Source organism: Procambarus clarkii, chromosome 86, assembly GCF_040958095.1.
Source record: "Procambarus clarkii isolate CNS0578487 chromosome 86, FALCON_Pclarkii_2.0, whole genome shotgun sequence".
Taxonomy (NCBI): Eukaryota; Metazoa; Arthropoda; class Malacostraca; order Decapoda; family Cambaridae; genus Procambarus; species Procambarus clarkii.
The window spans coordinates 14,008,760-14,080,848 of NC_091235.1; the positions used below are offsets into that span (position 1 = coordinate 14,008,760).

General features: G+C 42.9%; 1 protein-coding gene across 1 annotated transcript; it reads left to right on the forward strand.

Annotated features, from left to right (window-relative positions):
- The first annotated feature begins 27,896 nt into the window (after window positions 1–27,896).
- Hsdl2 (Hydroxysteroid dehydrogenase like 2) lies at window positions 27,897–57,147 on the forward strand. The gene is made up of 7 exons (XM_045759240.2): window positions 27,897–28,055; window positions 32,794–32,957; window positions 34,151–34,364; window positions 37,562–37,767; window positions 38,101–38,298; window positions 41,099–41,235; window positions 56,545–57,147. Exons 1-7 carry the CDS (start codon window positions 28,039–28,041, stop codon window positions 56,863–56,865), a joined length of 1,257 nt encoding a protein of 418 aa, XP_045615196.1. The 5' UTR covers window positions 27,897–28,038; the 3' UTR covers window positions 56,866–57,147.
- Window positions 57,148–72,089: the final 14,942 nt, after the last annotated feature.

Genomic DNA, 72,089 nt, shown 5'->3' on the forward strand with positions numbered 1-72,089 from the left:
AGTCCGAATTAAACAGAGATCATCGATGTTATTAACAACTTTCCGTTCATCAATTTCAGCTGTAAATTAAATTCCCTCAATAGTAATCAGCGAAAATATTGTCTAAACTCGTGATGTTTCAAAACATTCGTAATTGTTTAATCATTCTTAATTTATTTGCAACATTTTTTGTGGATTATGCTGTGAATAATCGTGTTTATGCGGATTATTCATTAAACGTGAATAACTGTTAGGGATCTCGCACGCAGGGCTCGCTGGCGACGGGTAGTGAATGACGCCATATTTTCGGCATTGGTGAAATGGGCTTTGAATTCATCTAGTTTGTTTATGTGTGTAATATGTACGAACGTTTGGTATATATGTGATTGTGTGTACATGTATATGGAGGTGTCGAGTTATATGTGTGCGTATTTACTATTTGTGTCTGCAGAATCGAGCTATTAGTTCTTGGACTCTTGGACAATGTGTGTATTCACCTAGATGTGCTTGCGGAGGTTGAGCTTCGGCTCTTTGGTCTATCCTCTTAACTGTCAGTCAACTGATGTACAGATTCCTGAGCCTATTGGGCTCTATCTTATCTACCTTTGAAACTGTGTATGGAGTCTGCCTCCACTACACCACTTCCTAATGCATTCTATTTAGTAACTACTCTGACACTGAAAAAGTTTTTATAATGTCTCTGTGGCACATTAGTGTACTCAGTTTCCACCTGTGACCCCTTGTGCGTGTACCACCTGTGTTAAATAATATCTGCCTACCTAACAATTCATCTGAGAATCTTGTAACACAGCAGAAGGACGGGCTGTCTCCGGGATACCATGCCCCACCCCTCTTTTTTTTCATACGTTTTGCCAACCGTTCACATAAAAGTATACTATCCTTTCTAAAGGAAGCAGTGTAGCACAGAGAAAGGTGATTAACAACACTGTGGGAGAGAGAAAGTTGCTTGATAACACAGTGGGAGAGAGAGAGTTGCTTGACAACACTGTGGGAGAGAGATAGAGGTGCTTGACAACACTGAGGGAGAGGAAGGTCTGACGTAACACCCACCAAACTATTAAAGCTGAATAACACAAGAGATTACGACATCCACCCACTTGTAGACGAAGAACAGAAATGCGACATGAAAGGAAACTATCGTAAGAAAGTACTAAGTCAGTATGACTATATAGCTCTTGAAAGGGACACTGAGGACAAGAAAATGGGATATGAGGACGCGTGAAGGAACTGTGAACAATCACTTGGACCATCTGTAACTGATTGTCAGCCCTGCAAGAGGTGATCATCTCTCTACCAGCCTGTGCAAGTGAATGCATAATTGAACTATAAAAAACGCGGTCCTTGCCAAAGGAGACAAGAAATGCTACATTATTTTATATATAATACTCTGGGCCAGAAAATTACTAGTTAATTAGCACTCCGAATTCCATGAATGAAAAATAAACAAGCTCCGAGACTTTTTTGTAAAAACAAAAGTATTATTCGTTATTCCCTTGCTTGTTGTTAGCCCAGTCGGGTGACTCTTCCAGCTCCGGTAGCGAGCACTCTTGATTTCTCTTAGATACGGTGGAGAACTCACTCGTTCTCTTAGCTAGCTCTTTCGCTTTCTGAGCTTAGGTAGACAGCTTTCTTGCTCTTTACTAGACGACTCTTAGTTCTCTAACTGTAATCTTTTATCTTCTCTTGAACATCTCATTGCACAGTAGTCTTGTCTCCTGCTTATTTTTTCTGTCGCCGTTCTGGCAATGCATCTCTCTCTCTCTCTCTCTCTCTCTCTCTCTCTCTCTCTCTCTCTCTCTCTCTCTCTCTCTCTCTCTCTCTCTCTCTCTCTCTCTCTCTCTCTCTCTCTCTCTCTCTCTCTCTCTCTTTCTCTCTCTCTCTCTCTGTGTGTATAAGACAGCAGCGAACAGTTAAGTTACCGTCGATCTGAACACGTCGATAGCTCTAGAGAGATATAAATTTGGTATAATGGTCCCCCAGAGGTGAGAACCTGTGTAAATAATTGCAGACTCGCCTTGCCTCTCGCACATTCTAGGTGGATTTGCTGGATTTGTAAACACATGTTATTGGAGGGAGTTTCTATGTGTTCTCCTCGTGGATTTGTATATAAGTACTTGATAAAAGTAGCGAACGAGTTCTCCGCGCATCTGAAAAAGAGCGTTTCGTATGTTTGTAAATGTGCGTTTCGTATGTTTGTATAGCCTCTCTTGCTTTGAATGAATTGGGTACTTCCTGTATCTACAAATGTGTTGTTCTTGACTCGGTAAATAAGCTCTTTCTGAATCAGTAAATGTATTCTTCCCAATTTTGTAATTGTCCTCCTTGCGAACTTACAGGCGCTTTCCACGTGACATCGGAAATGCTTGCCTGTTGGGCATAAAGATAGTTATTTAAACAAAAATTAAAATACTTTTCATGTACATACAGCCAAATCCTTTCAAAAAGCTTCATTACAAAATATATACAGGTTATCTTCATAATAATGTTCAGTATGGGGTGACAAGTGTGTTCACTGTAATGATACACGTGTTCTCTGTGTGCGTAATAACATTGTTCTCTGTGTGGGTAATAACAGTGTTCTCTGAGAAAATCCGTTGGAGCCGTGATGAGGATTCGAACCTATGCGGTGGGTACTCCCACGCACACGCCCCAGACAATCAGGCCACGATATAGCAAAAGGATTGCAACCTGGAGTTCTGCTGAACACATGTGGGTTTTCTGAGGCTTCCACTGAAGCCGCACCAAGATTTTCACGCAAATCCCCCAATGCACTCTGGCTGTCATCTAGGAATGTTCTACCTCTGACGCTCCTCCTTCAATATACAGAGAGTAATCACACTAACGTGATGTGTCAATGAGAAAATCCGTAGGAGCCACGATGAGGACTCGAATCCTCATCACGGCTATTAGCAAAATGAAAATTCACTTGCAAATTTTTCCTTTTTTTAATTTAGCTTTCATTTTAGAGCTTATCCCATTTTCAAAATATTTAGCAAAATATGTGTATTGTGGAAAATTCTTCTACAATGAGATTCATTCCACTACAATAAATTATTTTTTTTAATATTATCACCAGTTATATAAAAACTGTTTATTTCACTATGCACGTCATAGTAGTTACATATCAACACTTTTTTTTTACTGCAAATGTCCTTATTTGTGTTTAACATTAAGCTGTTTTATTGGCTAATAAAAGTGCAAATGGCATCTGAATCTATGGTGGGGAAAGTGAGCATGAGAGAGAGAGATCAGCAGAAACACTCAGTTATATGATTTAACATTAAAGAAAAAAGATTGTTTAAAATTTGTGATAAGGTTATAATAGTTGCATATTTGTAATTATTATTGGCAAATTTCCATTTCCTTTCCTAAATTTATTTTCTAAACCAAGTCTAGTAATTACCTAAGTATAGCTATAGGATGAAAGCTTCGCTCGTGGTGTGCGTCTTCCCAGTACTCTTTGTCATTTAACGCTTTGAAACTTCTGACGGTTTTCTCGCTTAATTTGTTCCAACCATCTACAACTCTGTTTGCAAAGCTGAATTTTCTTATATTTCTTCGGCATCTTTGTTTAGTTAGCTTAAATGTCTTAAACCATGTCTTAAAATGGTTAAAATGTCTTAAATGTCTTAAACAAAACTCTATGTCTTAAACCTCTTGTCTTTTAAGTTCCAGGGTCTCTGAAATTATTCCTCACCAATTTTGTCGATTCCCGTTACAATTTTGTACACAGTGATCATATCGCCAATTTTTCTTCCATATTCTAGTTTTGACATATTTAATGTCTCTAACCTCTCCTCGTAGCTCTTGTCTTTCAGTATTACACGCTTCTTCTCACTTGTCAAATCGACAATCGTCTTTGCAGGTTACCCTTTTGGCATACTTAGTAACCCTGAACCCTTGGGAAGAAATATTAATTGTAATTTGCGCATACAGGATTAGTGCAGAACTTCTTGGAATGTTGAATTCTTAGAGATAAGTAATGGGGAATTAACAGGCACCACTAATTGCCTGTCATGATACTCAAACTTCTCAAGTTTCGTTTAGAAAAATAGCCTTTGTAGCGTTGCGTTCGGGTGTGCATGTACGTGTGCTCGATGGAAGGAAGCTTCGAGAGAAGATGAATATGTTAGCATGAATGCATTAGTATGTGTCTTAGTGTGAGTGTATATAAGATTGATTCAGGTTGCAATAATTTACCTTGTAGAAAATATAGTCAATTAAATATATTTTAAATCATCTAATGACTGATGATCTGATGACTTTAACTGATGACTCGACGTCCTAAACGCCTTGTGCTCCTACGTCATGAAAAATTCAATAAAACAACAACAACAACAACAATAATAATAATAATAACTTTCACGCAATCTTAAGAATTCTGAAACTGGTGTGGGAACCCCCCACGTGATGGGTATGGGGTGCATAATAATAAATAATTGGCGTGCAAGGTGCAGTGGAAGGTGGGTGACTGGTTATCTTTTTGGTATCAAGGAGTATTTATATTGATGTTTATTGAATTACAGCTATAGGTTGAATTGCCTGCAGATATTTATATATATATATATATATTCCAGTGTTGATAGTGCCATACTGTATTATAAGATTTAACTCACTTGGTGTGGTTGGTTGCATAAGGGGTGAACCAGGAGTTGGCCTACCACTGGATGTAAACGGCTGATACAGTCATACGGGGTGAACCAGGAGTTAGCCTATCACTGGATGTAAACGGCTGATACAGTCATAAGGGGTGAACCAGGAGTTGGCCTACCACTGGATGTAAACGGCTGATACAGTCATAAGGGGTGAACCAGGAGTTAGCCTACCACTGGATGTAAACGGCTGATACAGTCATAAGGGGTGAACCAGGAGTTAGCCTACCACTGGATGTAAACGGCTGATACAGTCATAAGGGGTGAACCAGGAGTTAGCCTACCACTGGATGTAAACGGCTGATACAGTCATAAGGGGTGAACCAGGAGTTAGCCTACCACTGGATGTAAACGGCTGATACAGTCATAAGGGGTGAACCAGGAGTTAGCCTACCACTGGATGTAAACGGCTGATACAGTCATAAGGGGTGAACCAGGAGTTAGCCTACCACTGGATGTAAACGGCTGATACAGTCATAAGGGGTGAACCAGGAGTTGGCCTACCACTGGATGTAAACGGCTGATACAGTCATAAGGGGTGAACCAGGAGTTAGCCTACCACTGGATGTAAACGGCTGATACAGTCATAAGGGGTGAACCAGGAGTTAGCCTACCACTGGATGTAAACGGCTGATACAGTCATAAGGGGTGAACCAGGAGTTAGCCTACCACTGGATGTAAACGGCTGATACAGTCATAAGGGGTGAACCAGGAGTTAGCCTACCACTGGATGTAAACGGCTGATACAGTCATAAGGGGTGAACCAGGAGTTGGCCTACCACTGGATGTAAACGGCTGATACAGTCATAAGGGGTGAACCAGGAGTTAGCCTACCACTGGATGTAAACGGCTGATACAGTCATAAGGGGTGAACCAGGAGTTAGCCTACCACTGGATGTAAACGGCTGATACAGTCATAAGGGGTGAACCAGGAGTTAGCCTACCACTGGATGTAAACGGCTGATACAGTCATAAGGGGTGAACCAGGAGTTAGCCTACCACTGGATGTAAACGGCTGATACAGTCATAAGGGGTGAACCAGGAGTTAGCCTACCACTGGATGTAAACGGCTGATACAGTCATAAGGGGTGAACCAGGAGTTGGCCTACCACTGGATGTAAACGGCTGATACAGTCATAAGGGGTGAACCAGGAGTTAGCCTATCACTGGATGTAAACGGCTGATACAGTCATAAGGGGTGAACCAGGAGTTGGCCTACCACTGGATGTAAACGGCTGATACAGTCATAAGGGGTGAACCAGGAGTTAGCCTACCACTGGATGTAAACGGCTGATACAGTCATAAGGGGTGAACCAGGAGTTAGCCTACCACTGGATGTAAACGGCTGATACAGTCATAAGGGGTGAACCAGGAGTTAGCCTACCACTGGATGTAAACGGCTGATACAGTCATAAGGGGTGAACCAGGAGTTAGCCTACCACTGGATGTAAACGGCTGATACAGTCATAAGGGGTGAACCAGGAGTTGGCCTACCACTGGATGTAAACGGCTGATACAGTCATAAGGGGTGAACCAGGAGTTAGCCTACCACTGGATGTAAACGGCTGATACAGTCATAAGGGGTGAACCAGGAGTTGGCCTACCACTGGATGTAAACGGCTGATACAGTCATAAGGGGTGAACCAGGAGTTGGCCTACCACTGGATATAAACGGCTGATACAGTCATAAGGGGTGAACCAGGAGTTGGCCTACCACTGGATGTAAACGGCTGATACAGTCATAAGGGGTGAACCAGGAGTTGGCCTACCACTGGATGTAAACGGCTGATACAGTCATAAGGGGTGAACCAGGAGTTGGCCTACCACTGGATATAAACGGCTGATACAGTTTGATGGTACTGGACTGCAACCAAGTTATAGTGTCATAAGGTGTTAAAGATTACATACTTATATATTATATGTGAGTGCTCTGTATATGTTCTCAGTTGTTATTAAACGTTTGTAAAGAACAGGTGTCTGCCCTTGTCCTAGTGAGGCTTCCCAGAAAAATAGTAGAAAAGAGAGAGAGAGAGAGAGAGAGAGAGAGAGAGAGAGAGAGAGAGAGAGAGAGAGAGAGAGAGAGAGAGAGAGAGAGAGAGAGAGAACCATAGCTGTGGACAGGGTAGTACAGAATAAAAATTCAAACGAGAAGGGGGATTGAGGAGATCATACCAACCAAAGAGAGAGTGGGGAGTCACGGCGGCTCAAGTGGGTGTGTGCACGTGACAACGATGCCAGTATTGGAGCCGCATCCCCTAAACGTGTAACGTTGAACCCCCTCTCCAAGTGCCAGAAGCGTCCAGGGTGATCTCCTGGTCAAAGTAAGCACTCCACGGAATTTTGGGATGGTTGTCCATAAGGTAGGACGGATAACCGACACCACCACCACATAATACTGTTGTGATGACGTCACAGATTCTCCCATTTTCTATAAATTCTTAATGGGGGTAACTATAGTATGTTAACATGTGTCTCGGATTTCCGACAACTGAACAGCAGAAAATAACATGATGTTTAAAACTGATAAATTCCAGGTTCTTAGGTATGGTAAAAATGAGGCCCTAAACAGAATACAGAAAGCAAAACACAATCAAATCTGCCCATAGTAGGAAAATAACATGTAAAGGGTCTGGGAAATAATAATGTCTGACTACCTAACGTTTAAAGAGCATAACTTAGCAAATATAGCTTCATCCGGAAATAGGATAGATTACGAGAACCTTCAAACCTAAGGATCCCATCACAATGTACGGACTTTTCAAATCACTTGTGTTGCTCCCGTCTTGAGTACTGTTCGATACTTCCCCCTTCAGAGCAGGAGAGATTGTTGAAATAGAGGGAATACAGAGAACATATACGGCATACTTAGACACGATATAGTACGTAAGGTATTGGGAGCGTCTTAAAGCTCTCTAAATGTACTCTCTGGGAAGGAGACGAGAGAGGTATCAAATAATATATACATGGAAAATATTGGAAGGCCAGATCCGAAATTTACACAGTAAAATAACAACATACTAGAGTGAACAATATAGAAGGAAATACAGAACAGAGCAAGTGAAGAACAGGGGTGTCATAGGAACAGTCAGAGAACACTGCATGAACATCAGAGATCCGCGGTTGTTCTACATTCTCCCAGCGAGTATAAGAAATATTTCCGGAACAAAAGTGGACATCTTCAAGAGAAAACTAGATAGTTTTCTTGAAGAAGTGTCGGACCCACCGGGCTATCTTGAGATGATTTTGGGGCTTAGCGTCCCCGCGGCCCGGTCCTCAACCAGGCCTCCTTTTTGTTACACACTCCCAGGAAGCAGCCCGTAGCAGCTGTCTGATTCCCAGGTATCTATTTACTACTAGGTTAACAGGGCATCATGGTGAAAGGAACTATGTCCTATTTGTTTCCGCCTCCACCAGAGATAGAACCCGGAACCTCAGGACTACGAGTCTGAGGTTCTGAGGCCTCCGAAACGCTGTCCACTCAGCTGTCGAGCCCCCAGGGGGCTGTAGTAGATACATGGGCCGCTCCATTCAACAGCCTGTTGGACCAAGCTCTCACAAGTCAAGCCTGGCCCCGGGCCCGGCTTGGAAAGTACAATAACTTTCAGATCCCCATCAAGGTACAAACACTGATTCCCCACGAGTTACTGTTGTTGCCAATAAGCAAAATTACCTGTGTGCAGGTACCTGTCCCGGCCGATACGCGGACTCGCTTGTTTTCTCTCGGGATCACCCCCGAGCCATTGAGCCTTCTCCAAACAAGCTAAATAATTTTTTCCAACAAGTAATTTCCTTCCTGGAATATCCGCGAGAGTATTGTTGTGAGGGCGGCATGCGCCCGTCCCCGGGGGCCAGGAGCCCGGGCCAGCTCTCCCCTGAGATCACCCGCAAAAGAAAACGCACTCTGGTAAATTAATGAGTGAAAATTGACAGAAAACAAAATTATGGTAGGTAGTAAAATTGAGAGAAATGTTTTAAATGTTAAATTATAATGAGTAATATAATTAGGCTAATATCGTATCAATTCATATCACTTTATAAATTGATTCTGCAGTATGTGTGATGTAATGTTTACCTGCAAGCAGCAATCCTTTATGTTTATACTCACAATATCGTGAGTATAAACATTTCACTTTGATTATTGAGATCAAATAATGATCCTACAAAATGCTAAGTTTTTGCTTTACCAATCAGGTCACACCGACAATAAAGGTGCCAAGAAGTAGGCAGACTATTCCCTAGCCAGGTAACCTGCGGTAAACCAGTCTACGTCTCTCTTGTACTGACGGTAATCCACAATATCACGAGTATAAATATTTCACCCACATGGAATATCGGATATCGAACACCGACCCTGCAAGATGCTAGGCTATCACTTTACCAAGCAAGCAACGCCGCTGACAGTAAAGAAGTACCCTCGAGCAACCCCGATGGTAACTGGTGGTAATCTACCTCTTGAGGTCGTCTGTATTGCATGAGTCGAAAATACAAATTATAATGAACTGATGCACGAATTACCAATGATTGACGAACTACAACATGGGTCGCTCGTGCTTAACAAATTTGTGGGATCTCTGAATTGCTTATAAAGTGTAGATTATAAAAATATATTTGAATTTGGTTGGATATAATTATGAGTTGCCTTGCCTGTCCTAAAATCAAGTGATGCCTCTATTATGTCTAATTTATTAGTTGGTCAGCACATAATATGACTACTGTACCTGGAGGAGCGCGGTGTGTGCATGATGGCCATTAATATTGAGCGAGACTGAGATATGTTGTACCCAATGGCTAGTTAGGTATCATCAATGTGGTATTCTTCAACCCCTGACACAATCCCCCAAAAAACGATACTCGTCCCTGGGGAATTTTGCTCTTACCAGGACGTCTCTTCTTGAGTTATCTTGAGATGATTTCGGGGCTTTAGTGTCCCCGCGGCCCGGTCCTCGACCAGGCCTCCACCCCCCAGGAAGCAGCCCGTGACAGCTGACTAACACCCAGGTACCTATTTTACTGCTAGGTAACAGGGGCATAGGGTGAAAGAAGCTCTGCCCATTGTTTCTCTCCGGCGCCCGGGATCGAACCCGGGACCACACAATCACAAGTCCAGTGTGCTGTCCGCTCGGCCGACCGGCTCCCTCTTGGTGACCGGCAGCTCTTGGTGACATTCTGTTTCCACGTAACCATAGGGTAGTCCGGGGGGACCTCTGCCAGGCTGTGTGGTCCTTGTAGGTATCTGTCAGCAAGCCCATAGTTTATTGAGCTCTAAGCGTTGGAGCCCAGCCATGTTCGGAAGGTAGAGTGAAGAAAGAATTAGTCTATCAGCGGTATCTCTACTGCCCGCGTGCCCTGTAGCAAGGTCCTACTATACTTGTGGCTAACTATCCGACAAATAGGATTCTTTCAGGGTATCCCCCTGCGTCTAAAATACCCCCACAGGACCGAGAGCGCCTCTTGAAACTTGTTGTCATCACTCACTATTCTCTTTAGTCATATGGCAGTGACCTCTTGAGGGCTGGGGAGGGGTTGCTGTTCGAGAAAAGAAGATATGTGGGGGAGGTTAGTTGGTTTATAGTGTATAGTCGTCTGCAGAACTCCGTTTTCATCCAAGTAGACCAGCGTGTCTAGGAAGGCGAGGCTGGTGTCACTGGTTTCTAGAGTGAACTTAAGGTTCCCGTGTACCGTGTTCTCCCAGTCGAAGAACATGCTCAGGTGTTGTATGCCTCCTGTCATATCCCCGAAGATATCATCTATATATCTTGGGTGAAGGATGGGGGCCGGAGCGAACTGAAGCCTTTCTGTTTCAAATACTATGTGCAAAAAAAATCAGCTATGGCTACACTGCTGGAGGTTTCAATGGCCGTGCCTTTAATTTGTGGGTACGTCCTCCTGTCAAACTGGAGCAGCGCATCCCTCATGACATGTACTATGCATCCCTCTAACAGTTCCTTAGAGGGGGGACCTCTGGACACCTGCTTGCATGAGCTCCTATCCAATCCTTCCCTTGTTCTCACCGAAGAATTCTTCTCGCCGCTCCCCTTTGCGGTATACTATGGTACAAGAATACTGCATCAAGGGGGAACAGACATACCCTTTGCGGTATGGGAGGTTGAAAATTCCTGCAGCCGATTCAGGAATTCCGTAGTATCCTTGAGCCTTTCTGGTAGGAGTTGCGTAAGGACTGCTCGACAGATAAGTTGGATTTATATATAGCCTGATACTGTGCTGGAAATGATACCGACTATCGTGGTGTGAATGCTGCTGACTACTCTGCTGGGAATGCTTCTGACTTCCCTCCTGGGAATGCTGCTGGCTACCCTGCTGACTTCCCTCCTGGGAATGCTGCTGGCTACCCTGCTGACTTCCCTCCTGGGAATGCTGCTGGCTACCCTGCTGACTTCCCTCCTGGGAATGCTACAAATGTGCAAACATGACGAATCCCAACATATATATTTCAGATAGTGCTCAACCCGTGGCCATCACTAAGGACGAGTGAACTCGCCGATAATCAATACTGAGCCTCGTATTGGACAGTACTTGCAGGTGTATTGGCCTAATCCGGAGCGGTATGAGCACTCCGCCTCGGTGCTGGGCTTGGCGAATACTCGAGTTCCTTCACGTTACACACACACTCATCATGTCTTCAGTGGAACAATAGATGGCACAGGACCAAATAAAGAGAGAAAGAAAGAGAGAAAGATAGTAAAATAAAGAGTGTGAGTAGGATATAAAGGTAGGAAAACAATGATAGGTGAGGGCCAGAATTCGAGGCCCACAATCCAAGTCTGCGTTATTCAGTCCAAGTTCTCTGCACTGAGACCAGCACAGGAGATGGATATTGGGTTTTCTCCTGAATAAAAGCAACGGTTAGATGGAAGATTTTTTGTTTCTCTTTTATCTCTTATCGCATGACACAAATTTCGTTGAAAATGTTAATTGAGTTGTCCTGTTTTATGCATCTCTTTGTGTGTTACCTTGCTCTTCTTTCGTGATACAGACAGTAAGGATGACGTCTCAGGTCTCAGAGCATTATAGAGTACTGTATTGTCTTACTTCACATGTGTGCTCTCTATGTTAAACTAACTTTCCCCTTGCTTGCTTTCTCTCTCTCATGTGGTAATTAACAACTGTAAAACCCCAAACTATAACAACCATAAAATATAACGACTAACACAACGTATGATCACTAACAACTGTAACAAACACAAACCATGGCCATTAATATTTGTAACAGCCACAAAACATGGCCACTAACAACTGTAACAACCACATGGCCACTAACAACTGTAACAACCACATGGCCACTAACAACTGTAACAACCACATGGCCACTAACAACTGTAACAACCACATGGCCACTAACAACTGTAACAACCACATGACCACTAACAACTGTAACAACCACATGACCACTAACAACTGTAACAACCACATGACCACTAACAACTGTAACAACCACATGGCCACTAACAACTGTAACAACCACATGACCACTAACAACTGTAACAACCACATGGCCACTAACAACTGTAACAACCACATGGCCACTAACAACTGTAACAACCACATGACCACTAACAACTGTAACAACCACATGGCCACTAACAACTCTAACAATCACATGACCACTAACAACTGTAACAACCACATGGTCACTAACAACTGTAACAACCACATGGCCACTAACAACTGTAACAACCACATGGCCACTAACAACTGTAACAACCACATGGCCACTAACAACTGTAACAACCACATGGCCACTAACAACTGTAACAACCACATGGCCACTAACAACTGTAACAACCACATGACCACTAACAACTGTAACAACCACATGGCCACTAACAACTGTAACAACCACATGACCACTAACAACTCTAACAACCACATGACCACTAACAACTGTAACAACCACATGGCCACTAACAACTGTAACAACCACATGGCCACTAACAACTGTAACAACCATATGACCACTAACAACTGCAACAATTACCAATCACATTCGACACTTGCCTTCTGGGCGACCACACGAGCAACAACTAGCCTTTGAAAATTGTATTAATTGTTATCTCAATCTCAAATAGTTTTTTGAGACTGAAAACTATTTGGGAATTCGGGTGCAGTGTCAAATAGTTTTTTGAGACTGCACCCGATACACCGTCGTGGGAAAACGCAGCCAATGGCCTGCCGTTATCTCCGTCGGTACTAATGCCAAGCCACCGTCCACATTATTCATTTATGATCTTCGTGGTAAAGCCAGTGCTCTCCATTCTTATGCTGATGACGCCACTTTGGGTTCTTCTTCATATTTGAGTTATGGCCCTTCTCCTGCAGCTCTCACATAATCTCTCGCTTTGGATTCCAGTTCTCTAATGTCCTATCTGAATCTTATCGTTCCCCCGAGATACTTGTCTTACCATCTCCTTTCTCTTAGTGAGTATTCTACTGTGCCTTAACATCATCCACCAAGGTATCATAGATTCACTAAATTATCCTTATGATAGTCCTGCCCCCCTGATGCGCCTGTTTTGTTGGACATTTGCTTCTGGACGTCAGATGATCAGGTCAATCAAATAATGTACATATATCCACTAGACTGCTCAGATACGACACATAAGCAATGTTCAGCATCAACACAAGTGCGTAGATTAGTTTGTGTATTAAATATAAGTCTGTTGATCTCGGAACAATCGTAGTAAGTTTGTATAGATAATTAAGTCAGCTTCCAGTTCCTATGCTTAATACTTCACTCGGGGTTTAATAATAGTACAAACCTGGTTATATGTACACGTACACTCACACTGCTGAAAGGCTAAATAACGAATGGAAACAATACCAGATGACTGCTTTGTTACCAAAATATACCCTGGTAAAAAGAGTTAACAAAATGAATATGTGATACGTTCCAGGTCCATTAACTTGAAAATAAGCACCCTGATAGAGGTAACCTTACCTATACGTAACTGTCCCTTACTCGAATGCCTGAAGTTTGTTTTTATTTAAACTGTATGAACAAAATTCCCCACAGTGTTGGCCAGGTCATTATCCTGTTCAGGGAAGTTTCTAGCCCTAACTACCAAAACTGTGTTGAGTTGTAAAAAAATACCTGAAAAAATAATAAGGCAAATGGGGGGACCTTCGACAAGCCGCCAGCTTTCTGTCCTCGTCGAAACCACTTGGGTTAGTGGCCTTCGGGTAAAACATATTGACGTACTAAGCAATTAGATGGTAGAATTTTGTACTATTCACTGTATAGAGTCCGAAAAATGAAGCTAAAAAACAAACTTAAATATTCCTAGGCCTAATATAGCACATATATGCACTATATTAGGCCTCATATAGCGTGTATTAGGCATAGGAAGGTTAGGTTAGGTTAGTTTGTCTGCGATATAAGTAGAAAATAGTTTTCCGGTTTGTTCGAATTCAATAGTTCCAATTTCTATTTTCGAATTGCGTTAGTATATGTACTATGATCCTCATCCTTCCTATAAGTACTATCAAAACAGGAGGATGGGGCTGAGGTGCGAGAGATGAAGACGTCCGTTATGACATGCTTCGCCATACATTCCGCTTCATCGGGCCTGAAGTCCGTGGCCTGAAGAGGCTTTAAGGGCCCCTTCCCTCTTCACTACTTCCCCGGTATCGGGCAGCCGGGGCGCATCAGATCCCTCGATCGTCGTCGCCCCTCAATCAAAAACCATCACTGACACCACTACAATGGTGCGAACAGGCTACGAGCGGGCAGCCGCGTCCTATAGCCTGGTTGCAACCAGTACAGCAACCAGGAGGCCTGGTCGGCGACCGGGCCGCGGGGATGTTGAACCCCGAAATCATCACAAGATAGCCACCGTCATCACTGTCACCACCCTTATTACCACCACCTACCACTGGCATCATCATCGTCATCATCACTGTAAGCACAGTCACTTTCACCACAAAACGTCACACCTTTACCACCACCATCACCATCCCCAAAACCGTCACTACCACCACCGTAACCACCACCACCGTCACCACCACCACCGTCACCACCACCACCGTCACCACCACCGTAACCACCACCACCGTCACCACCACCGTCACCAACACCGTCACCAAGTCCTCTCCTGTTTAGCCCTCACCAGCCCCCATCCTGTAATGTCCTTGACACTGAAAAAGCACAAATTTCCAGAGGGACATGCGAATCTATCTTGTCTGGAGGAAAATAATTCCATAGAGAAATATGTAAGAGTGACACCGTGAGATGACGCGGATGCTGCATCCTTAAAGCTTTTTGTTGAGGCAAAGATGTTTACGAATGTGGGAGCTAAGCTTCTCTGGTGAGTTTTATTCCTATTCTATTTTTCCTCTTCTTCTCTTTGAGTGAGATGGGTGTGGTGAAGCAAGCGGCGAGGACCCCACACCAGTAGCAGGCAGGAAGGTTCTGCTCTGGGTCTGAGAATACTAGCCAAGTATACAGATGATGAAGATTAAGCCGCCCAAAAGGTGGCACGGGCATGAATAGCCCGTAAGTGGTAGGCCCTTTTGAGCCATTACCAGTATCATGAGCTGATACTTGAGATCTGTGGAGGTGCGACTGCCACCCTGCGTGACGGGAGGTGTCTCCCGTGTGTGCTCTGCCGGACCAAGTATACACAAACACTCACGTACAAATATCGATAGCTCACGGTACGCTGACACGTACAATAACAGTTTTCAGAAATCGGAATAGTCATTTTGATTCAAATTACTACTATTGCCACACAGTGATAGTAATTTGAGTATGATTCCATGTTGGTGCTATATATTATATTTACAGAGTATACAGTACTATCATGGAATCCTCAGTCAAATAAATAAAAATAGAATTGTCATAGGTTTGCCTCGGAGGTTGCTTGCAGGACTTATAGAGCTGGGATATGAGCATACTTTCAGGGAAATGAATCTTACGACTTCTATCTTCTTCTGGAAGAGAGAGAACCAGAGGAACTCCTGATTACAACATTCAAGATGCTCAGACACTGACATAATCAGCAGGGGACAAACCGTTAATATTTTGTAAGCAGCAGACTGAAAAGACAGATGTGTAAATTGGACGCTCAGGTGAACCAGTAAAACGTAAAGAACGTTGTTGTTTTTTCAATGTCCGTGTAATGGTCAAATAGAATGCGTTAGAAAGGAGATGCTGGAACTCCTTGTATGAATGTTACACACAGAGATCACACTAACGTGATGCATCAAATGAACAAATCCACAAGGGCCAACTTGTGGATTTCGGTTTCAACTCTTTTTTTTTAACCCTGGCGTAGCTCAGTCGATTAAGGCAGTGTCTGGGATGCTCCCGGGCGCAGGTTCGAATCCTCGTCACGGCCATTGTGGATTTGTTCTTGTATGAATGTATTAAATCTGTCAGGTAAAAATATAACAATTCATTAACACAAATAAGTATGGAATGATACAACAAATATGGGAAGTACAACTAATCTCCAGATGCCAACAAGATTTGGTTCCAGTAACCAGGGACTAAGTATTACACTGTACCATTCAATACGTAGCTATTCAAGAACTTCCCTTTCTGAAGTGGCTAGGTTTTATAACTAATCGAGAGGTAGGACTCTTAATTGATATTAATACATTAAGCATATATGTATGGAGACACAGAAGAAAAATTAAACTTATTGAATACCTGATTTTGAACAGGAACTTAACAAAATACTGGAAAAATTTGACAGATTTCAAAGTTAATGACGTTAATGTTTCAATAAATGAATAAATTAGATTCATTAGGTGATTGGTCTTATAAATACCGTATGCTTCTGTGTGAATAACTTCCTATAAAAAAATAATTTATTTTGTAGTTAATTATTACCTCCAATGAGGAAGCAGTCACCAGACCAGGGCAACCTGTCCTCTTAAAAATAACGTCGCTTCGGGCCGTTTACCCGTATGGCCGAAAGTGGACGTAATCTGAAAATGAAAATAAATTCGGGATTTTTTTTCAACAACAGTAAGTTAAGGGTCCTCTGGTAGGTTAGGTGGGCAGGAAATTCTCGTAAAGTTTCAAATTTGTTTGAAAAATGTTAATTGAAAGTTTCCTCTCCTAACCTTTCCGAGTCGGCCGGACGACTCAAACAGAAAACGGGACAGTACGTCACTTTTGTGAGTCGATTTCATTTCAAATTACGTCCACTTTTGGCCATAGCGCACATACCAGCCAAAAGCGACGTTATTTTTAAGAGGACGGGTTGCACTATGCATCCTGGGAGCGACACTCGGCGTGTATCAAAAACTTATGATGTGTCTCCAGCGCTTCCTACATTTATTATGTCTCCATCACTTTCTCTATTTACAACATATCTGGTTGAGGTCTATGTTGTTAGGGCCGTAAAATTCACTACATAATACACGAATATGGCTTCCGAAGATAAACAATATATGGATATTGCAACAGAAAACCAATATAATCCTTTAAGTTTGTAACACATTGTAGCAACAAGTTACTCTACGGTTTAGACTTGTAACACACACACAGTAGTAACAAGTTGCTCTACCGTTTTGGCTTGTAACACACATTACAGTAGCACGTTCTGGCAACAGTTGAAACGTAAATCAGGAAAATGCATAAATCACGTTGATAAAATTTATGGGTGTGCCCTGGTGATCTCAGCAGCACTTGGCGTCCATCTCCATAATCCCGGCAGAGGCTCATGTGTGTGTTCTCCACTTATAGCTGCACCTATACGTGAAAAACATATGATCAGGGATACGCGGAGTGCAATACATAATGAAGGATACATAATGATAGAGGCATAAGGAGCCATACTAAAAGAGGAATACATAATGATAGAGGCATAAGGAGCCATACTAAAAGAGGAATACATAATGATAGAGGCATAAGGAGCCATTTTAAAAGACGAATATATGATGGATATATGCTGAGAAATACATGAAGATGAATACTTTACCAGTCTCCGTGGTGTAGTGGTAAGACACTTACCTGGCGTTCCGCGAGCGCTTTGTCATGGGTTTATATCCTGGCCGGGGAGGATTTACTGGTCCCAAATCCTTAACTGTAGCCTCTGTTTAACTCAACAGTAAAATGGGTACTTGGTTGTAAAAACTATTCTTCGCGGCAGGGGATCGTATTCCAGGGACCTGCCCGAAACGCTACGCGTACTAGTGGCTCTACAAGAATGTAACAACTCTTGTATATATCTCAAAAAAATATACACAGGGATGGACAATAGAACTACTAATAATATTAATAATGAGAAAATCTACAGGAGCCGAGATGAGGATTCGTGCCTATGTGGTGGGTAGTCCCACGCACATGCCTCAGACAATCAGGCCACATGATAAAAGGAATGCAAAATCCTATTATCATCGTCATGGTTCCTACTGACTTTCTCATTGATACATCACGTTAGTGTGATTACTCTCTGTGTTTTGAAAGAGGAGCGTCAGAGGTAGAACATTCATAATAATAATAATAATACAAAGAAACCAGAATGGCGTGAAATATCAATGAGGAAATCAGTTGGAACAATGCAAGGATTTGAACCAGCGTCCTGGTGGATACCTGATGCTTGCCTAAATCAACTAGGCCATGCCAGGTATCAGAAGGTCCCGATATAAATATCGTTATCCCAGATAAAATATATAAAAAAACACTACCTCAGTCAACAGCACCACCAATGGGGTGCGCTCTGGAGAGTCACCCTTTAAAAATCTTAACTATGGAGAAAGGGGCTCACAGTCATACTATTTGGGTAATCGGCTCAGAACCGGCCTATTATCATGAGCACATCATACCCCACGGAGCCGATATGACTTACCCTCTCTCTCCTTGCTTTGGGATGACCTCTTTCTAGTTTCCCTTTGTGATATTATGCCTGCTCTCGACCGGCCTGCAATTATATTCTCTCTCTCTATTTCCTTGTCCTACACTATCTGACAAAGTCATCATCACACTTATCCATCAAAGCCATATGCCGATGACATATGCATTGTTGCAAATACCCAAACTAGACTGCAAGCTCTAATTGATTCACTCGCTACTAAAAGCATTGAATGTGGTTTTGTTATCTCTATAACTAGATCCAGAGCTCTCCATCATCAAGAGAAAACTCATGACCCTCTAACTTTCAAGATTAACAACCAGAACATTGGAACGTGTGGGCAGCACAAATACCTTTGAGTTGGTATTAACAGTGACACTGTAAACGATTTACATCGTAGGATAATTAAAGAAAGACTTAAACCACTGAAAACACTTACTGGTAAGAATATTGGTATCATTATTATATATGCTAGATTATTCTATATGAAGTTTGTTAGATCTCAAGTTGATTATCATGCTTTGCACCTAATTAACTTCCCCGCCAATGTGTTGGACAAACTTGAAGTAGTACAGAATGAAGCCATGAGGATAATACTCAACCATCAACAAGAGGGAAGAACTGAAGCTTCCAACCATACCAGAGAGAATCATGCAAGTCAACACGACATTTTGCTTTAAAGTCATGAGAGACCTTTCATCTCCCGCATTGCTCAGAGACAAATTATTCAGTGCTGTTAATACCCTATTGACTGGTGCCAACATACCGACTCACTCCTTTTATGATAAATGGCTGATCAAAAATGCCTACAAGCTCATCAAACTCAACATTCCATTTAATTGCAATCTACCTGTCTCCGATATTCCTCTTTATCTGTACCCCACCATTCAAGTATCGTACACTCCAGTCACCAAGAAAGATAATGAGATTCTTGCTCTTCTCAAAGCTGTCACACTTGAAACAATTGCCTCCTCCATCGAAAATTTAAGATCTCACGAGCACTGTGTCTACACTGACGGCTCAGTCCAATCTTCTACTGGACGGACTGCAGCAGCATGGAGGCTTTATAGAAATAATATTTACACACAGATTGTCAGTGTCAGGTTAAACAACGGGCTGACCTCCACACAAACAGAACTTGTGGCACTACAACTAGCTACCAGTACATTAAAAAAAACATAGGAGGAATAATGTTTTGTGATTCAAAGTCTGCACTTCATAGAATCGAAAACTTCTCCTGGAAGATCGACAGCAAGAACCTCATACTACCAATTATAGATGACCTAATCGGTGCACAGAGTAAAGGGTTTTGAATCTCCTTTGTACGGATACCATCACACATAAATATAACTCATCATAATGACACAGACATTGCAGTCAAATTAGCGTGTAAGAAAGATGAAGTTGAATTAGATCTAGGTATCTCCCATCTCTACTGTCAAAACTATATTGTTCCAAACACTCAGATCTGATTGGAGAGAAATTACTGACTCCCAACGATCTGAAAGCACCAGTATAAAAAGCTATGATTTGTTCAGAACTAAAACCTATGTTTATGAGCAGCACAAAACGTCCACCAGACTGTGTGACACTGGTTGCCAGGATCAGGTTGGGTTACCGTTACATAGGGCAGGTGGCTATAGGTGACGGATCTCCCTAACCTGAGCACTCCATGTGCAAGCTTTGTGAGCAGGAACTGGGGCATGATCTTGCACACTGCATCACTGAATGCCCGGTTATCAGACTATTCAGACCCGTTGGCATGAGGCACCTGGAGCTTTGCAATTATTTTATTCACTCTCGTGTTCTTGAGGATATCCTCATAATGCACCCAAAATTTTCCAGAAATGTAATGGTCCAGGACGGACTGAAACGTCGTCATCTCTTCAACTTTTAGTGTGTGGTTTGGTTGTTATTGTTATTGTTAAAGATTCGCTACCTGGAACAAAGTTCCAAGTAGCAGGGGCTATGGTGAGCGGGTAGTGCCTTGTGGTTTGGTCAACATTAGGATATATTATACACACTAAGCGACAACAATTATAATCTTGACATAAAGTAATGAAAGAAACTATATCACACAGCGTTGTATACCGACGATGTTGGTCAGAAGAGTCGAGTTTATATAGCCAGTAAATCATATTTCTAGCCAAATAATTATATATATTGAGCAGTTTTGGTTCAAAAGCAACGTGTAGGAGAAAGGTAGTCCGCGTGAGGATCGGGTGCCGCCCTTTGATCCTCGAAGCAATATAAATACAGATAAAATATATTATCATTACCACAAATGAGTCTGTGTATAAAAATCGTTCCGCTTTTTTCCCCGGCATCAGCTTGTGTGTATTTTATTGTTTTACGACGTTAAAGTTCAACTTTACCTTAATATTTTCTCCTGCTGTAAATACGGAGGTAAAGCATGTGAGAAAAGATAATAATAAAAGAAAACGGGATTTGAAGCTGGGAGAATCTTTACTACGTGGCCTGAGTCATTTTTCGTCCCGTTTTCTTTTCTTCACCCAGTTGTCAGGAGCAGTACTTTCTTTATTATTTACGAACCGTTGCAACTACAGGTCCTCCTTTCCACTATTACAGTTTAAAGTGAATAATGCTGGGCCGAATCAAGTTGTTGCCGCGATAAAGTAATTACCTTGGGCAGCTGGGTCTGGGTGCAGGCCGGGCAGGTAATTAAAGGTGCATGTTCCTAGCTCCGGTTGCTTTGCAACCGGAGCCGGAGAGGGGCTGCTAGTGTACGTGTGTTTGTGAATGCTTGTATAAATTTGTGAGCGAGTGCTCATGTGCATGTGTATATGTGTGTACTCTCTGATTGTTGCTATCTGTCTGAATATTCCATTCAAAATTATCCACTACCAGAAATTTTAGCCATTTATCCCCAGTTCGCTAACTGTAGTAGTGTATGCAGGTGACTGTAACATTTGTACCGCTCCCCAATGGCTGGGCATGGCGTGCATGATAGGCAATTTAAAACTAAATGTAATTGGATCGGCAAACTCTTACTCTGTGTGTTAAGGCCTCTTAAAGTCATGGTGGTATTAGTTTCATAAACTGTTGATCAATTTGGGGGTTTAGATCCTGAAATCATTATATGCGTCTGTAGCCGTTTTTCATTACCGCCCACAGGATAGGTATTTGGTGAATAAAAAGTGAACTAAATTAAAAAGATGCTATGACCGTTAGTCTTCATGTTATGGGCCCCGCATTTCTTTACTGGTATTTGGGTTCCGTTGTATCTGTTTGTTGCTTTAGATTCAGCTACTCCGAACAAAAAGTTCAAAGTAGCACGGGCTATGGTGAACCCGTAGTGGACCTTACCTTGAGGTTACCTTGAAGTGCTTCCGGGGCTTAGCGTCCCCGCGGCCCGGTCGTGGAGTGGACATACCACTACGGGTTCACAGCCACACACTTCCATAATTGAACAGTTCCTTTTATCTCCTCACATAAATATTATATAAATTTGTGAACTTTGCGAACTAGTAGCAAAATTATCAATCACTATAAGCCATTTTAGGGATTATCTAACATTGGTTGATCATTCACATCAATTGGGAATAGTAGGGGTCCTAGAATCGAACCCTATTTGTCACATTCCTCCAACTGGAGACGTCCTCTCTTTTCTTCTGGTGGAGGGGTCAGGTGGAGGTGGGGATGGGAAATGGTGGGGACAGTGGTGGACAGTATATGTATATATGTATGTGTATGTGTATGTGTAAGCATATGTATGTATTTATGTGTATGTATGAACAACTCGATAAATAATAATATGTATGTATGAACAACTCGATAAATAATAATAATAAAATAAAGAGCCTTAAACAGAACAACATGTGTGGAAGCATCAGGGAGTGTGTATATATGAATGCTACACAGTATTCATCTATAGACATCCAGATATGGTGAAACACATGTGAAGAACCTCTCACACACTCACAGCTCCCTGACAAGAGGGAGCCAGCTTAGCTTAGCTGCCAACACCCACACATCGTGTCAGCAAGGCGGACAGCCCGCCTGCTTTCATACCTCTCACTGTATTTCCCACTTCTATATTCCCCTTCACTTATGCCTCTCCAGCCTCTTTACTCCCCCCCCCCCCACCAAAAAAATCAGTGATGGTGGGGACTTTTTCCTACCACAGACGTGGCCACACATTTACAATGCTAACCAACATATATACATTTTCTTCTGTCCTCCATGGACAGGGTTAGAGATCTGTTAAACATATAGTTCAGGGATTAATTGAGCAATCAACCACAGAAGTAGTGGAGGAAAACGGGTGGTGGAGGGGACGGTGGTGAAGAGAACGGGTGGTGGAGGGGACGGTGGTGAAGGGGACGGGTGGTGAAGGGGACGGTGGTGAAGGGGACGGTGGTGAAGGGGACGGGTGGTGGAGGGGACGGTGGTGAAGGGGACGGTGGTGGAGGGGACGGTGGTGAAGGGGACGGGTGGTGGAGGGGACGGTGGTGAAGGGGACGGGTGGTGGAGGGGACGGGTGGTGAAGGGGACGGGTGGTGAAGGGGACGGGTCTTTGAAGACAGGTAAATCCTGGATCATCCGGCAGAGCCCACACACCGTCGAGGGCCCACCAAGCTTCGACAGAGGAATTTATGCGGATTTTTGATGGAAAATATTGATATATGAGAAGTAGAGGGTGACGGTGGTGTTGTATCGGGGGAGGAGTGTCCTCGGGTGGGAAGGAAGAGGAGTATAGAGGTGGGAAAGGGTGTGTGGTAAGGGAGAGAAGGGGTGTGGTGTGAATTATGGAAGGCGTTTGTGGTGGAGGGACGGGATGCGAGGGGAAGGGAAGGTGTGTGTATGGGAAAGGGAAGGTGTGTGTATGGGAAAGGGAAGGGGTGTGTAGAGGAAGGAAGGGGTATGTAGGTGGGACTTAAATGGTGTCTGAAGGAGATTAGGGGTGTGTGAGGGAGGGAATGGGTGTCTGGGGGAGAAAAGGGGTGTGAAGGAAGGAAGAGACGTGTGGGGAAGAGAAGGGACTGTCTGGGAGAGGGAAGAGGTCTTTGGGGAAGACCTCTTCCGTAGAGGTCTTTGGGGAGGGGAAGGGAAGGACCTACGGGACCTGTTATTCTTGCTAACACACAAGGATAACAACCTCGCATTTCATGTTCTTCCTGATTCCATGTATGACTAACCATCTTATGAGCTGGAGGATATTAAATAAATTTATAGCTAGTTTTTTTATCTACACTTTGTAATCTTTAATACAGAATAGGGTAGCATCACATTGTTGTGTATACAGAAAATGTACCAAAAAGGAGAAAGAACAGAAAGGGAACAAGATGGATAACACAAGTAGTCAAATGAGCGTTAATAACTAAACGAAATCTTTGGAGACGGAATAAATCCACGATGAATATCATGGATTATGAGATATATAAAAGGGCATTAAATTCAGCTACCCAGGAAATCAGATTAGCCAAAATAAACCACGAAAGAAAACTTGCCCCAAAACATAAAGGAAGATCTAAAATCGTTACATGCATATGTACGAAGTAAAACAGAAACAAAGGACTCTATAGGACCCCCATAAGATGAGACTAAGAAAAGTTATATTGGATGATGAAAGGTTAGCAAACACTCTGAATGAATACTTTACATCATTATTCACACTAAAAAAAATATGAATGACACCCCATCACCCACACAAATGTTTAAAGGAGGTGAAGAGAATGAATTAAGGGATATACCCATTACATGCGACACAATCAGGAAGAGCATTGATAAACTAAAAGACTCAAAAGCCCCAGGTGTGGATGGATTTCAATCCAAAATCGTAAAGGAACTGTCAAATGCACTATGCATGCCACTGAAACTCCTTTTCAGAAAATCCCTGGACCAAGGGATAGTTCCCCCTGGATTGGAAATATGCAAATGTTACCCCTATTTTCAAAAAAGGCAGAAAGAGCTCGGGAGAAAACTACCGTCCGATCAGCTTGATATCACACATCTACAAGCTCATGGAGAGAATCCTAAGGGAAGGAATCATACAGCATCTCACAGAGAACAATCTTGTAAAAACAACGCATCATGAGTTTGTTAAAAAGAGATCCTGCCTTACTAACCTGCTCACATTTCTGGAAACGGTAACCGGCTATTCAGACAAAGTACTTCCGGTAGATGTAGCTTACATGGCAAGTAAGTAATTATCAAAGATGGCATCAAGCCGGGAAGGCTATGTAGCACAAGATGACTGGCAAATGTTTTTTTTTAATGTAAATAAATGCAAGATCTTACATGTGGGGCACAACAATCCAAGTCACACCTACCAAATTGACAATACTACCTTACAACAGATAGATGAAGAAAAGGACCTAGGAGTCAGAATCCATCATACATTAAAAGTTGCACAACAAGTGGGAGCAGCAGTAAAAAAGCGAACCAAATATATATATATATATATATATATATATATATATATATATATATATATATATATATATATATATATATATATATATATATATATATATATATATATATATATTTCTTTTCCAGCGCCTCAGTGTGGCGATACAGAGGGGAAATGCGCACTGCATCCAGGGTTCCTGCCCGCCATCTGAGGAGCTGGAAGAACTCGACAACCTATGACAACCATCTTTGTAACCCATATGTAACTCCTTTTTTGTAACAAAGTTCAAATAAAGTAAACATATATGTGTACATACAAAAGAATGGGGGTGGTAGGAGAAGATAATATTAGTGTTCAGTGAGAAACCACAAGGTCTCCTCTGAATACTTTTTATTTTCTTCTCCGAGGCTATGGGTCCCCACATTGGCACCAGAGGTGGTACCCTCACAAACTTTTATATATATATATATATATATATATATATATATATATATATATATATATATATATATATATATATATATATATATGCGGAAAATCCACAGAGAAATATGAAATGAGGTGAACGTTTCGGCTTTGTTAAAGCCTTTGTCAACACCAGACTGGTGTTGACAAAGGCTTTAACAAAGCCGAAACGTTCACCTCATTTCATATTTCTCTGTGGATTTTCCGCATAAAATGATCAGTGTTTTGTGATCGTCAATTGCATATATATATATATATATATATATATATATATATATATATATATATATATATATATATATATATATATATATATATATATATATATATATATATATACTGTATTCCCAAACCCTGGGAATATTCAAGCGTACCTTTACCTTCAAGAAAAAGAAAGTAGTCGTTCAATTGTGTAAGTCTCTGGTGTGCCCCACCTGGATTATTGCATCCAGGCATGGAGACCTCATCTTTAGAAATACATAACTGTTCTGGGGAAGGTGCAACACCGACAACAAAAATCATACCAGAGCTTAGTCATCTCACGTACCAGGAATAGTTAAGGGACACAGGGCTAACCATACTGCAAACCAGGCATGACAGGGGGGGATCCCATCGAAACCTTTAAAATATTGAATAATTTGGAGGATGTCGATCCGGACAATTTCTTCAAATGGTCAGATTTAACAGGAAATAACGGTTTCAAGTTCAACAAACTACAATGTAGGACGGAAAACAAGAGATGCTTTTTCACCCATAGGGTTGTATAAACCCGTGGAACTGCCTACCCGCCGAACCCGTAAACGCCAAAATTCTGCTGGGTTTTAAAATAGCTGGAACAAATCATCAGGGCAAATGGGAGGGGGGCCTTTGACAAGCCGCCGGCTTCCTGACCTCATCGATGCCACTAGTGTTGATGGCCCTTAGGAGAATTCAGGTAAATACCGACGCTTGTTAATAAAAAAAATAAAAATCATTACTTATCTACCATTACTACTGGCTGCAGGTAATGAATCTTCCAATGATGAACATTCCAATTGTTAACTATGTGAACAAGAGGTAGGACATACTCTCCAACTCTATATATGTGATTGCACTATTATAAGTAACTTCAGACCAAATGGTATGAGGTATTTTGAGCTGTGCCTTGTATAGTGACTGTTGTGAGCCTCTTGTTGATCACTTGTGACATAAAGATTATTGATGTGAGTATTTGTGTGGGTGATTGGATATGTATGTGTATGTATATGTGTATACGTATATATATATATGTACATGTATGTATGGGAGTGTGTACATGTGTATACAACATTAATAATTTTGTAACTAGCGTCAAAAAATATTATTTGCTTAGCTAAACGAACTATAGGGTTCAGTTCCTGAACCGATTATGTGCCTCTGTAATCCTTTACACCACCGCCCACGGGATGGGTATGGGGTGCATAATAAAGAAAGAAATTGAATTGTAACTACTTCATACACTCAGGAATATTCGAAGATATTCTTGTGCTGTACCCAGATTTTGCTAGTGGGGGCTAATAGATCAATCAGAATACATTTATGTTCTTTCCTGATTTTTTTTAGTCAGAGTTGATTTGTTTTTGTATTTATTTATTTATTTATTTATATACAAGAATGTACATTGGGGGTTAACAGAGAACATAGAAATTAAGTTGATTTTTCATTCTTGTGAAGCCACTATAGCACACATAGCATTTCGGGCATATTGGGGCTGGTATTTTCTCCCCCCTGACTCCATGTATGACTAACCATCCTGTGAGATGGGAATATATGATGACCTTATAGCTAATTTTTGATCTACACTGTGTAATCTTTCATATAGAATAGGGTATAGCAGCACAATTATGCTGTGCATACCTAAGCTTGTTAATAAAAAAAACTTATATTATTATTTTATATAACTAAACAATTTCTTTCTTTATTATGCACCCCATACCCATCCCGTGGGCGATGGTGTAAAGGATTACAGAGGCACATAATCGGTTCAGGAACTGAACCCTCTAGTTTGTTTAGCTAATCAAATAACAATTTTTGACGCTAGTTACAAAATTATTAATATTATATATACATGTACACACTCTCATACATACATGTATATATATACGTATACATTTATACATACACATACATATCTAATCACCCACACAAATACACACATCAATAATCTTTTGTCACAAGTCATCAACAAGAGGCTCACAACAGTCACTATACACTTTACATCTATGGTGAGTCGCACAGTTACTAGTCTTGCTGCAAACCCACCCAACTGGGCGGCAGCTTTACAGTCATATGCATGCGTTACTTACAGTAAGCAAATTTTGGATACTTTGCTAAGATTTCGGGCAGCACATCATTATGAATGAAGTACTTACACATTTCTTGGACACTATTGATGGTGTTATCTCTAAATTCCGCGATTTTTTCACATTCCATTATATAATGACGTAAAGTATGCGAGTAGTTCTGCTGACACACTAAACTAAATTAATTACTATGTTCTTAGCTCTATGTATTATTAGGCTTTGCCGAGTGACATTGCCATCTGTTGCTTGAAATTTAAATTATATATGTTGTAATACTTGCCAAATGTGTCGCCGAGTGCCGAGTGAGGCAGAGGTGGCGAGCAGTGTTGGACCCGACCCTCGGTAGGTGTGGAGAAGCTGCTGGACGAGGTGCATCACATTCAGACGTCTCGTACACCCGCACCATGATCACTAACGCCGGGTCAGTCCACACCTGTCACTCCCTACCCGTATCTTAAGGCTCAACATATGCTTTCTTTGGATATATACGGGCTCACCATAGCCCGTGCTACTTGGAACTTGTTCCGAGTAGCTGAATATATAACAACAACTTTCTTTGGTGGTGCTTTCTTTGATTGGTGCTTTCTTTAAGGTCTATCGCAAGATAGAGGGTTATTAATAAAGCCGTGGCAGTAGCTGAATGACCTTAGTTCACAACTGAAGTGAACCATATATACCCCCAAGAAGCTGGGTATTGTACATCTGTTTCGGTGTTTTATAACCTCAGAGATGTAGGTGGCGCATGTTATAGTTTGTCAAAAGTCACACCATTTGACCTGATCTTATCTGTATAGCACACACTCCCTGATGAATTAAAAAAAATTCAACTCTTTCTTTATTGAAAAACAGAATCAAAAAGTACCAAATTTCATCTTCATAGTATCTCACCATATGCTAGTAACAGACTATCTTCTACCCACTTACCCTATTTACTCAAGCCATGCAACTTCTTCAGTATAATCTATTAATTTTTATCTTTATTTTTATATATATATACACAAGAGTTCTTGCATTCCTGTACAGCCACTAGCACGCATAGCGTTTCGGGCAAGTCCTTAAATTCAGTTTTTATTGCATATTTCGACGTTTCAGCCGAATTATAACGGTTTTACTTAATCCTAATATTCCCTGGAATACGACCCTGCCAAATCGTTTAACAACCAGGTACCCATTTTATTGTTAGGTAAATAGAGGCTACAGTTAAGGATTAGTGCCCGGTAAATAATCCCCGGCCAGGATACGAACCCAGGCCAAAACACTCGCAAAATGCCAGGTGAGTGTCTTAAGACTACACCACTGGGACTGCTTTCAATAATGTAGAAATGTTGAATTCAAATTGTTGCAATGTACCTATTACATTTATTGGTTAGATTAAGGATCTACCCAAAGTGCTTTTTTTCTAGTGGCTTTGCAAGAATGTAATGCCCAATCACTAATGTACTTTCACAACCTGATGTACCTTCTTGTATATAAATAAAAAGAATTCAAAATACTTCAGTGGGTAGGCGGTTCCAAGGTTTTATATACCGAGTATACAGGCGGGCTGCTGGTATGTGAGTACAATTATATCTTGTATGCTGTTTCAATGAACTTGTTTTGTAATTGGTTAAAACTGTGTATATTGTTAGTTTAGGCTGGGTTTGGTTAAAGTTTTTAAATTCACTGGGCATGAAGGGACACATTTACCTCAATTTACCAGATGGCCACTAACACACTAGTGGCCTCGATTAGGACAGGAAGCTGCCGGCTTGTCAATAGTTTCCTCGTTTGTCCTGATGTTTTTTTAGAGCGGAATTTTAAGTTCAACAGTTTTTGGCATTTTTGTCTTTGGTGGGGTAGTTGGTTCCATGGATTTATAACCCTGCTGGTGAAAAAGCATCTCCTGCATTGTGGCTTGTTGAGCTTGAAACCGTTGCTCCTTGTTTGCGTTATATCTGACCTTTTGAAGTGGTTTGGATCAGCATCCTCCAAATTGTTTTAGTATTTTAAAAGTTTTGATGAGATCAGCCCTGTCATGTCTGGTTTGCAGTGTTGACCTTGTGGCCATCGACCATTCCTGGTATGAGAGTTGACTTAGTTCTGGAATGATTTTTGCTGCTGGGGTTTGAACTTTCTCCAAAGAAGCTGTGTCTTTTTGAAGATGGTGTCCCTGCTTGGATAATCTAGTGTGGGAAGCACCAGAGATTTGTACAATTGAATAACTACCTTCTTTTCATTTGCAATCAAATACAGTACTCCATAAACCTACAGTTTAATTACCATGTTTTGGGTTTAATATTAAATGAGTTACGTTCCCTAAAACCTCTGTACAGTGAGACCATTAAGTATAAATTCAAATAAAAGTGGTTTGTAAAAATGGTTTGAAGAATAAAACAATAAATATCCAAATTATTCAAAAGTATCCAAAAAGGCTCCCTTGTGCATCAAGGAATACATCAATGATTTCATTCACCTAACAGAGTATATATATAAAATGCTGGTTTTCATTAGGTTAGGCTGGGGTAAGTTAGATTAAGTTTGTTTAAAGTGTGATTATTGTCATATGTTTATTGCTCTGAATGATGTGATTATCATATATTTTCCCTGTCATCACTTGAATTTTAAACAGTGATTTAAATATAGATATAATTATGTGTGGATATAATAGTTAACCATGATCCATGGAAAAATATTCTAGAACTTTTAGTTGCTTGCTGTCATTGAAGTTGTCTTGTACAGTACCATGATCAAGGCGATTATCAATTCACAATTTGATGTTTTCCGCCAGTGTCTGAATCTAGTTCTGGATGACAGACAGCAGCAGCAAAATCAAATTCAAAATTTGTATTCAAAAGAATGTGTACAAAGAACTTAACAAATTTTCCCATAATAAATAATGTAAATTTTGCAAAATATTTGTTTATTATGTAAAAAGTTATAGCTTACCTTTATGGATGACTCGTGTCATCCTCACATGTGTTTCCTTAGGTTGAACCTTACTACTGACTTTTTTGGGACCCATGGTGTGGTATATTACTTTTATGTTTAGAAACATAAAAAAAAAGCTGAAAAACATCACTCCCAGACACAGGAGGGGTGTCTGTGGGTGATCTATGAGATTTTCCTAGGGTGTCTGGGATTATTTTCCTGGGGACAGAAAAATAAACTCTCTTCAAATCACTTAGCAAATACACTAATCTAGAAAAGAAATACATACTGTATCATGCTACAATTCATATAAAATTTAGATCTTATTATTCACTGGTACCCATGATATAGGATGTGGAATGTGTGGATGTCTGAAGCTGGTTTCCAGACTTTTATTGCTAACTAATTATTTCTACATATTCCTTGTGCCTCTACCCACACATACCCCAACCTCAAAAGAAAAACACCTCGGGAATCTGTACACCAGTTGATTGACTATTAAGAGGCGGGACCAAAGAGTCAGAGCTCAACCCCCGCAAGCACAAATAGGTGAGAGTACCCAACCAAACACTCGGACAATTTTTGGAGGGTTATATATTATCTTAAAAAGGCACATTTCTACATGTAATATTGTGTGTATGTTAATTATCCTTCATATTACAGTATCGGTAATGTTTTGTTGATTTTTGTCATTAGCTTTATGCAAGGCTGTAGTGGGTTCTTCACCTAATTTTTAATTCACATAGAGTATAGTGCTCCATCATTCATGTCATATTTTAATCAAATAATGATACAGTATTTCTGATTATAAAATTATGCTTCAGTCTTATTTTAAAATTATAATATTTCTCAATGATTTTTATTTTAAACAAAAAATCAGACATATTAATGCATAAAGAGCATTTGTTCATGTTTGTGATTGATAACTTTATCTCAAGATAAGTACAGTATCTTGGTCACATTGTCATGGTGTAATATTAATTTTCTTTGCCCATAGCAACAAATATAAGGTAGTCTTAGCACTACTTGGACCCTTCTCAGGCCTTCTTGGACACTTCAGGCTTTTTTGGACCCTTCTCAGGCCTTATGCATTTTTTCTATTTCTATGCAAGTTTTCATTTACACCTAAAACATCATCTGTGATTACCCATAATAAATGTTATACTTTCTTTTCTATCTTGATGCCTTTGCAGTAATTGCACCTAATCTTGTATACGTATGTGTCATACTACTTGCAGTTGATACATCGTGTATTGAGATTTTTATCTACGTTTACCTCTCTTAGGAGGTAGACCTCAAACGGAAAGGACTGCTTGGCCAATACATAGTGTTGTAGCAGCTTTTACTTAGGCAAATGATCATGTGTCCTGGTGGGAACAATCCACCAGGACTTCAACCTAGGTTGAAATCCCATCCACTAGTTCATTGGTTCCTAGAGTGATCAGGCACCATTAAGGGTAATCGACTAGTTCTCGTATCAAATTACACCCCATTGTTTTCATGGTGAGCTGCTGACACTGCAAAACTCCATTTAGTAACATAATGAGAGCCACTAGTATCAGAATTGATGTGAACCCGGACCCGTCATATTTCATATATTCACGGCGTAGAGGAATGGCAGATAGCGCAGTTGATGTGGAACTCTCTGGGAGTGGTGTTGACCTGGGATGCGGCAGTGGTGTAAAATCCTTGTACTGTACTGTAAGGGATACGCTCACCACATTGTCATTACCTATAACAGTATCACTCGTGTCTGATCGTTGTTTGGTCATTATTTGGTCTTGGGGTGTCACTTTAACTATCAAGGTTCTGTAGATACAAAACCTCACATTTCATTCTCTGCGAGTGATTTTTCCACTATGCAATCCTTGGGTGGCCAGGAACTAGGTGTACATTGGCCATCCATGGTTATTCGCTACAAACTGAGCCTACCCGCAACCATGGAGCAAGCTAGGGAATTTTTTCTAGATGGCGGATGCTCACAGGAGGCCCAAGACATCCATCTGCTACCCAGGTTACCACATGCGTGAGTTATTTTCTTAAGCGCACCGTCCGTCAACAAAGATCTCGATGAGCACATTCCACGGGGTTAAGAAAATGAAGAACACGATGGTACGCAAATATTTTATTTTTAGATAAATTACCTGAATTTATCATAATTAGCTTTTATTAAATAAACTAATTATATTAAATAATTAACTAATTATTAAATAATTAAATAAACACTTCTAATGGCACACTTTATTTTACAGAAAGCTTGCAGGCCGTACTTTGTTCATCACAGGAGCCAGTAGAGGCATTGGTAAAGCCATTGCTCTTAAAGCAGCTCAGGATGGTGCCAACATTGTAATAGCAGCCAAAACTGCAGAGCCTCATCCAAAATTGCCAGGAACAATCTTTACTGCTGCAAAAGAGAGTGAGTACAAAAGTAATTCTGTAACTACTGCTGAAGTCTTGTCTCTTCTGCAGACATGAATCTGTTAAGTTGCCCTAATACCTTTCTTGGATAGAATCAGCATTGGCCAATTTAAATTATTAAAAGGCAGCTTCTGTAGTGTAATATTTATGAAATATAATGACATGGATAAGCCATCCCAGAGAGCGGAGTGACATAATGTTCAGGCATTATAAATGCTCTTTCTCCTGCATGAGACCAGATAATTGCCATCAGAAAGGATGATGAATCATTTGTATACACTGTACAGTGTGTCAACTATAGCAGGTTCTTGTACTTTACGAGCTTACTAATTCGGACTCCAGGAACCCAGACCCTTGAGTAATTCGACTAAAATAGTCAGTTTTTGTCTACCAAATTCTGCCAAACCTGGACCAAAATCTGGATTACTGGGAGTTTCAGCCATGTTACTGAATGACATTGTGAGACTTAAGCTCAAAACACATATTACATTGAAATGATATATTAATGCAAAAATCAAGAAGTATAATATCTAATATTATAAAAAAATTATTATTGTTAAGAATTGCATGAGCAGACTGTTAGGTGTCATTCCCATCTGTCACCCTACATATCATGCCCTAAGCGAACCTGTCCGGACCTGGCCAACCTATCCAGCCATGTGTTTTCTTCTCATGCATCATTCCACAGTGCTCCTGTTACTGAAAGATTCTCTCTCTCTGTCTTTGTCTTTCTTTCTCTTTCTCTCTCTGGCTTCCTCTGGCTTTCTCTCTCTCTCTGGCTTTCTCTCTCTCTCTGGCTTTCTCTCTCTCTCTGGCTTTCTCTCTGCCTTTCTCACTCTCTCTGGCTTTCCCCTCTCTCTCTGTCTCTCTCAATATAATTAAATTATATGAACATGTGTGCTGATGATGCTAAGACAATATGGAAGATAAGTAACTTGGATGATGAAAGATAAGGAATGAGAGGTGCCTCTCGTGTTGAATTAAAAATTAATCGGGTCAAAATTTTAACTGTTAAGAAATGAATAAAGTGAGGTAATTTATGTAGAGGGAGAGAACTTAATGTGGAAAACTTTCAGTATTTTAATCATTGTTTCCTAAAATTGTTCAAGTATTATTTTTATTGAAAAACTTTTTTAAAAGGCATACTGTACCAATATAGATAAAAATCCTAATTTTTTTTTTCCTATGCAGTTGAATCGTTAGGAGGGCATGCTCTGCCATGTGTTGTGGATGTTCGCGATGAGGAATCTGTGCGGCAGGCTGTAGATAATGCTGTGAAGCAATTTGGTGGGATTGATATTGTTGTTAACAATGCCAGTGCCATCTCCCTCACAGGAACCTTGGCAACTCCACTGAAAAAATATGACCTGATGCATCACATAAATACCAGAGGAACATACCTTGTGTAAGTTACAGCTCAATATTTTCTGTATATAAAAATTTTAACAGCTTTAAATTATTTTCTGTGGTTAGCCCCATCGGCTCCCTAAAGCTATCCGAACTGATGTGTTCTATAATAGTTTAGTATCATCGTCACAGGAGTCCTTATGCCTACCGGGAACCACAAGCCTGAACCTGGCTCCCTCAGAGCCTCAAGGAGCAATGGCCACAAGCACTTTAAATGTAAAGTATGTCGTAATTGCCATTGACCGATAAAGCACCCAGAAAGATAGGCAATACAAAACAAAACAGACCACAAGCTGGTAAAAATTGCAATGTACGTCCAAACATAGCAGAACTCCCCAGGAACAAACAAAAAAATTCTTCCAACTAGCACCTCTGCTCGTTAGCCCCCCCCCCCCCCCCCCACCCCCTCCTCCCCCAGGAAGAGGAGCCAGAAGCCCATCATTCCAGTTCTTGAACTGATGTGCTGGGGTCAGCTTGGTCACCTCTGGCCTCAAGTTCCTGTTCTGGATTTTGCCCTGTGTGGCTGTACCAGTGCTCTCTGGTACAGTATATATAAATATGAGTAAAAAAAATGAGATATTTTATTCTTTGCATCAATTTTGTGCCTAGTGATATTGCCTGATATGTTTGTCCAGCTCCATAGCCTCCGGTGCTTAGTATCCTGTCCATATTAAGGCCATTTTAGACATGGGGCTCATTTTTATCCAAAACAGACAACATATTTAATACAGTCTAATCCGCTGGCAAATGTGGTAGGTATGGCTCCCCTTCGGGTTCATTTCAGTTTCCTCGGATTAGTCTTTTTGGAGTTTTTTTTTCCTCTCGGCTTCCCCCTGGGAAGGTTCAAAAGGCCCTTGGGACCTCCTGCGAGACCCAGTTTACGCCTCTGTTGGGTCCGGTTTTGTTTGAGTTCGGTTCCTCTTAAAATTATCGGGTGCGATACGAGGTCCCAGTGTCTTCTTGGCTGGCAGACTGCCTTGACTGGTTGATGTGGGGCCCCTGCCAGTCTGCTACCTGGGGTTCTGTTCTTTCCCAGCTTGCCAGGTTTTAGTTCCTGGTAACTTGGCGGAAGTCCAGTTGGTTCCATCCTGGGTTCGGCCTTGGCTGGGCCTAGTGTGGGTTTCTCAGATTGTGTCCGTTTCTCTCCCTCCTATGGCTTTTCTCTGGTTTCAGTCCAGCCTTTGGCCGTTTTGAAGGGTACCCGGGTCACTTCGCGGTTGCTCGAGTAGCTGTGCCAGAGCCTGAACTTTGCCCTGCTGGTTTATCTGCTGCGCAGGGTTTGGCTTCGAAGGCTGTTCTGGTACCTTCGGGGCGGTCTCTTTCACTGCTCTCTTGATTGCTGGGTTAGTTCCCCGGTGTCCTTGCGTCGGTTTGCTGCATCTCTGGCTTCCTCTTCGGGTTTTTGGGGTTCAGTGCCATGGTGCCTTCCCCGTCTCTCGCTCAATGTGTTTACTGACGCCTTGTCTCTTGGTTAGGGCTTTGTGACCAGTGCTCACCAGTTCGAACAGGGTTGTCAGGCTCGCAGCACAGTGTGGGAGTTTGCGACGGTGTGGCAGGTGCTGTGATGGATGCGGCTTCCTCTGTGCTCAGGCTCCATTCGGAATGCTTCCCCGTAGTTCATTGTCTTCTGTCCATGGCTTTGGGGCTAGTTGCTATGGGTAGTTCTTCTGAGTTCCCGGGGTTTAGCTCTTCATGCTGTTCAGGGAGTGTCCGACGTCTTGGCAGACGGCCTGTCGTGCTTCATTTCACAGAGTGGACCGTTGATACTGCCTCCTTCCTTTGGCTCTGTTGGACGTATGGGTGCCCAAAGGTGGACCTCGTCACGTCGGCGTGGTTTCGGTATCTCCCATTGTATGTGGCTCCACTCCCCAACTGCTATGCCCCCACGCTGAACGCTTTTTGTCAGGATACCTCTTTCTCTTGGTCCAGCTGTTGCTCCGGGTTCTGGCTCGACTCAAATCCTATCAGGGGAGTGTGGTTCTCCTGGCTCCATGTAGCCAGCCCAGCCTTAGTTTCAGGTCCCTTTTTCAGCAGGTCGGCTGGTGAAGTACCTTGTTGGTTCGACTTGTTGTTTTGATCTTTGCATCTGGTTTTTCTGACACGGGTGTATCATCATTTGTATCGTGATCAGGTGGCTTCTTTGGTAGTGTCCCACCTGCAGTCTTCGTCTCGGCAACATCATGAAATTTCTTGGCGATCTTTCCGCCATTTCCTTTCCTTTCATAGAGGTTTTGTCTAGAAGTTTCAGTGGTCTTGTCCTTTCTCTCCTGGTATTCTTTCACTTTCACTAGACCTTTCATTTTCACATCTTGTGCCGAATACTGTCGCTTCTTATGGTGGCTTCTAACCTTCTTAGGTTAGTTAGGCTAGGATTGCATTGTTGTCCAGTGGCAGACACAACACATGATGCACGTCGCTACCTGCGGGCCACTGGTTCTGTGAAATTCAGTGAAAAACAATGAAATTCTTCACAAAGAATTCAAGCGTGGTCGTCACTAGGCGGGATACATTGGTAAACTGAGCGTGCCTCACCCAGCAGATTCCATGTGCTCGATGACAATACATGTATCAACAAACTCGTACACCGAGTCAAATTTTACAAGGAAATTGACTTCGTACCAAACAATATGTAAACAGAGGTTCCACCGTATATTGATTTTTTTTTTTTTTTACTATTTTTTGTGGTCCATAAAAGCCTCCCATATTTATAGAATATTGTTCCACATTTGGAACAAATGCTTCATTAACACATGTTCAGAATGTAACTCATTTGTAGTTGGGACTCTTGTGTGTACTGAGGTTGATGAGAGAGATTCTCCTTGATCTGTCTTGCAATTAATCATGTTATCTAGTTCAATCTGACTTAATCATAATGCTACCTAGTAATACCACATAGCAATTCAGTCTTGTTCTCATCTTTTGCTATGTCCTATCCATAAGTACATGTTGTATAACAGCTATTTAACCCAATGTATTTTCTAGTTTAGGAATGTTATGACTACAGTTGTTTCCCCCCTCCTCCACTCCCCCCATTTTTTCATGCTCTTCTGAAGTCACATGTTTAAATCTGAACCACTTCCTTCTCAAAGCCTTAGCAGCTTAGTCTCTCTTCCCAAGCAGTAATGTTTAATACTCTTGCAGGTTAATACTGTACTCTGGTATATTAATGTGCTATTCAAAGTTTTCTTCCAACAGATCCAAGTTATGCATCCCCCATTTGCTAAAAAGTGCAAACCCCCACATCTTGAATATATCTCCTCCTCTCAACATGAAGCCTCGCTGGTTCAAAGATCATGTAGCTTACACTATGGCTAAATATGGCATGTCTATGTGTATTTTGGGTATGGCAGAAGAATTCAGAGATGATGGCATTGCATGTAATGCACTTTGGCCCCGCACTGGTAAGACCTTGAAATGTTAGTCAGATATTTTCCTGTTAGTCTTTTGCAACTTCAAAGACATATTAAACATTCTTATGGTATGTATTTAATTAAGTGTGCTTTCTTCAGGTAGCTATTTCTGGGTATACCAATTCATATAAATTAATAGGAACCAACCCTCTTCTAGCACATCATTGTTGCCAAAAATCGGGCCTTGCATAGTAGGCCGAGAAGTGCGTTCTATCTACTAGGTACGACATATATATATATAAATATATATATAATATATATATAAATAATATAATATAAAAATTAATAATAATAAGTTGAAATATTAATGTTAATGTTTTATAGCAATCATCACTGCTGCCATGGAGATGTTGGTTGGTGGTGAAGTCAACAAGCAGTGCAGAAAGCCAGAAATCATGGCTGATGCTGCCTATGTCATGCTCTGCAAGGACTCAAGATCATACACTGGAAACTTTGCTGTTGATGATGATGTTTTAAAAGCTGAGGGAGTGAGGAATTTGGACCACTATGCAGTTGATCCAAGTAAGTAATAGAGTATTTTTTACATGTACTCAACTGTTTATTATTCAAAGTAAGGTGCAACAGATTTTTTATTTTGCATTTAAAAAAGCTAATTTTGATAAAGTGCAATACCCATTAGTCTTATTTAATTTTCCTTTGGGTGTCTGGGCAGTTGAAATAGTTGATTATTAAAGTTGGTACTGGTGTGGCTGGCTGTGAGGGATTCGGGCTGCTCCCCCTCTCCATATTAACTGCTGTACTTGTAACTTTTCCATTTTTGTAGTTTTTGGTATTGATTCTCTTGATCGTAAGTATTCTATTTCTCTCATCTTTCACTTCTTTTAAAGTGAAAGAAACAGACAGCTCTATTTCTTTCTCAATAAGCACAATATATTGACCAGACCACACTAGAAAGTGAAGGGACGACGACATTTCAGTCCGTCCTGGACCATTCTCAAGTTGATTGTGACTTGATAATCGACTTGAGAATGATCCAGGACGGACCGAAACGTCGTCGTCCCTGCACTTTCTAGTGTGTGGTCTGGTCAACATATTTCAGCCACGTTATTGTGACTCAGCATCTGCAAGCACAATATACTCTGCTCAAACCAACATGGCTTCAGGCCCCATAAAAGCACCACTGATGCTCTTATAAATATGTTTAACATAATACATAGTCAAAAATTAAGTCTTGTAAAAAATTAGTACCTCATACGACTATTAGTTGGACCTATGTAAGGCTTTTGATACTGTTAACCACAATAACCTTCTTTTCAAATTAACACTATGGAGCATACTCCAGGATTGGTCTGACATAAGTGGTATATCTCTTCCTAAGCGGGACACAGCGAGGTTTAGTTTGATGGGCAGCAGTATGTTTCAGTTAACGATGCTGCTACTTCCACTCTAACAATTAACATTTGGCTTTCTGAAGGGAAATATACATGGTCCACTCTTCTTTCTCGTATATATATCAATGATCTTCCAAATATCACACAATATTTGAAGCCAATTCTATTTGCTATGATACAACCTTCATTTTCTCACATGCTAATCCAATTATTCTAAATGGCACTGGAAATACTGAACTAAATAAAGTCCATTTTTGGTTGACTGCTAACAAACTTACCCCCTAACACTATCGCTGCCCCGACGGGCAATCCACCGCTCACCGCAAGGTTGGCCAAGCGTTGCCCGTGAGCTCACCACCACACTCCAATGTTTATACTCTTCGGCTCTCTCACCTCAATTTTCATGCTACATCGTTCAATTTGGTATCAAATTGTTTGCAATAGAATGCTGTAAAGGGATACAGTATTTGCATACAAGAACATGTTTCACTTTTCTATACTACTGAGGAACACTCCATAACGTTTCTTTCACTGCTTTTGTCATGGATTGGCTCTGTTCTTGATCACTAACCATCTTGAAGTCAATTTGTAGTGTTTATAAAGCTGGTAACAACAATACCTGAGATAAAATTACTGGAACTGGGAAACGTTTTGATTGGAGGGGAAGCAGCGGTGGTAGGAAGCAAGGTCACAGGAACCATGAGCCTCCAGCATGTGTGCGTGCCCATGCCGCAGAGTTGGGATGCCATGTGGGGGTATACAGACAATGGGAAGACGTTGGCACACAGAAAAAACCATAGTATTCAGACAAAAAATTGAATTTTTTTTCACTGCCCGATGCTGCGTATTCTGTCAGAGCCAATATACGAAGTATGCCCGGTGACGCAAATAGGCGTCGGTAATCTAAATATTTGCAGAAATTCCATTTATTGTCCAAATACTATGGGACTTGTCTTAAAATGTGTGCCAACTACTGCCCATTATCTGTATACCCCATGTGGCATCCTGACCCCACTGTGTGGGCTCTCACCCACGCTGGATGCTCACTGTTCTCGTGACTTTGCTCGTGATAGCCACAGCCTCCCATAGAGTTGAAAAGTTTTCCCCATTCTGGTTATTTTATCTCTGGTATTTGTTGTTACTGGCTTTACAAATACTGCAAATTGACTTCCAGATGGATACTGATGAAAAACAGAGCCAATCCATGACAAAAGCATTGAAAGAAATGTTCATGAGGGAAGACGTTTTTGTGTTTTCGTCGAAAGAATAGAATAGTTATTATTTTCTAGGAACGTTCTCATTTTGTTAATACTAAAGGAAAAGCAAGTTAAATGTTTTACACCCTCACACTTTGTTAGATTTTGTTTACTATTTTATATTTGCCCGAAATGCTTTGTGTAATAGTGGCTTCAATAGTATGTGCAACTCGTGTCCCTACAATTGTACATTACTCCTATGTTCTTTGTACACACATTCTTGTGAATAAAGATTATGATTATGAAACTGAGTATATAGATAAGCCTTATTTAGTACAGAAAGTTATGAAAACATTGCTCTGTTTGCCCGTGCTTTCTTTGGATTCCATTTACCTGGCCAGTATGGGTCTCGAACCATTGACCCCACGCGTGTGAGGCGCTGTATCGACATGTGGGGGTCCACAGTTCGATACCCATACAGCCCAGGTGAATGGAATGTTTATTGCTGTTGAAGTGTGGACGACAATTTTACTTTCTTTGTATGTTTGAAGTAGGCTTGCCATGGAACTGGTTTCTTGGAAGGCAGTCCCTTGTTCTCCATTGTGAGGGTTTTTCTGGGTGGTCTACTGTCCTACTTTTGCTCCCTCATCCCTTGTAAAATGTTAAACCTTCTGTATTTATAAATAAAAAAAACAAATTTTTGTGGTACATTCACTTATAATTAATTAGCAGAGGCTCTTACATATAACCAATTTATATTTTTTTGGTTTACAGGTGTTTCACTTATGCCCGATTTCTTTTTGGATGAATTTGACAGCTTCTCGGCTAAAAAAGCAGCATCTGCTTCTAAATTTGTTACTGGCACACAACAGCAGGCAGCTTCACCCGAGGCCAGTGGACAAGTTTCCCAGGTAAAATTTATTTTGTTTTCATATAATTTAGTCACTTCTGAGCCTAGGAGATGGGTTCAAACCCTGTAAATGGTGTTTCATGCTAGAGTGGCAAGTATCGTGATGGTAAAAAATGAGAAAATAATTTAGGGAAGTATAGACTGAGTTTGTATGATGGCAACAGAATTTAACACTATCGCGTGCGGCGTGTGAGCACTGCAGACTCTGACGTCATGGGGCAGATGGTGCGGGCGAGCGTGCAGCGACGCCTAAATGTGTATACTCGTTTCAGTTTTCTCACCTTAATTCTCGTGCTATGTCGTTAATTTTGGTATCATTGTGTTCGCAATGGAATTGCCTACAGGTGTATATGCAGATAATGTCCAAAAGCCCAGCGTGACTCCCCACAGCAAAGCCTAAAGTCGGAAAAGTTACCCGTGAGCTCACAAAATCAGTAAAATGTGTATACTCGTTTTAGTTTTCTCACCTTAATTCTCGTGCTACGTCGTTCGTTTTGGTATCATTGTGTTCACAATTAAATTCCCTGCAGGTGTATGTGCATATAATGTCCAAAAGCCTGGTGAGACTCCCCGCAGCAAAGCCTAAAGTTACCCGTGGACGAGCACCAATTTGTACACCACAACCTAATGTGTGTACTCGTTCAGTTTGATAACATCAATTTTCGTGTTACATCGCTCGTTTTGGTATCAAATTGTTCGCAATATAAAGGCGCACATTTTAAAACTAGTCTCATAATAATAGAGCAATAACTGCAATTTTAACAAATATCTTAATTTTGAACTCTCATCATCACAATTACTGTATTTATCTTTTCAGTGTTCTGACATCAATTTTTGTGTTACGTTGCTCGGTTTAGTATCAAATTGTTTGCAATCTAAAGGCGCACATTTTAAAACTAGTCCCATAATAATAGCACAATAAATAGAATTTTAACAAATATTTTAAAATTTAAAATTTTGACCCAAAAACGTATTTATAATCTTTCAAGTGTTCTGACATCAAGTTTCGTATTACATCTTTCATTTTAGTATCAAATTGTGCACACTCTAAAGGTGCTGATTTTGAAACTATCCCGAGGTCAATCAGATAAAAAATGAATTTTATACAATTATTTTTAGCGAGGACGCGAGTCCTGTCCACTGCTAGGACTCGAGAGAAAAAAAATGGACGTCCCTACACTTAATAATGCAGCCGCAGAATTATATATACAAAATTTTAAAATATTTTTATTTATTTTTTTAGTATATCAGCTAAGTATTGGAGTTTTACTTAAGGTGAAAATATACCAGTTGACCTATGCATTTACACATTATTTTAGACAATTTCAAATTGCTCTTGTGTAGCTCGCGATCACATTCATTCCAAGATATACATTAATGTTGAAATCAAATCAGCTGTCAGGATAGATAAAAACAATTGCCATAGCACCAGATGAATCTATATCAACACTTAGGCTGCAACCATCATCCTGTATTGATTCACGGGATAATGCAGATATCGTTCGTCACATGACAATTATTGTGTGCGTTTTACACATATGGTGCAAGTAGGGATATAAAAGATCTATGTGGATGTAATGTAGTTTACCTTGACCCTTGAAAGAAATCCTGCCACCATTTCCTGGTTACAAATGCAGTTATCCATGAATGTTACTAGCGGATTTCCCCTCCCTTTCCATCCCATGGCCGTCGTGAGGGAGCTTGGTGGACGGCTGCTGGAGTGTGATGCTCCATGGAACAATGTCCTCTGTCCTTTTGAAGCCTTATGCTCCTGCTGCCATCTTCACAAATTGTGCTGGGTGTTTTTTCCTCTTCCTTATGTTTAATTTTATCTCTTCCCCTTCTCCTTTCTGATTATTTCTAACCAACTTTTTACCATTCTTGATTATTCTTTCAGATGTCTTCTTCTGTTTTGACGCCAGTTGTTTGGAGAGGCACACTCAACAGTAAAACTGTGGTACCTGACGTTGTCGAGCAAAGGGGATGCTTTTATTGTCAATCTTTGCCGAGCCCAATCTCGACGGACTGACGGTTTTCAAGGTGGCGATTGCAGGGTATATATCCATGATTCACCCCTGAGGGGGGGGGATGCATCTTGTCGGGTGTCCTATCCTCTAATTGTGGCTCCATGGTGGATATGGGGGCTTATTCATGGATTAAATTTTTACTTGTTCGTTTATATGCCGATATCTTACCCTCTTTTTAACTTCTTAGACTCGTGGGGTGAGCGACCAGGCCTCCTGAGTCGGACTGTGATGGAAAGCCGGGCTCTGTAGCCCTCCGCTATATTGGGCCCAGACCAAGCTGCTTCTGACTCTCCTGACTACCCCTCTCTGCTTCTTTCCCACCTCTGTGACAGGGTTGACCCCCAAGCCCCAGTGGTGACTACCAACTCACCTGGAGTGGCTCCATTTCTTATTATAACAACTGCGCCTTTTACCCCCCCCCCACTCTTACTGGGGATGCTCAGCGCCATCACTTCAGCAGTCGCACGTGCACATTTTGTTTCAGTTCTAATACATTCCAAGCTTTGTTTGGTCCTGTTACATAGATTACTGTATTTTGATCACGGTCGTGTTGATTCTACATGTCTGGATGATTTATTCATCCGTAAACACCTAGTTGATTCGGTGGATACCTATGTCGCTTTTAACCCCACCCATACTGGTACATGTGTTGTTGAAGCCCCTACTCAGGAAATGGCTGACCGCTTAGCCTCATTGTCCTGCATTGCCTGCGTTGGGGAGAACCCTGTTCAGATCTCAAAAAAATGTCCTCTTAAATGCTAGCATTGGCACAGTTATTCTCCCATACCATGTTGGGACTGGTGATATAAATCTGAAAGTGTCACGAGATACAGATCTTTGAGGCCCAAGGCTATTATATCCTTCAGATCGATATGTTCATTAGACTCCCTCGGGGTGGTGGTGGTCGTCAGCCTCTTTGCTTAGTGAAGATTACTTTTGATAGAAGGTCCCTTATGTCTTCCGTAATTCTTGCTGGTGCCAGATGTTCTTTTCAGGAGTATATCCCCACTCCTTTCCTCTGCAATAGGTGCTGGAGATTTGAGCATGGTCCCTTCAAATGCACAAGTGTGGTGTGTGTTTGACCCTTGTGTGGAGACTCGGGTCATTCTAAGACAGCGCTCTTCTTCTTAATCCTTAAGCTCCTCCAGGCTATTTGGCCTTTGTCACCCACAGACGCATAAAAAAAAAAAAAATCTTATAAACCTGTTAATTTGTATTCCCTGATCATGGGAAAAATAATAAAAAAATAGTAAGTGGCATATTTTGGCCGTAATAGGGCAGGGAAGTCTGGCAAAAAAGAGGCGCCGACTCGACAAGCGTCAAGGAAGTTCTGCTTCGCCCCTAGCTGTCAGGCAGGAGTTGCCACAAAGATATAATTATCTAATTATTTCAATGTGATTGATTTTTTCTTTGGTTTTTGCTGTAATATTATTCAATAGTGTGTAGTGTGATATATTTATATAATAAAATGTGTGAATCATCGCTGTACTCAAAATTTTGGTGTGCATATTATTGATTCATTTATTATATATGCCCGATATATATGCCCAATATGCCCGAAACGCTTTGCGTAATAGTGGCTTTAGGCATTGTATGTACTAGCTCTACCTATAAGTCAAACAATCCTTGTAAATATTTATTGTATGTATGTACCTTACCTAAATAAAATTGTATTGTTGTATTGTATATTCATAAAACAATAAACAAATACTTTGTCAGTTATTACACTATAGACACAGGTTATATATATAAGTATCTGCATGTTTTGTTAACCATAACGAACACCTAAGTTTATATTGCAAGTCAAAAAGCAACAAGGAGTGGCCACCACATCTGCCAACCAGCCTCTTGCTGCCATTCACTCCCTCAAAAACTCCTTGCTTGTTAACATCTTCCTCCCACCATACTGTTTTTGCTTTTATTCACTATATACAGACATTATATATACAAGTATCCATATGTTCTGTTCATCTAAGCTGGTATAGTGCACAAAGAGCATAGTGGCCACCCTTACCCAGCATGACTAAGTCATGCAGATGTTGCCACCTCCCTCACCAAAATGGCTTCTCCCAACACTCCATTTGCTGGTATTACACTATATATACACATTATATATACGTATCTACATTTATGTTCACCACCCCCTCCCTGTCCGGCTCATTGTTGCCGTGAGGGGGGCTTGGTGGGCGGCTGCCGGAGTGTGATGCTCCATGGGACAGTCTTCTGTCCTTTTGTGGCCTTATACTCCTGCTGCTGTCCTCACTAATTTTGCTGGACAACTTTTCCTTTTCCCCTTTTGTTTTGTTTTTCTACCCCCCCCCCTCTTCTTCTTTCTAATTGTCATTTCCCACTGACCTTGTGCCTGTTTTGATCATTCTTTTGACCTTCTTTTGTTTTGATGCCCGGGTGTTTGAGAAGGCATACTCTTGCACCCGTAGAACTGTAGTACCCAACGTCTCGAGCGAGGGGACCCTTTTATTGTCACTCCTCCTTTCGTCACTGAACCCGATCTCGACGGACTTGATGGTTCTTGGTGGAGTTTGTGCAGCGTATACTCACAACGCACTCCTAGGGGGGCCCCGGCAAGATCGGCAACATGTCTCTTGCTGGGTGTCCTGCCTCTAATTGTGGCTCCATAATGGGTGTTTGTGGCACATCCGTGAATGAACATCTTTCCTCTCATCTCTGTCGAAATCTGTTCCTCTTCTACCTTCTCAGGCTCGTGGGGTCGGCGACCAAGCCCCTGAGTCTGACTGTGTTGGAAGACCGGGCTCTGTAGTTCCCGCTGCATGGTACACGGTTTGTTCCATTTATCTTCCCCCGAGTGTCCCGCTTTCTCTTCCCGATCTTAAACACCTACTGGACTCCTTGCCGGAGCCTGTGCTCCTGCTGGGTGATTTCAATTGACGATATACCCATTAGGGTAATGTTCAGACAAACACCTGGGGTCGCCTTCTTGAACCGTTCATCTTCTCTTCTTTCCTGTCTCTTCTGAATTCTGATGAGCCCACTCATTTGGACTCGCACCCTTTCTTGTCTTGATCTTTCTCTCTGCTCGTCGTCTCTTTACTTGGATTTCTCGTGGCGGGTTCTTGATGACCTCCATGAGTGACCATTTCTCCATTCTTGTTACCCTTTTCTCTTTTCACCCTCCCCTCTCTTTCCCTAGGTGGTGGTTTGCCAAGGCAAACTGGAACCTATTTACCCTTAGTGCTACTCTCTCAACCTCTCCATTCTGTCTCTCCCTCGCGCCGCCCTCCTTTTTCATGACACCGTCTTCGACGCTGCCCTCCGCTCTATTCCTCGCTCTTCCTCTCTGGGGACGCGGAATTGCGTTCCCTGGTAGAACGTGGACTGTGCTTGAGGTGTCCACTGTATGCGGACACCACCGCCAGCAGATGGCCGAGTCTTCTCTGTTGTTTCGGAAGGCGAGTGCGGTGGCCCGTAGGACCATCCGTACGGCTAAACATGAATGTTGGATGTCTTATGTCTCCATCATTACGTCTGAAACTCTTCTGCCACAGATCTGGAAGCATATCCGCAAGATAGCAGGTAAGTTCGTTCCCGATGTCTCGCTGGTCCTTCACCTTCGTGGTACTCTTGTGGCGGACCCGTTGCAGGTCGCGACCGAACTGGGTTCCCACTTTTCTGTTAGCTCTGGTTCTTGTCTTCCTCAATCTTTCCTTCTTCGTAAACCTGTTCTTGAATCTCGTCCTTTGAATTTTTACACCCATCTCTGACTTCCCTATAATAATCCCTTCTCTCTCTCTGAACTTCAGTCTGCCCTGGCCCTCTGCGGTTCTATGGTGGCGGGCTCTGATGGCATTCATTATGAGATGCTTCACCATATCCCACCGTGCACGTCTCAGTATTTACTGAGTCTGTATAATCGAGTCTGGGAGTTGTCGCCAGTCCCTGAGGACTGGCTTGATGCCGTTGTCCTCCCTGTCCGAAAACCAGGGTCTCTTGGTACATTCCCTAAGGACTTTCGCCCTATTGCCCCTCACCAATTGACTGCAAACTCTCTGAATGTATGGTTAACGTTTGTCTGATGTGGTTCTTAGAACACTATCACCACCTCTTCCCTTCCCAATTTGGTTTTCGCAAGTGCCGCTGCACAACTGATTTCCTGGTGAACTTGGAGGTCTATATTCATACTGCTTTTGCTGCGAAGACCTCCGTTGTTGCCCTTCCTTTTTAAGCTGGAAAAGGCTTACGACGACATCTGGCGATATCATATTCTGTCCCAACTTCATTCTTTTGGTCTTCGTGGTCATCTCCCTCTCCTTCTCCGAAGCTTCCTCTCTCGTCGTTCCTTTCGAGTGAGGCTTGGTGCCACTCTCCTTGCCTCTTTTCAGCAATGCGAAGGTGTGCCCCAAAGTAGTGTTATGAGCACTACTCTTTTTTTCTGGTTTCCCTCAAGGGTCTTCGTTCCTCTCTTCCTTCTGGTGTCTTCTCCGCTCTCTATGTCAACGATCTTACCCTTTGCTGTTGGGGTGATGATTCTCCTCTCCTTTAACGGCGACTTCAACTTGCGATTGATGCCGTGTCATCTTGGGCCACCAACCATGGCTTCAGGTTCTCTATGTCTAAGACTTGTGCTATGACTTTTACTCGGAAGCATGTTGTTCTTCGTCCCTCTTTGTCGCTTTATGGCCATCCCCTTGTGTACAGGGATTCCGCTAAGCTTTTAGGGTTAATCTTTGACACTCGTTTGTCTTGGTCACCCCATATCTCTTGCCTCCGAGTTGAATGCTCTAAGGCCCTTAACCTACTTAAGGTTTTGTCTCATACTTCTTGGGAAGCAGATAGGTGCGCACTCCTCTCTTTACGTTCCTCTCTCATACTGTCTAAACTCGATTATGGTTACCCTGCTTACCCACCTGCTTCTCCTCCTACTCTTCGCTGTCTTGATGCTTTGCACCATACTGGGTTGTGCCTCGGCTCTGGTGCCTTTTGTTTGACTCCTACCCTCAGCTTGTATGTTGACACTGGCTTTGTCTCTCCAGGACTGCTGTAATCGTTACTGTCTTTGCTACCTTGTATGGTCCTTATAACACCCTCACTCTCGCCTATGTCGTGCTTTGACTTTTCTCCCTCCTGTAGTTCCTGTTCCCCTTCAACACCTGCCTCTTTCTACTCCAGTTGTCTCTCCTGCAAAATTCTCTTTTGGCTAGTATTACCCATATTTCTCCATGTTGTTCCATCCTTGCCCCTGTGGAGGGTCCCCCTTCCTAAATTTTGCAAATCCATGACCTACATCACTAAAGCTTTTACTCCTCCTACAGTTCTGAAACGCCTCTTCCTTGAACACTTTTCTTCACACTCCCACTCCATTTCCATCTTCACCGATGGTTCTAAGTCTGCAGACGGTGTTGGCTACTGTTGTTTTTCCTGACCGCATCTATATGTTCTCTATGCTCTTCGTCTACTGCTTTCTTGCTGTTAATCCTACTTTGTGGTTGTAGTTGGCTCTCGCAGTATCCTCATGGCTCTGGAGTCCTTTAATCCAGTCCATCCGGTGGTAGTAGAGATTCAAACATTGGGTGTTTATCTCCAGTAGATTTAAGACAGTAGAGTTTTGCTGGGTTTCCAGCCAATTTGGTGTCTCTTTAAATGAGCATGTGGATGCTGGCGCTAAGGAAGCTATCCACACTTGTCCCATCTTCCATAAAGATAAAGATCTCTCATCTCCTTATTCTGACTTTTACCCAGTTATTCATTCCTCCAACCTTGCCTGTTGGCAGGGTTGTTGGTGTTCTGTTACTGGTAACAAACTGCATATTCTTAAGAGCAGTGTGTCCCTGTGGCCTTCCTTCAAACACCATAACTGGCGGTGGGAAATGGCTCTGGCAAGGTTGCGTATTCGCCATGCACGCTTAACTCATGGACACTTAATGGGGCATCACCCTGCTCCTTATTGTCCAAACTGCATTGTCCCTCTTACATTCGTGCATATCCTTGTTGAATGTCCTGACTTCCAGGACGAGCATGTGTCTTGCTTTCAGACCATCCCTTGCGGTCACTTGTCCCTCGATACCCCCTCCCCGCTCAGCTCGTTGTCGCCGTGTGGGGGCTTCGTGGGCGGCTGCTGGAGTGTGATGCTCCTTAGGACAGTCCTCTGTCTTTTTCTAGCCTTGTGCTCCTGCTGCCGTCCTCTCCAATTCTGCTGGGCACCTTTTCCTTTTCCTTCTGTTTCGTTTTTCTCCCCCCTCTTCTCCTATCTGCTTGCCGTTTCCTGCCGACCTTTTACTCGTTCTGGTTCTTCCATGGACTTCTTCTATTTTGACGCCCGGGTGCTTGAGGAGGCATACTCATGCACCCGTAGAACTGCAGTACCCGACGTCGAGAGCGAGGGGAACCTTTTATTGTCAATCCCCACTTCGTCACTGAACCCGATCTCGACGGACTGTCGGTTTCTTAAGGTGGCGTTTGTGGGGCGTATACTCACGACGCACCCCTAGGAGGCCCCGACAAGATCGGCGATAGCTTCTTGTTGGGTGTCCTGCCTCTAATTGTGGCTCCATGGTGGGTGTGGGGGCACATTCGTGAGTGAATTCTTAATTTCGTCAAGATGATAACCCCTGTTTCGGCTGCTTCTGACTTACCTTTTCAGGCTCGTGGGGTGGGCGACCAAGCCCCCGAGTCGGTCCGTATTGGAAGACCGGGCTCTGTAGCCTCCGCTGCATTGGGCCCCGACCTTGCTCCTCCTTTGGCCTCTCTGACTCCTTCCCCTGGCTCCCCTCCCTCCTCTGTGGTTGGGTCGAGCCCCAAGCCCCCAGTGGTGACTACCTCGTCCCCTGGCGCGGCTCCTTCTCTAGTTGTAACTACTGCGCCTTTTAACCCCTCTCTCTCTGGGGGTTCTCACCGCCGTCTTCGTCACGGCCGCCCTCGCTCGATTCCTTCCAGTTCTGCTACCTATCAAGCCTTGTTTGGTCCCGCTTCGTGGGCCAAATATTTTGATCTCCTCCCTCTTGATTCTGCGCCTCCTGACGATTTCTCCCTTCATCGCCATCTCATTGATTCCGTGGATGCCTCCATTACTTTCAACCCCACTCGTCTCGGTACACGTGTCGTTGCTGCTCCTTCTCAGGATGCTGCTTCCCGCTTGGCTGCCTTATCCTGCCTTGGCGAGACCCCCGTTCGGGTCTCGAAGAACGCTCAATTGAATGCCAGTGTTGGCACTATTTTGCTCCCGCCCCATGTTGCAACCGGTGTTCGGGACCTGCGCGACTGCCACGACGATATTCGCCATATCCTCGCTGCCCAGGGCCATTCTATTCTCCAGGTGGACACGTTTACTCGTCCCCCTCGTGGTAGTCGCCGTCAACCCCTCCGGGTTGTGAAGATTACCTTTGATGGTAGGACCCTTCCACCCTCTGTCATTCTTGCTGGTGCCAGGTGCTCTGTCCAGGAGTACATTCCTTCTCCTCGGCTCTGCAACAAGTGCTGGAGGTTTGGGCATGGTGCCCTCCGCTGCTCCGGGACTGTCTCTCTCTGTCCTTTGTGTGGTGGCGAGGGTCACTCTAAGTCGGAGTGCACTTCTCCCCAGGCTCGTTGCCTCAACTGCGGTGAGGCCCATCCTACCTTCTCCCGTGCGTGTGTCCATTACAAGCTTGAGGCAGCCGTCCTCAACCTGAAGCACCGGGAGCGTTTATCTTTTCCTGAGGCGAGGCGCCAGGTTCGCCGGCTCCCGCCTTATGCTAATATCTCTTATGCTCGCGTGTTGCGCTCTTCCTCTCCTCGTCCTTCCCGCCTTCCTCAGACTCACAACCGTTTCCGGGCCTTGGACCCTGATGCGCCCACTGCCCCCTCCTCTGTTCCTTTGGGTTCTCTCCCAAAGGATCCTCCTCCTGGTCCTCTGTCTGGGGTTCCCCTTCCTTCTACCCGGTCTGTCGTGTCTTCTGTGTCTTCTTCCTCGTCCCCCTCCGATCCTCCTTCCCATCCTCTTCCTCCATCTATTGGCTCTCCCCACCGCCTGTCGGTGCGGGCGGATGTCCATCGCTCTCCTAACGGCCGTCGTGTGTGCTCTCGTTCGGCTTCTCCTGTTGAGACACTGGAATCCGTTGCCCGGTACGTAGTTGCTGGGACACCGGTCTCTTTAAGTCAGAAGCGTAAGCCTGGCTCCTCTCCTTCCTCTTCCCCGGCGGGTAAGAAGGCTTCGCTTTCTTCCTCAGCTCCTCCTTCTGGCTCTGTTGCTCCTTCCCCTCCCGTTTCAGTGCTTGCGCCCCCTATTCCTGCTATGGAGGTTTCTTTGGCCCCTGCTTCCCTTTCGGTTGCTGCTCTTGCTGGGGTGCGCTCCCCTCTTTCTACTCCCCCTCCTCCTGCTGCTGTCCTTGACGGCTCCTCTCCGTTGTCTCCTCCTCTTCCTCCTCCTCCTCCAGACCCTGCCCGCCCACCTCTGCTCTGTTCTCCCGTTTCCTTCCCTCCGTCTTTGCTCAGTTTACCCATGCCCCCTAACCCTGACTTTGCTGACCCTGATCCCGACCCTGATATTCTTTAACGTGCTCTGTTGGTCTTTCGCCTTTGTTTCTTCCTTGTTCTCTGTTTTTGTCCTTTCTCTTCTCGTCGTTGTCCATTCTTCAATGGAACGTTCGAGGTTATTACGCCAATTTCCTCGAACTCCAACTTCTGATTTCGCGGTTTTCGCCCCTTTGTGTCTGTCTCCAGGAGCCAATGCTTGGTGCTCGTCCTGGTCGTTTTCGTGGCTATTCCTTTCTCTCCCCCCCCCCAGCCATTGCTGGGGCTTCTAATTCTTCTGCTCTTTTGATTCGGGCTGATGTTCCCTTTGTTCCTTTACTTTTTCCTTCGCCTCTCCATTGTTCTGCTGCTCGTATCTTTGTGGGGAAATGGTACACAGTTTGTTCCATTTATCTCCCCCCGAGTGTCCCGCTCTCTCTTCCTGATTTGAAACACCTCCTGGACTCCTTGCCGGAGCCTGTGCTCCTGCTGGGTGACTTCAATTGTCGTCATTCTCTTTGGGGTGACGTTCTGACGAATACCCGGGGTCGCCTCCTTGAGCCGTTTCTCCTCTCTTCTTCCCTGTCTCTTCTGAATTCTGGTGAGCCCACTCATTTGGACTCTCGGACTCGCACCCTTTCTTGTCTTGATCTTTCTCTCTGCTCTTCTTCTCTTTACTTAGATTTCACGTGGCAGGTTCTTGATGACCTCCATGGAAGTGATCATTTCCCCATCCTTGTTTCCTTTTTCTCTTTTCGCCCTTCCCTCTCTTTCCCTAGGTGGCAGTTTGCTAAGGCAGACTGGACCCTATTTACCCTCAGTGCTGCTCTCCCTGACCTCTCCCTTCTGCCTCTCTCTCGCGCTCTCCTCCTTTTTCATGACACTATCTTCAACGCTGCCCTCCGCTCTATTCCTCGCTCTTCCTCTCGGGGTCCTCGGAAGTGCGTTCCCTGGTGGAATGCGGACTGTGCTCGGGCTGTCCGCTGTAAGCGTGCAGCCTGGAAGAGGCACCGCCGTAGGCAGACGACCGATTCTTTTCTTTTCTTTCGGAAAGCGAGTGCGGTGGCCCGTAGGGCCATCCGTACGGCTAAACGTGAATGTTGGGCATCTTATGTCTCAACAATTACGTCCGAGACCCCTCTGGCCCAGATCTGGAAGCGTATCCGCAAGATAGCGGGTAAGTTCGTTCCCGATGTTTCACCGGTCCTTCACCTCCATGATACTCTTGTGGCGGACCCGTTGCAGGTCGCTTCCGAACTGGGTTCCCATTTTTCTTCTGTTAGCTCTGGTCTTCATCTTCCCCAATCTTTCCTTCTTCGTAAACCTGTCCTTGAGTCTCGTCCTTTAGATTTCTGCACTCATCTTCAGCTTCCCTATAATGATCCCTTCTCTCTCTCTGAACTTCGTTCTGCCCTGGCCCTCTGCGGTTCTACGGCGGCGGGCTCCGATGGTATTCATTATGAGATGCTTCGCCATCTCCCTCCGAGCACGTCTCAGTATTTACTGAGTCTGTATAATCGGATCTGGGAGTCGTCGTCAGTCCCTGAGGACTGGCTCGATGCCGTTGTCCTCCCTGTTCGCAAACCGGGGTCTCTGGGTACTTCCCCTAAGGACTTTCGCCCTATTGCTCTCACAAGTTGTGTCTGCAAACTCTTTGAACGTATGGTTAACGTTCGTCTGATGTGGTTCCTGGAACACCATCACCTCCTCTCCCCTTCTCAATTTGGTTTCCGCAAGTGCCGCAGCACGACAGATGTCCTGGTGAACTTGGAGGTCTATATTCGTACTGCTTTTGCTGCGAAGACCTCCGTTGTTGCCGTCCTTTTTGACCTAGAAAAGGCTTACGACACCACTTGGCGTTATCATATCCTATCTCAACTTCATTCTTTTGGCCTTCGTGGTCATCTCCCTCTCTTTCTCCGTAGCTTCCTCTCTCGTCGTTCCTTTCGGGTGCGCCTTGGTACCGCTCTCTCTCCCTCTTTTCAGCAATACGAAGGTGTGCCCCAGGGTAGTGTTCTGAGCACTACTCTTTTTCTTGTTGCCCTCAATGGTCTTCTTTCCTCTCTTCCTTCTGGTGTCTTCTCCGCTCTCTATGTGGATGATCTTACCCTTTGTTGTCAGGGTGATGATTCGCCTCTCCTTCAACGCCGGCTTCAACTTGCAATTGATGCCGTGTCGTCTTGGGCCACAGGTCATGGCTTCAAGTTCTCTACTTCTAAGACTTGTGCCATGACTTTTACGCGGAAACGGGTTGTTCTTCGTCCCTCTTTGTCACTTTATGGTCATCCCCTTGAATACAAAGATTCCGCGAAGCTTTTGGGGTTATTCCTTGACACTCGTTTGTCTTGGTCTCCCCATATCTCTTACCTCCGTGTTGAGTGCTCTAAGGCCCTTACCCTCCTTCGGGTCTTGTCCCATACTTCTTGGGGGGCAGATAGGCGCACTCTCCTTGCTTTACATTCCTCTCTCGTCCTGTCTAAGCTCGATTATGGTTGCCCTGCTTACTCGTCTGCTTCTCCTTCTACTCTTCGCCGTCTTGATGCTTTGCACCATCCTGGGTTGCGCCTCAGTTCTGGTGCCTTTCGTTCGACTCCCATCCTTAGCTTGTATGTTGACACTGGCTTCCTGTCTCTCCAGGACCGCCGTGATCGCTACTGTCTTCGCTATCTTGCGCGGTCCTTGCAACATCCTTCCTCTCGCCTCTGTCGTACTTTAACTTTTACCCCTCCTGCGGTTCCTGTTCCTCTTCACCACCTCCCTCTTTCTGTCCGGTTATCTCGCCTACAGGATTCTCTCTCCGTTCGTATTTCTGATGTTTCTCCTCATGTTGTTCCTTCTTTGCCCCCGTGGAGGGTCCCTCTTCCGCGGTTTTGTACTTCCTTGACCCGTATCACTAAAGCTTTTACCCCTCCTACGGTTCTAAAACGCCTTTTCCTCGAGCACTTTTCTTCTCACTCCCGCTCCGTTTCTGTCTTCACCGATGGGTCTAAGTCAGCGGACGGGGTTGGCTACTCTGTTGTTTTTCCTGATCGCACTTATATGTGTCGCTTGCCTCCGGAGACTAGCATCTTTACAGCAGAACTTTATGCTATTCTCTATGCTCTTCGTCTCCTGCTTTCTCGTTGTCAGTCTTCCTTTGTGGTTGTTGTTGACTCTCGTAGTGCCCTCATGGCTCTCGGGTCCTTTAATCCGGTTCATCCAGTAGGTGTCGAGATCCAGCATTGGCTGTTTCTCGTTCACAGTAAATTTAAGTCGGTTGAGTTTTGTTGGGTTCCCAGCCATATTGGTGTGTCTTTAAATGAGCGTGCGGATGCTGCCGCTAAGGAAGCTGTCCGCTCTTGTCCCATCTCTCGTAAAGGCATTCCGTATTCCGACTTTTACCCAGTTATCCATTCCTCAGTTCTTACCCGTTGGCAGGCTTCTTGGTTGTCTGTTACTGGTAACAAGCTACGTACTCTTAAATGTTGTGTTTCCTCGTGGCCGTCCTCCTTCCACCGTAACCGGCGGTGGGAAACAGCTCTGGCGAGGTTGCGTATTGGCCATACTCGCTTAACCCATGGTCACTTGATGGAGCGCCGCCCTGCTCCTTATTGTCCTAGTTGCATTGTCCCTCTTACGGTCGTGCATGTCCTTCTTGAATGTCCTGACTTCCAGGACGAGCGTGTGTCTTGCTTTCCGACCGCCCCTCGCGGTCACCTGTCCCTCGATAGAATTCTTGGTGAATCGGATGCTTTTGACATTGTTCACCTTGTGTGTTGCTGTTCTCATATTGGCATCCTTAGTGATATTTAGCGCCCTATGATTATTCCGCTCATTTGACGGTGCTACATAGCCTTCTCGGTTTGGTGCCTTGTTTTGTTAATTGCTTACACTTACTAACTCGCATTGTATCTTGTGATTCATACTCGCCTAATCTAATCCTTAAGACATGTAACTTCATCAGTATAATCTATTCTATCAATTTATAATAGTTATTATGGTGAATTCAAATTTTATTGCAATATATCTATTATTACATATATTGTTAGCATATGACCTACCTGAAACACTATACATATTAGTGGCTTTGCAAGAATGTCACACTCAATCACCAATGTATGTACTCTTTCAACCTAATGTACTTTCTTGCACATAAATAAAATAAAGTGTGCTGTATATAAGTGTTAACCACATTTAATGTGTGTTATAACATTTCATTCACTTGGGCCCGATGAGCCTTGAACCTCTGATCTGCAGAGCGGAAGACGGTTCTATTCACCACACTGTGAACAGCTACAATAAGAAGGTATTCCAGAAGCAACTTACTGCTGTCCAGCTGGAACTTTGAGCCTTCCCTGGGCTGTCTGTCACTCAAGCATGGAGGAATTGGGTGATTCAGGCCCCAGTCATATTAATTGTCAACCACAATAAATGTGGGTAATAACATTTCATTCACTTAGGGTTCTCGGAGCATCAGACCTCTTGATCTCCAGAGCGTGGTTGATAGAGCTAGTATCTCCTACTCTGAGGGTCGGAGGTTCGAGAATCCTAGGGGCCAATTGAATGAAATATTACCCACATTTATTGTGGTTGACAATTGATATGACTGGGGCATGAATCTCCTAAATCCTCCATGCTTGAGTTATAGCCCAGGGAAGGCTCAAAGTTCCAGTTGGACAGCAGTAAGTTGCTTCTGGAATACCTTCTTATTGTGGCTGTTCATTGCGTGTTGGTAGAGCTACCGCCTTCCACTGGAGGTTCCAACCTCAAGGTTCCTAGGGCCCAAGTGAATGAAAAGTACTGTGTATAAATTCAAAGTAAATGTTTTTTTCTGTTTTGCTCAGATCTTTGCCAAGATTGAGGGTTTCCTGAGCAATGAAATTGTAGAAAAGACCAAGGCTGTATATTCATTTGAAGTGACAGGGGCTGAATCAGGTAAATGGTATATAGACCTGAAGAATGGCTCGGGTTCCTGTGGGCGTGGTGACCCATCGGTTACTGCTGATGCCACTTTTGTTATGAGCAGTGAAAACTTTTTCAAGATGTTTACAGGTTCCTTAAAACCAGCAACTGCATTCATGTCAGGAAAGATGAAGATCTCAGGAGATTTGGCTAAAGCGATGAAATTGGAAGGGCTCATGAGCAAACTAAAATCCAAACTTTGAGCAGTGATGTTCTATACTAATGGTGTATCACTCAAAACATGTAACATTAGTATTGACTTTTACTGTATTATTGCATTTGGCTTTATTGCAACTAAGTGGAGTCATGTGCACATAGAAGGTATTTTTAATACATAAATATTGTTTGGGAAAATGTAAGTGTCAAAGATTTTATATGTAACCTTGTCATGTTATTTGTTGATGCAAAGGCTTTATGCTACAGCATTTATATCTGAGAATGGTTTTCAAAGATTCTATATCAACTATTTACATTCAAATTTTGTAGGATTTGTCATACAGGAAATGAATTATAATTATTTCTAAAAAAAAGTTTTATTTACCTAATGATACTGTATTAATTTGTTTTAAATTATTGTATCCCAAACAAATAGGATACGTCATGTACTTGTCAAAGACTGCTGTAGACATTTGTAAAGGTACCAATATTTTTCCTTAAGTTTATTCTAAAAACTAATTTTTTAAAGGTCTATACTGTATCTTTTAGGCCAGGCTGCAATAAAAGATCTATTAAAATAAACAGGTAATTCGAAGGTTCCAATCCCAAAGTTCATATACAAGATACATTATTTGCATATTTTGTTGTTTTTGCTAAATACTTGGAAGATTTATAGTGCTATTGCCACTCATGGGTTCTTCCTGCCTTGTAGCAGCGAGGGGGCTCGTGTGAAATGCCCTCAGACTGTAGTGGATTTCTTCAATCACCTCTTCCCTTGGTATGGTGTATGTGCATAAGAACCCTGGCTTAGGCTCCTTATTCAGGTCATTGGATGATCACATACCAGAGGGGCTGTTCTCACCAGTAGGTTTTAGGTGTTTAGACTGGGCAACAAGATATAAAGGTTTTTGCATTGGAGAATGTTCACTGCCGTGGGGCTGTGGTCATAAAGGAAGAGCACCGATTGGGAGGATGCACCCTTTCCTATGTCAGTTCATGCTCAACCTCCCTCACTTCCCTAGTAAGTGGTATGCCGTGGCTCCAGTGCCTAACCTCTTTAATTTACGCACTCGTGATATTAAGAAATTTATTTACCGACTTGAGGGGTGGGCAACATGACCCTTAGTCCTTAAACTGATTGATGTATTTATCATTTTGAACATGGCACATGATAGAACAATCAATGGTGAACAATTCCATATCCAAATCATAACTGTGACTATAACCGGTGGCCGCAAATCTAAAATAATGGCCAGGATTTGCATAAGCCAAATTGTATATACAGTATACAATTTGAGTAAATGTCGCTGAACTGCACACATCGTATATATAAATTTGAGGGTGCCACGCATGATTTAAAAGCCCCATGGCTACATGGGGTTCACATCAGCTTCCTCGGCTCTAGTAAACAGACGCCATTTAAAAAAAAAAAATAGTGGGTAACATTCCCGGGTATGAGAGCTTCAGTACTGCACTGAGGGAGCAACCAAGGCTGATGCACGCAGCATGAGCTAACAGCGCTGCTGTTAAGCTTGTGACCACAGCATCGCCTAAAATTTTCAAAATATGTATGTAACCTATTATTTAGTGATGATAGTGTTACAGAAGATCCCTGATTGTGATAAAAATGACCAGGATTGTGGTGATAATTAGCGCTGTGCATAGTATGGTGGGAGGAGTAATCTTGGTGAGGGAATTAGGTAGTGTTGTCTGGCGACTCTTGTATGGCAACCTATTATTGTATGGATTCACCATACCAGCTTAGTATTTTGCTATGGTGAACACGAATGTAGATACTTATATACAACGTGTTTTTATAATGTAATAACAGCAAAAGGAGTATGTTGGGAGGAGCCATTTTGGTGAGGGTGGTGGTGGTGTCTGCTGGCTGATGTGTGTGACTTGTCATACTGTGTAGTGTGGCCACTATGTTGTTTGGACACCATACCAGCTTAGTTGTATAGTTATGGTGAACAAAACATGTAAATACTTAAATATATAATGTGTGTGTATATAGTGTAATAGATAATTATTTATTATATTATTATAATTATTATAATGATTGTTGTATTGAATAATTATTGCTCTTCTGCTTGGTCTTGAAGGAAGCTGGCCTTGGGTGAAAGAGGGTTGTGATGATCACGTCTGGAACCTGTAGGTGCGGGATTGGGAAATCCACCACCTGGGGCTCGTGAGGCCCAGGCTCTGCTTGAGGAGGCTGGGGTCGTTCTTGACCTAGCTCGGGTGGTTCTTCTCCGGCTCCGACCACAGCAGTCTTTGGGTTAGGAGTCCATGTGCCTTCTTTTACCAACTTTGAGGTCAACTCCGGAGCTTACAGTTCCCGCGACGGCACTGAAACCAATCGTATTAGCTTTTGTCTTTCCATTGGAGGCTTTCGGCACTGTGGAGAAGGGTGGGGGACCTGCTGCTTGGGTAACAACTTCTCCATATCAACCTACCCTGGCTTTGCGCACTGGAGAGGCGACTCCAGATCGAGAGAGTGCAAAGCCAGTCTCCTGAGACTGATGGATGCCTTCTACTCTACTACTATAGTGTAATAACAGCACAAAGAATATGGTGGGAGGAGGATTGTTGGCGAGGGAATGAAGGAGCATCAGCTGACTGTAATTACCTAAGTGTAATTACCTAAGTGTAGTTACAGGATGAGAGCTACGCTCGTGGTGTCCCGTGGGTGGTGACCTCTGTTATTGTCTGGACTCATCATACTAACTTAGTGGTTCATTATGGTGAACAAAACCTGTAGATACAGTGGAACCTTGATTAACAAATTTAATCCATTCCGGCACCGAGCTCGTCATGTGAAACGCTCGTCCTTCGAAACAAATTTCCCCATTTAAAATAATGGAAATAAAATTAATCTGTTCTACTGCAGAAAAACATCAATATATGATTTTTTTTTAAATAATTGAGCAGCCTACCTGACATACACTGAACACACCTTTATGACATTTTTCCTTTTTTCAAATTTGTTCAATTTTTTTTAATTTATTTTTTTTATGCAAAATGGAGCTGCCTACCTGACATTCACCGAACAAACATTTTTGACATTTGTTCTTTTAAAAAAAATTTAAATTTTTCTAATTTTGTCTAAAAAAAAAAAAAATCAATGCTTTGCAACATTACAGCAGTCACCCCCTTTACATCCCAGCATCATTAGCATCTTTAAAACAAAAAAACTAATTTGTATCGTCGGAGGTGTCCAAGAATTTGAGAGAACCTGCTGGTACGCTAGGAAGCACCATGTGCTTTTCTCGTAAATGGAGGGTTGTAAATGACTGCTATTATCTTAGGTCCACCCATTGTCATAGTTCCTGTTATGTAGTCTTTGAATTCTTCACAGCCCGGAATTTCCATCTCTTCAAAACTCTAGCCCTTCCTTATCAGCTATATAGTAGTAGTAGACTACTATATAGTAGTCCTTTGGAAATACTGCACTTGTTATGATGCCTGACAATTTTGTTTCTGTGAGTCCTATTACATCTGGGCTTCATGTGCCCTTTTGGCCAGTTCACTTGCTTTATTAGTAATTCCATTGATGTTTGAGTTCATTACCTAGAAGCTCACTTTCCTATATCCATTATCTCACAAACTCCCCACTGGTGTAGGAAGCCATTCCATGGGCAGGGCTACTTGGGTAGGCGCATCCTCCTGTGGGGTAGTTACTGGGGGTTTGGAGGGAGATAGGGTGAGGGATAGAGGACTTAGTTCTTGCCTGGGCCTGCTTGGGACAGGAAGAAGTTCAGGGAGCGCTCGGGGTGAGGGTTTGGGCTAGGAGTGGGAGTGCTCCTATGGGGTGGCAAGTGGGGGTTTTGCAGCCACCTCTGGGGTTCCTGAATTGCTAGTTTGGGGTTCCCCACTCCCCTCTGGGATTGTCGGGTTGGAGTCCGAGGGTCCCTCGCTTCCCTCTCCCTGTGCCTTTTCTCTCCCTGTTACATATGTGATGTGTTGCAATTAGTCAGTCTGATTAAGGGTCTCTTGTTATGTGGAAAATACTGATTTGTCCATGTGATTTATCTCTTCTGTAAATAATAATTGAATTTAATAACTGGATGCAATAAGTGCCCCAGAGAGTTGTTATTCATGTAGTATGGTGCATTGTTCATGTGCATTATTTGTGTGGTGCATTGTTCATGTGGTGCATTATTTGTGTGGTGCATTGTTCATGTAATGTGGCACATTGGTCGTGTAGTGCATTGTTCATGTAGTGTGGCACATTGTTCATGTAGTGCGGTGTGTTGTTCATGTAGTGTGATGCATTGTTCATGTAGTGTGCTGTAGTGTTCGTGTGTGTGCTCTTGTTCCTGTACACTCCTAGTAGTGTGTGGTGCATTGTTCATGTGTGGTGCATTGTTCATGTGTAGTGCATTGTTCATATGAGGGGCATTGTTCATATAGTGTGTGGTTTATTGTTCATGTAGTGTGGTCTATATTTGAGAAAATTCCTATTTTGAATGAACAGCAAGTTAAAATTTATGAATGCGTCTTTTGGGTCGACCGTTGGATGGAATGGACTTCGTCTGAGAATGGGTTTCTCCTCATAGTGCAAAGACAAATAATCGCCAACATAACCTAAAAACTAATTTAACCAATGCTTAACTATACATAGAAATTTAATATATAATAATATTAACTTGTATACGAGAATATACCAATTTTTAATACACTATGTTGAGATTGACAAGTGCGTTTGTCTTTAGGCCAGGCTCTCTAACGAGCCTGACTTGAGGACGGGTTGGATAGTGTTTTTCTTTTTGGTATATTCTTAGAGTATATGCCCTTAATAGAGGCATATACTCTAAGGATATATACCTTATGTATATATATATATATATTAAGTCAGCAGAAATGAGTGTGTGTGTGTACTCACCTAATTATACTCGCCTAATTGTGCTTGCGGAAGTTGAGCTCTAGCTCTTTGGTCCCACCTCTCAACCATCAATCAACAGGTGTACAGGTTCCTGAGCCTATTGGGCTCTATCATATCTACACTTGAAACTGTGTATTGAGTCAGCCTCCACCACATCACTTCCTAATGCATTCCATTTGTCAACCACTTTGACACTAAAAAAGTTCTTTCTAATATGTCTGTGGCTCATTTGGGCACTCAGTTTTCACCTGTGTCCCCTAGTGTGTGTGCCCCTTGTGTTAAATAGCCTGTCTTTATCTACCCTATCGATTCCCTTGAGAATCTTGAATGTGACCATGTCCCCCCTAACTCTTCTGTCTTCCAACGAAGTGAGGTTTAATTCCCGTAGTCTCTTCTCATAGCTCATACCTCTCAGCTCGGGTACTAGTCTGGTGGCAAACCTTTGAACCTTTTCCAGTTTAGTCTTATGCTCGACTAGATATAAACTCCATGCTGGAGCTGCATACTCCAGGATTGGTCTGACATGTGGTTTATAATGTTCTGAAAGATTCCTTACACAAGTTTCTAAAGGCTGTTCTCATGTTAGCCAACCTAGCCTATGACACTGATGTTATCCTCTTGATATGAGTTTCAGGAGACAGGTCTGGTGTGATATCAACCCCCAGGTCTTTCTCTCTGACTCAAAGTATTTTATCTCCCAAATGATACCTTGTATCTGGTCTCCTGCTCCCTACCCCTATCTTCATTACATTACATTTGCTTGGGTTAAACTCTAACAACCATTTGTTCGACCATTCCTGCAGCTTGCCCAGGTCTTCTTGAAGCCTCAAGCTGTCGTCCTCTGTCTTAATCCTTCTTATAATTTTGGCGTCGTCAGCAAACATTGAGAAGAATGAGTCTATACCCTCTGGGAGATCATTTAAGCATATCAGAAACAGGATAGGTCCGAGTACAGAGCTCTGTGGGACTCCACTGGTGACTTCACGCCAATCTGAGGTCTCGCCCTCACTGTAACTCTCTGCTTTCCATTGCTTAGGTACTCCCTTATCCACCGGAGCGCCCTACCAGTTACTCCTGCCTGTTTTTTCAGCTTATGCATCAGCCTTTTATGGGGTACTGTGTCAAAAGCTTTCTGACAGTCCAAAAAAATGCAGTCCGCCCATCCTTCTCTTTCTTGCTTAATTTTTGTCCCCTCATCGTAGAATTCTATTAAGCCTGTAAGGCAAGATTTACTCTCACTGAACCCATGTTGTCATGGAGTCCCTTCTCTCCAGATGTGTTACTAGGTTTTTTCTCACAATCTTCTCTATCACCTTGCATGGTATACAAGTTAAGGACACTGGCTTGTAGTTCAGCGCCTCTTGTCTGTCACCCTTTTTGTATATTGGGACTACATTAGCCGTCTTCCATATTTCTGGTAGGTCTCCCATTTCTAGTGACCTACTATACACTATGGAGAGTGGCAAACAAAGTGCTCCTGCACACTCTTTCAATACCCATGGTGAGATTCTGTCAGGCCCAACAGCTTTTCTCATGTCCAGCTCCAATAGGTGCTTCTTGACCTCATCACTTGTAATTTCGAACTCTTCCAAGGTCGCCTGGTTTGATGCCACCTCTCCTAGCGCCGTGACCTCTCCTTGTTCTATTGTAAAGACCTCCTGGAATCTTTTGTTAAGTTCTTCACACACCTCTTTGTCATTCTCTGTGTACCTGTCCTCACCCGTCCTAAGTTTCACCACCACCTAAATTTCATCAACACTTTTTATTCTTTATGCTCAATTAGTATTAAGTTCTAGATATTAATGTTTTTCTTGCCCGAAACGCATTGCGTAATAGTGGCTTTAGGCATTGTATGTACTAGCTCTATCTATATATCAATCCATTAATGTAACATCACTTGTATGTATGTACCTTACCTGAATAAACATATTTATTTATTTATTTATTTTACCTGTTCTTTCACTGTTGTCTTCCTCCTGATGTGACTGCGTAGTAGCTTTGGTTCGGTCTTGTCTTTATTAGCTATATCATTTTCATACCTTTTCTCAGCTGCTCTTCTCACACTAACATACTCGTTCCTGGTTCTCTGGTATCTCTCTACTTTCTGGTGTTCTGTTATTATGGAAGTTCCTCCATGCTCTTTTGTTCAGCTCCTTTGCTTTCATACATTCCCTATTAAACCATGGATTCTTCTTTTGCTTCTTGTTTTTTTCCTGTCGGGCCGGGATAAACCTGCTTACAGCCTCCTGACACTTTTGGGTGACATAGTCCATCATGTCTTGTATGGACTTGGTTCTGAGTTCTGTGTCCCAGTGTATATCCCTTAGGAATTTATTCATCTCATAGTTTCCCTTTCGGTATGCCAGCCCTTTGTTTCTCAGTTCTTTTTTGGGGGAGATAATTCCTAGCTCAACCAGGTACTCAAAGCTCAATACACTATGATCACTCATTCCTAAGGGGGCTTCCAACTTAACTTTCCTTATCTGACTCATTTAGGGTAAATATCAGATCAAGCAAAGCTGGTTCATCATCTCCTCTCATTCTTGTCGGTACCTTGACGTGTTAACTTAGAAAGTTTCTTGTTGCCACGTCCAGCAGCTTAGCTCTTCGTGTGTCTGGTCCTCCATGTGGGTCTCTGTTCCCCAAATCTATCTTCCCATGGTTGAAGTCTCTCATGATTAGTAGACTGGATCCGTTCCTGCTAGCCACAGAAGCTGCTCTATTATATTGATGGCGGCCATGTTGTTTCCATCATATTCCTGTCTGGGTCTTCTGTCGTTTGGTGGGGGGTTATAAGTGACTACTACTATAATTTTCTGTCCTCCAGTTGCTATGGTGCCTGATATGTAGTCACTGAAACCTTCACAGTTCTGATTTACCATCTCTTCAAAACTCCAACCTTTTATTATCAGCAAAGCTTCACCACCACCACCTCTCCCTTCTCTCTCTCTCCTCACTACATAGTAGTCCTGTGAAAACACTGCCTTTGTTATGGTTTTCGTTAGTTTTGTTTCTGTAAGTGCTATTATGACTGGGTTTTCTTCTAGTGCTCATTCTCTGAGTTCACTTGTTTTATTTGTAATCCCATCTATGTTAGTGTACATTGCCTTGAAGCTCACTTTCTTCTGTTCATTTTCTTGTCCCCTTCTTGGCGAGCGTTCTGCTGGTGGGGAAAGCTGTTCCCTGGGTGAGAAGATCTTTTTTTGGGGGGAGTAAAGAGGAAGGAGAGGCATAGGTGAAGGGAAGTTTAGAAGTGGGAAATACAGTGAGAGGTATGAAAGCAGGCGGGCTGTCCGCCTTGCTGACACGATGTGTGGGTGTTGGCAGCTAAGCTAAGCTGGCTCCCTCTTGTCAGGGAGCTGTGAGTGTGTGAGAGGTTCTTCACATGTGTTTCACCATATATGGATGTCTACAATGTATATTGTGTAGCATTCATATATACACACTCCGATGCTTCCACACATGTTGTTCTGTTTAAGGCTCTTTATTTTATTATTATTATTTGTCGAGTTGTTCATACATATTATTATTTATCGAGTTGCTCATACATACACATATATACATACATATACTCACACATATATATATGTGTGTGTATATATATATATGTCGTACCTAGTAGCCAGAACTCACTTCTCAGCCTACTATGCAAGGCCCGATTTGCCTAATAAGCCAAGTTTTCCTGAATTAATATATTTTCTCTATTTTTTTTCTTATGAAATGATAAAGCTACCCATTTCATTATGAATGAGGTCAATTTTTTTTATTAGTTAAAATTAACGTAGATATATGACCGAACCTAACCTAACCTATCTCTATAGGTTAGGTTAGGTTAGGTAGCCGAAAAAGTTAGGTTAGGTAGGTTAGGTAGTCGAAAAACAATTAATTCATGAAAACTTGGCTTATTAGGCAAATCGGGCCTTGTATAGTAGGCTGAGAAGTGCGTTCTGGCTACTAGGTACGACATATATATATATATATATATATATATATATATATATATATATATATATATATATATATATATATATATATATATATATATATATATATATATATATATATATATATACACACTCACGTACATACATATAGACCCATATACATAACTATACACATACATACACACATACATACTCAATTGTTCAATTATGGGGGAAGGATATCTGGTTAGTATATCATCTGGGAATTATGTATTGTGGGGCGGGGTTTTCATCTAGTGAATCGAGGCTCTTGGGCCACCAGCTGTGGGAGCGGGGCGTCTCATCTTGGGCCACCAGCTGTGGGAGCGGGGCGTCTCATCTTGGGCCACCAGCTGTGGGAGCGGGGCGTCTCATCTTGGAGCAATCTTTCTAACATTGGGTCCTCTAACATTTCGATGGTGTTCCACACCCTGATGGCTTGGTGCTGCAGTCTGATGTTTAGTGACTGTGTTCAGGAGTTCATGGAGCTCCTGGATTGTCTGATCATATGGTGGACGGTGTTTTGCTGCTCTCCTTAGCGCCTTATTTTGCACTGCTTGCAGTTTTTGCATGTTAATTTTCTTTATGGTGTGTAGTGGTACTGGGGGATACTCTAGATGCGGCCGAACTAGAGCCTTATATAGGTGGATCTGGATGTTAGTACTGAGGCTTCGGAATCTCCTCAATTTTCCTAAGGCTGCTTTGGCTTTGTTTAGTTGTTCTTTTTCGCAATGTGTATTATCTGAAACTTTTGTTTGTTGGTGCTAATTTTCCATTGCTTCTCAAAGTTGTTTATGAGTTCAATTGCTGCCTTGGTCTTGTCGGCTAGTAGCGGCTTTGATGGTCCCGGTTGACAAATTATTTGGGTGACATCGTCAGCGTATGTGATGTATTCTCCATGTTGGGGTTGGGGTAGGTCAGCTGTATATATGTTGAATAGAGTGGGGGAGAGGCAGCTTCCTTGTGGTACTCCACTTTTCAATTCTATTCCGTCACCCAAGTAGCTGCCGATATTAAGCCTAGCAGTTCTGTTGTCTATAAAGCTGCAGAGAGTAGCAGTAAATCTCTCAGGAAGCCCTAGTTCAGATATCTTATATTTTAGGCCTGTGTGCCATACTTTGTCGAAGGCTTTCGAAACGTCTCTAAGCACTGATCTTTTTTCGACACTGCGTTGGCTATATGCTCGTAGATCAGGGCTATAGCTGTATGGGCCCCTCTGCGGTTTCTAAACCCATGCTGCCTGGTGTTATACTTCCCTTCCTCTTCCATGTACTTCACCAGTCTCTGATAATTTTTTCGAATATTTTACCTGGTACTTCGAGGAGGAAAATTGGCCTATAGTTTTCAGTTTGGGTTGGGGGTTTACCTGGCTTGGGGATTAATCTTATTGTGGCATTCTTGAAGTATGTGGGGAATAGTCCAGATGCAAGAGCTGCATTTATTATACATGTGTATTGATGGAGTGCAATCACTGGTAGGTTGGATAATACCATCTTATTTATCTTGCTGTTGCCCGGCGCCTTGTTCTTGAAACCCATAATTGTTTTATGGACCTCTGCAATGGTTATGTATTTCATAAGGTGGCAGTCATCGCGTATGTTGTTAATAAGGTTTATTGTTTGCGTCGGGAGTAGTGCTGCAGCTCTGTTATCGACTTGAGTTGTAATTTCCCTTTCATTAATTGGACAAAAATTTAACTTTTCTTCCGGGTTTATCCTGAATATTTTTTCCCAGAACTTCCTGAATTCCTGTTCTTGTTCTCTCTCCTCATGGAGTTTATTTCCTGAGGCGTCTATGATGTAGGGTGTTTCCTCAGAAGAGCTTCCCATCAAGGTCTTTACTTTTTTCCAGAACTTTCCTGGGTTTCTGTAGTCGACTTGGATTTTGCTTAAGAAGATCTGTGAGGTGGTTTGCAGGTTCTCAGAGGATTTTGGGGTGGGGGGGGGGTCTAAGGGAAGGGGGGGCAGGTAGGGTGGGGGGGGTCCAAGGGAAGGGGGGGCAGGTAGGGTGTGGGGTAAGGAGATAGGGGGACATGGAGGATATGGGTGGAGGAGGGTATGGGATGAAGGGGGAGGGAGACAGGGACAGAATGGGGTGGGGGGAGGGAGAGAGGGTTGGGTGAGCATTTGGGTGGGGGAAGGGAGGGTTTCTATGCAGAGGGGGGTTCAAGGAGGGTAAATTTTGCCTCACTGGCTTAATAGAATTCTACGGTCAGGTGTCAAAGATTAAGCAAGAAAGAGAAGGATAGGTGGACTGTCGGAAAACCTTTGACACAGTACCCCATAAGAGGCTGGTGCATAAGCTGGAGAAACAGGCAGGAGTAACTGGCAGAGTGCTCCAGTGGATAAGGGAGTACCTAAGCAATAGGAAGCAGAGTTACAGTGAGGGGTGAGACCTCAGACTGGCGTGAAGTCACCAGTGGAGTCCCACAGGGCTCTGTACTCGGACCTATCCTGTTTGATATACGTAAATGATCTCCCAGAGGGTATAGACTCATTTTTTTCAATGTTTGCTGACGATGCCAAAATTATGAGGAGGATTAGGTCAAAGGAAGACAGCATGAGGCTTCAAGAAGACCTGGACAAACTGAAGGAATGGTCCAACAAATTGTTGTTAGAGTTTAACCCAAGCAAATGTAATGTAATGAAGATAGGTGTAGGGAGCAGCAGGCCAGATACAAGGTATCATTTGGGAGATGAAATACTTGAAGAATCAGAGGGAGAGAGAGAGAGACCGAGACCTGGGGGTTGATATAACGCTAGACCTGTCCCCTGAAGCCCATATCAAGAGGATAACATCAGCGGTATATGCCAGGTTGGCTAACACAAGAACGCCATTGCAAATATTGATTTTCCGGAAGGAACACAACAAGTGGGATATGCAGATGATGTCCTAATACAAGCTCCCACCTTGGGAAAAATTGAACAGTCCATTGAACTCCTCGGAAGGAAATGTATTGAGCTCGGTTTCACTCTCTCCACAAACAAGACGAAGGCATACTCCCATCACAAGCGGAGAGCAAATGAAGAACTGCAAATTAATGGTGTAACACTTGAATGGGTTGACCACTACCGGTACCTTGGCGTCACTGTCGGCTCTAACAAGGGAAAGAAAGAGGAGCTCAATCAACTCATAGGAACATGCAAAAGTCGACTTAGGGCACTGAAAGCTATGACCTGGAATGGACATGGAGCCTCTATTGCCGTGCTCAAAATGATGTACACAGCCTATGTGCGCTCCGTCATAGACTATGCCGCACCAGTACTGTGCACCTACTCCCAAAGCGATATAAAAAGGCTTGAAAGCATTCAAAATGAAGCCATGACAATCATTCTTGGAGTCCCAAGAACTGCCAAAACGTCTAATCTACGAGAGGAGTTGTCCCTTCCCAGTATTAAAAGCAGAATTCAGGAGCTGAATGCTAAGCTTGCAATTAGGATAGCCAGAGATCCCCATTACAATGATATTGCCAAGAAAAAACTGAGCTCTGTGCTACTTTCAGGGGGAAACAGGAGAAGCAAAAAATGGCATCACAGAGCAGTCTGCTACCTTGAAGAGCTTCACCTGCTTGAGCAAGCCCGTGAGCTCCTGCCTGTAGAGAGGTTACCTCCCTGGAAGGATGACTCATGCAAGATCATCATCAATGAAATGGCAATGAAAAAATCCAACATGATACCACAAGAAATGAGGCACAAGTATCTCGAGGACATTTATAAAGAAGCCGGAGATGAACTAGATCAAATCTACACTGACGGGTCCTCTAATCCTATCAATGGCAGGGCTGGTGCAGCATACACGGTAATCAAGGATAATACCTTCCTACGCAGAAATGAAGAAAAAGCACGTATTGAGAACTATGCCTCTTCAACGCAAGCAGAGCTAACTGCCATTGTTATGGCGTTAAGGTTTCTTGAACGGAACACTAATGGTGCAGTGATTTGCACCGATTCAAAAGCAGCACTGCAAAGCCTAAGTAAAAATCAGGCAGAAAATCTTGCAATAGTCGCTGAAATCAAGAGAGCTGTGAGAGTACTTACCAATCAGGGAAGAGTCATCAAGTTTCTGTGGATCCCCTCCCATGTTGGAATATGTGGGAATGAATGAGCAGATGTGCTGGCTGCTGAAGGCGCTGAAGGAGACCATATTGAATACTTCATACCCAAGACTCAACTACAAATTAGAGGTATTATCAGGCAACATCACCGTGACAAGGTAACTGAGGAAAGGAGGATAGAAGCACAAACCAGTGAATCTGTACGATGGTACAACATGGTTGCAGCTGGCAATCCCAATCAGTATGGCCGAAGAGGAGGACGACGAGGGAGAGAATCTGTAATAGCGAGAATCCGTCTTGGATACAAATATCCATGGAGATTTGGAATGGAAACAACAGTTGATCAGCGAAGTTGCAGAATCTGTGGTGAGAGTGATGGACACCGCCTTGACCACTATCTACGTGAATGTGAAAACCTGAGAGACATTAGGAATAACTGTAGAATAATAAACCCCACATTGTTTGAGTTAGGAAAACACTATTTGTCAAATATTGATACTGTTCTTAAAAGATTTCCCCATTTTGCACCCGCAAGATAACGTAAGCTTTTAAGGGTTGATAAATGTTAATCTTCTTGTTTGAGGAGCTGTTCACTTGAGACAGTTAAGCAAGTCCCGGCTATGTCTGGGTACAAGTGACAGGATGAACAACCCAGCGGGTTTTCTTCCTATTGGGGAGTGTTGTACATTCTGCTATGGCGGTATGTTCACTCACAAGATGAGTGGCGCTGCCCAATAAACTCGCCCCTCGGGGCAAAATTTAAAAAAAATAAGAACGGCCTTTAGAAACTTGTGTAAGGAATCGTTCAGAACTTTGTATACCACATATATTAGACCAATCCTGGAGTGTGAGGCTCCAGCATGGAGTCCATATCTAGTCAAACATAAGACTAAACTGGAAAAGGTTCAAAGGTTTGCTACCAGACTAGTACCCGAACTGAGGGGTATGAGCTACGATGAGAGACTACTGGAATTAAACCTCGCGTCACTGGGAGATAGAAGAGTTAGGAGGACATGATTACCACATAAAGGATTCTCAGGAATTGACAGGGCAGATAAACACAGACTATTTTACACAATGGGCACACGCACTAGGGGACAGGTGGAAATTGAGTGCCCAAATGAGACAGAGAGACATAAGAAAGATTGTTTTCAGTGTCAGAGTAGTAGACAAATGAAATGCGTTAGGCAGTGATGTGGTGGAGGCTGACTCCATACACAGTTTCAAATGTAGATATGATAGAACCCAATAGGCTCAGGAACGTGTACCCCAGTTGATTGACACTTGAGAGGTTATCTTGAGATGATTTCGGGGCTTTTAGTGTCCCCGCGGCCCGGTCCTCGACCAGGCCTCCATCCCCAGGAAGCAGCCCGTGACAGCTGACTAACACCCAGGTACCTATTTTACTGCTAGGTAACAGGGGCATAGGGTGAAAGAAACTCTGCCCATTGTTTCTCGCCGGCGCCCGGGATCGACCCCGGGACCACAGGATCACAAGCCCAGCGTGCTGTCCGCTCGGCCGACCGGCTCCCTACCAACCAAAGGTGGTGGGACCAAAGAGCCAGAGCTCAACCCCCGTAAGCACAATTAGGTGCTTACACACACACACACACACACACACACACACACACACACACACACACACACACACACACTACGGGGCCTCGTAGCCTGGTGGATAGCGCGCAGGACTCGTAATTCTGTGGCGCGGGTTCGATTCCCGCACGAGGCAGAAACAAATGGGCAAAGTTTCTTTCACCCTGAATGCCCCTGTTACCTAGCAGTAAATAGGTACCTGGGAGTTAGTCAGCTGTCACGGGCTGCTTCCTGGGGTGTGTGTGTGTGGTGTGAAAAAAAAAATAGTAGTTAGTGTAGTTAGTAAACAGTTGATTGACAGTTGAGAGGCGGGCCGAAAGAGCAAAGCTCAACCCCCGCAAACACAACTAGGTGAATACAACTAGGTGAGTACACACACACATACACAGCCACACCACTTTTCTTTCCTAGCATTTGCAGTAAGCTTTCCTAGTAACTCATTCCTCTCAGCTCGGGAAGTAGCCTGGTGACATACCTCTGAACCTTTTCTTATTTCATTTTGTGTTTGTTTAGATGTGGACTCCAGGCTGGTGCCGCATATTCCAGTATTGGTCTGACACATGAGGTATACAAAGTCCTGAATGACTCCTTACACAAGTTCTCTGGTCCTGTCTCCTGAAGGATTTCCTCCCCCAGCTGGTACCTTGTGTTTGGCCTCTTGCTCCCTACACCTATCTTCATCACTTTGCACTTGCAAAAGTTAGTCTAGTAGCCATTTGTGTGTTAGAGAGAGAGAGAGAGAGAGAGAGAGAGAGAGAGAGAGAGAGAGAT

What these genes read in the sequence shown, in the direction of transcription:
- Hsdl2 (XM_045759240.2), top strand. An exon ending in CTTTACTGCTGCAAAAGAGA is followed by an intron (nt 32,958 to 34,150) that starts GTGAGTACAAAA and finishes TTTCCTATGCAG; the next exon opens with TTGAATCGTTAGGAGGGCAT. An exon ending in ACCAGAGGAACATACCTTGT is followed by an intron (nt 34,365 to 37,561) that starts GTAAGTTACAGC and finishes TTCTTCCAACAG; the next exon opens with ATCCAAGTTATGCATCCCCC.